Source organism: Malania oleifera, chromosome 1 (genome assembly GCF_029873635.1).
Source record: "Malania oleifera isolate guangnan ecotype guangnan chromosome 1, ASM2987363v1, whole genome shotgun sequence".
NCBI lineage: Eukaryota > Viridiplantae > Streptophyta > Magnoliopsida > Santalales > Ximeniaceae > Malania > Malania oleifera.
Window position 1 is genome coordinate 91,204,378 of NC_080417.1, and position 72,089 is coordinate 91,276,466.

Consider the following 72,089-nt stretch of genomic DNA (forward strand, 5'->3'; position numbering starts at 1 on the left):
TATAAATGTGTTGTATCCTGTGTGGATGTGTTATGGCATTGTATATGCAGATTCTGGGATATGTTAGTGTTGATTGTGTGTGAGTTTATGTACCTAGATTTAATTGAATAAATAAATAGGGCGAAGTAAAACTCTCTGCCCGAGTGCTTACTGAGTAAGGTGAGTATCCTGATAATTATCAATTGTAGCCTCACCTGAGTAAAAAGGGGAAAGTAACAAACAATATCAGAGTAGAGGGAAGGTACATGTATGGGCGTGTAATCTTCCCTATCCTTGGGAACTTTTGCCGGTAAATATTTATGTATGTGTGCTTGGAGATGCATGTGTATTCTCTATTGTGGTGGTTTAAGAAATGGTTATATATATATATTGAAACTCATTTGCCACACACTATTATAGTTTATTCTTCCTTACTGAGAGGTATCTCACCCTAGCGATTTATTGACTTTTCAAATCCTTCAGGTGATCAAGCTTAGAAAGCTCCGAGGGCAGGGTTTAGTTTTTGTTAATTTTGAGTGGTGGTAAGAACGGTTATATGTATAGTTTATGTTTTAAATGATGGTTATGTAATATGAAGTGTATGGATAGATGGATATACATTTTGGGTAGAATAATATAGAACTCTGGTATTTTATTTGTGGTTGTTTTATTATTTTCGCTGCAAGAATGGTATAAAAAACGGTGAATGGTCTTATCACACCCCGGGCCCCACCTTGGGTGTTCGGGGCGTGACAAAGTGGTATCAAAGCTTTAGGTTATAGATTCTATAGACTCTAGGATGGATTAATACCAGAGTATAGGTTCGAGTTAGGACGAGGATAGGAACGGGTAGATTAGGATATTGTTAGGACTTTTGAGTTTTTGTTTCGTAAGCTTGGGGGCAGAAATCTCTTGATGGTCTTTTGTGTTTGTCTGAAGCTGTAGCTGACTTCAGAAAACCACGGTAAATCCATCCATGATGACGTTTCCAAGAAGAGAGATAGGAACTTGGAAGTAGAACATGAAGGTAAGGATGGTTGATTTATGGAGATAAACCTCTGAAAGGGAATTCTGATGATTTAAGTATTGTAATTTGATGAATTGTGGTTAATTGGGTGTTGGATGTTTAATTGAGGATTTGACGATTAATCTAGTTTCTTGTTTTATAAGTGTGCCAGTTATGTTAAGATGTGGAGATTTTAAACTTGCCTCTGTCCTATCTTCAGGATGGATCCTAGAGGTAAAGGCGTGGATGCTGGAGGGGAGAACGAGTTGGGGGGTTCTAGCGGAGATGAGATTGAAACCTCCAGACTGCTGCGAGGTATAGCTCGGTAGGTCAAGGCAGAGATGAGATGGGACCCTAAGGGATCAAGCTACCCACTTGTGAACCAGGGTTGTTCGATCGATAAATTCACTTGCATGAAACCCTCTATTTTTGCGGGTGGCAATGACCCAATCATGGCTGAGACATGGGTGTAGGAGATGGAGAAAATACTAGTAGTGCTGAATTGCATAGAGGAACAGAAGGGTCTCTTCGCCACCTTCAAGCTGACATGAGAGGCTGAGTCATGGTGGCAAGCGGTGAAGCTACTGGAAGAGCATCGAGTAGTACCCACTGTGATGAATTGGGGACGTTTCAAGGAGGTCTTCTATGACCGGTATTTCCTTGCCACCACTAGGAATGCGAAGGCGGAGGAAATTTTCAACCTGACTCAAGGGCACCTCATCGTTCAGCAGTACGCTGCTAGGTTCGTGGATCTTTCTCGCTTCGCTCCTTTCATGGTCCCGGATGAATATAAAAAGGTGAGAAGGTTTGAAAGGGGTTAGAACCAGAGGATCCATGACCATGTGACAGTTTTGCAGATACATGACTTCTCATAGCTGGTGGATAAAAGCCACCCTAGAGGAGTTAAGCCTGTAGAGAGGTGCAAAAACATCAGAGCGGAGGAAGAGACCCATGCCTACCAGTTCCCATATAATATCAGATAGGGTTCATGGAGGGGAGACAGAGATACTGTGGGTCAGAGTCTAGATAGGGATAATCGAGGATGTCAGGGCGATTCGTCACGCCCCTACTATGCTCGGTGTAATCAGAGGCATTGGGGTGAATGTCGGGGCAGGGTGGTTGTGTGCTATAGGTGCGGCAGAAACGACCATATAGCCCAGGAGTTTCGAACCATCAAACAATGCACCCGATCTTGATTAGAATCGAAGGAACAATCTGATACCTCACGGCGGCTTGGCGCGTGTCTACACGTTTGCCCCGGCTGAGACAGACACTGCTAGAGGCGCAGGTAACATGTTTATGTTTAGGATAAGCAATAATTTGATTTAATTTTAATGATGCAAAAGTTCACATGTTGGAGTATATTGAATTGTGTGAATATGGTTAGTTAATGAACTTCTAGGTTGGTGAAAATTAATTGATTAACGAATTTCGAGGACGAAATTTTATAAGGAGGGGAGAATGTAATAACCCGAACTCAGAAAATAAAAGAAAAATAAATAAAAGAAAGGGGAAATAAATAAAGAAAAGGAAAAATAAGAAAAATGGTGAAGGACAGGACAAAACCATTGACGGTTTGGGGAACCCCAAACAAAACCGTTGTTGGTTTCCTCCAGAAACGGCTCTAGCTAAGGTTTTCCATCGATGGTTTTAAGGTGGCCAAAAAAATCATCGATGGTTTTCGGCGGGGATAGCTCACTTATAAATAGATCTTAGGTCATTTTTTTGTGTGGAAAAACCGTCCTCTCTCTCTCTCTGCTCCGAATCTCTCTTATCTCTCTCTCTTTCTCTACTCTAAGCCTCCTAGAACACTTCTGGGTGCTCCACATTCCATTCTCCCTCCTCTCGGCACATAGGTCATCAATCCTCAGTGAATTTGAGCGGCTAGGTTTCAGAATTTTGGAAAGTTTTAGGCAGACTTTGAGAAACAAGTAAGGGGAGTAAGTTATACCAATTTTTATTAATTTTGTACTAGTTAGTTTCGAGTATAAAAGTCGTATATTTATAGTATGATTTTTTAATGGTTTAGGCATTGTTTTAAAAAATGATGTTTTGAATATAATTTATATTTGGTAAAAACTATGTGGCATGAGAATAACCCTTCATAATTAAATGGTTGTGAATACTGTTCAGTTGGGAATACTGTCTGCTTATGAAAACTATTTGTTTGTGAATACTGCTTGTTTGTGGATACTGCTTGATTGATAACACTGTCTGGTTGGTTATGAATATTGTGATGAATGTGTTGATGTGCCTAGATGTTTGGTTATGTCATTAATGTGTATTGTGGTGCATGTAAATTATGATATAACATTGACAGTGGTATGAGGACGTCGTTATATCGTACCTGATATAAATTACCATATAATGTTGGTGGTGGCATGAGGAGGTTGTTATATGGTCATTTATATAAAGGGGGTAAAACATTGGCAGTGGAATGAGGAGTTCGTTTTACCGATTTACTATGAATAGGGTTGTGTGTGTGGAATGGTAACCTGTGTGGTTGTGAAGTTTGTGTAGTAACCTATGTGGTTGTGAATCCTGTGTGGATATGAACCCTATGTAGGTGTGAATGAAGCGTGTAGTATCTTATGTGGATGTGTGGTATCTTGTGTGGATGTGTTGTGGCATTGTATATGCAGATTCTGGGATATGTTAGTGTTGATTGTGTGTGAGCTTATGTACCTGGATTTAATTGCATAAATAAATAGGGCAAAGTAAAACTCTCTGCCCGAGGGCTTACCGAGAAAGGTAAGTGCCCTGATAAGTATCAATTGTAGCCTTACCTAAATAAAAAGGCGAAAGTTACAAACGGTATCAGAGTAGAGGGAAGGTACATGTATGGGCGTGTAATCTTCCCTATTCTCGGGAACTTTTGCTAGTAAATATTTATGTATGTGTGCTTGGAGATGCATGTGTATTCTCTATTGTGGTGGTTTAAGAAACAGTTATATATATATTGAAACTCATTTGCCACACACTGTTATAGTTTATTCTTCCTTACTAAGAGGTGTCTCACCCCGGCAATTTATTGACTTTTCAGCTCCTTCAGGTAATCGAGCTTAGAAAGCTTCGGGGGCAGGGTTTAGTTTTTGTTAATTTTGAGTGGTGGTAAGAACAATTATATGTACAGTTTGTGTTTTAAATTTTGGTTATGTAATATAAAGTGTATGGACATATGGATATACATTTTGGGTTGAATAGTATAGAACTCTAGTATTTTATTCATGGTTGTTTCATTATTTCCACTGCGAGAATGGTATTAGAGACGGTGAATGGTCTTATCACACCCCGGGCCCCACCTGGCGGGTTCGGGGTGTGATAGCCTCTGCTGAACTTGCATAAATTAGACAACATTGCTCTAGCTCACTATTTGACTCCTATGTCTAATGGCTTCCCAAGCTGATCTAAAATTGAAGTCATCATTTACACCTCCTTCCCAACTTAGTTTATTTGTAGTACTATTGAGGGGGTAAAAACTTACCTTCTAAATCAAGTTGGCGGAGAAGACCCCTGATCTCCTTGGCTAGTTCTAGGAGTACCTAGAGATAAAATCCTATAAGGTAAAGTAACTCCAAATCCTCAGGTCATTTTGAAGTTGACTACCATAACGTTCAATTAATGGGCTACAAGGGTTCCAATTATCAAATAGAATCTGAAAAGAGCAACCATCCCTCACCTTCCATTTGATTTTTTTTAGATATGTCCTTCCTATATTTCAATATTTTTTTCCAGCAGTAGGAGTCATAAGGCTTAGCCTGCAACTCCCAAAAACTTTTGTCCTTCATTTTATATGTATGGATCCACATCACCCACAAGAAAGCTTTAAACTTGCAAATAAACTAGCACAACTTCATAATAGTAGCTTTTTTTCTATTCTAAAAGAGATATAAGACCAATACCTCCTTCTGTAAAAGGTTTACAAACATTCCCCCACCTGACTTTATAGGCCTTGAAGTTCCAACTATTACCCTTTCATAAGAAACATTTAAACTTCCTTTCAACCTCCTTGAGGATAGAGTTAGGAATATTAACCATCCCAACCCAGAAAGAAAAAAATACTATGTAGTACTAACTTCAGTAACTAAAGCCTACCTGCATAAGTAAGAAGTTTGTAAGCCCAATGGTTAATCATGCCCACAATCTTGTTTATTAGAACTTGGCAATAAACCTTACTCAACCTTTTTGAGGTGGGAGGAAGGCCAACTTATCAGATTGGTAACACTCCATTTTAAAACCCAACAAGTCTAACATATGATTTGCCTCTAAATGGTTAACCCCAGAGAAGAAAACCACATATTTTGCTTCATTGCACCGAAGACCAAACATGTTATGAAAAATGCCTAATATTTTCTTAACACATCTAACAGATTTAAGGTCCCCTTTGATAAGGGATCAAGAGATCGTCTGGGAAACATAGATTGGCCAGTTGAATCTTCTCATATTTAGCATGGAATGAGAGGTTATTAGTAGCAACGGTCCTTAACATTCTACTGAAAACCTCCATAACCATCACAAATAGGTAGGGAGATAACGGGTCGCCTTGTTTTAAACCTTTTTCCCCTTTTCAAAAAACCCTTTGTTGTCCCATTGATGAGCATAAAGTACCATGGGTTGCAAATACATTCCCCAGTACATTGAATAACCTCCATAGGAGTATTAGGACATTCTAGAAGCTGCAAGACAAACCTCCAGCTAACAGAATCATACACCCTCATGAGATCGATCTTAAAGGCCATTTTAGGTGTTCACAAGTTCGAATGATATTTAATTAACAACTCTTGAGCTAGCAAAAAACTATCATTAATGCTCCTTCCCTTGATAAAAGCATATTGGTTCAAACCCACAAAATCACCAACACAAGTCTACAATTTATTTGCCATCAGCTTGGTAATACATTTATATATTAGGTTACAGCAGGAAATGGGCCTAGAATCCTTCATATTGGTAGGATTCTTAACCTTAGGTACCAAAGCAATGAAAGTAGTGTTAATGTGTTTCAAAAGCTTCCTTTCCTTGAAAAAGGACAACATTGATTCAACAACATCCTCCCCTACAATATGGCAACACATATTAAAGAAATTTGCTTTGAAACCATCTGACCCTAGGGCTTTTTGATCCTCAAAAGAAAACATAACTCCTTTGTCTCTTTACATGTTATCTCCTTTCTCAACTTCTCCTTATGAGCCTCCTATGTTGTGATTTCGAAAAAATAATTAATTAATTCTTAATTAAATTGAATAAATTAAATGAGTAGCATGATATATATATATATATATATAATACTAATATAATATTATTATTATTAAGTTAAATATGTATATAGGAAACTTTCTTAAGAAGCTTTTCCTCCTAAGAATTGAATCAGATTCAATTTAACGCCCACCTCACGCATTCTCCTTCTCTCTCTCAACTTTCTCTCTCCTCCGCCATCTCTCTCTTTCCTCGATTTTCTCAGTCAAACATGCGTCGATTGAAGAACGGAAAATACCACTAGGTTCCTATCTCAACCACCAATATTTTAACTGGAGTGGATTTGTGATCAGAGCGTCGTAGGCACCACTCTTGGGATAAGGTAAACTTACTCTCTCACTTCAATTTCTCCCCAATATTTAGCCAAATTAACGATTTGACACCACCATTGGGTCTCGGCTTCAATTCTGAGCAAGTTAATCAGAGCGGATTTTTGATTTGGGGATCCTAGACACCACTACAAGGGTAAGGTAAGGAGTACAAATTATGTTAGTTATTTTAGAAATTCAACCGGTTAAATTATAATAGGTGATTATTAAATTGGAGTATTTTATTATATCATATTTTTGGGAATATTTTGGGATTAAGTTAAATTGTAGGGAATTGATTAAATGGAATTTTTGGAGAATATTTTGGAATTAGATTAAACTGTGGGGATTTGATCATACTGATATTTTTAAATATGATAGAAATTAAATTTAAATATGGGAGTGTGTAAGCCTAGGAATATTAAGATAATTGCAATTTTGGGGTTGAGCTTATTAAACTAGAAAAATATGATTTCAGGATTTTGAGCTCCGAATACCGTGAGCACAGGTTTAGAGATTTTAGCAGGCACCCTCTCAATAAGTAGGTAAGGAGAATAAATTATAACAGGTATTTTTAGGAAAATTAATTGTTGAGTAAAAATACGAAAATGAGAATATGGTATTTAGTTTTGAAAAATGGTAATATACATATTTTACCTATGATTATTATATATTGGTTATCAGTTAAACTTTGTATGGCATGAAGAATGTGAGATAATGATTTTATACTGAGAATGTAATCGAAACTGAGATATGTGATTTGCACTGAGAAAAATGAGACTATGATATATATATATATATAAGTGTGATGATATGAGGCTTATATACAGAAACGATGAAATGTGAACATAGATATGTTTTTACTGGGGAAATAATGAAATGTGATATACATATATGTTTTTTTAGAGAAATGGTAAAAAGTGAGGTTTAGATATGTTTTTATTGAAATGATGATATACGTGATATGCACAGAGATGTTTTATACAGAAATGTTGAATTGAGATACATACAGATATGAGATGAAATGAATACAGATATGATGGAAATGATACAGCAATGATGAGAATAATACTAAAATGATGAAATACACTGATGTAATGAAATGTAAATATAGAAATGTGGAAATGAGAACCTTGATGGACCATATTTGTTCAGAGAGCACGGTACCATTGCTAACATGGTGATTAGTGCAACCACACGTCTTGTTGAGAATATGGCATGACAGTCGATTGGGCTTGTGAAGGGTTGTATTACCCCCTGGGGTTCGGACCAGGATTGGGTAGGCTAATCGTACTACAGAAGCGTTCCTTATTTTGATCTAACCAGGTAGGCCAACCGCGGTTAGGTCCAGCTTTCGGGCCGCACAACCTGGTCATGTGGGGTGAATACATGACAATGTGAATATCCTCAAGGCAGCCATGAGCTATAGACGCGACGTGTATTATATACTGGTGGATGCTTATGAGTTAGAAAATGTTATGAAAAGTGAAAAGTAAAATGAACAGTCATGGTTTATAGACGCGACATGCTATATGCTAGTAGACACCCATGGGCTAGAAAAAGTGAATATGAATATGAGAAATGAAAGAATGTAAAATTGATATGAGAAATAAACAACCGTGGGTTACAGACGCGACGTGCTATATGCTGGTGGACACCCATGAGCTAGGAAATGTGAATATGAATATGGGACATGAAAGTATATGTATATGGTTATGAGAAATGATAGCTTATGAATATGAATATGAGAATTGATATCAAAGCTTATGAAACTATGTTTTATATCTATAAGATTATGAGTACATATCTATATATTTTTCTCATATGATATAATTATTTAAATGAGTGTAGTATGACATAACTAAACTCATGTGCCACACTCTATCAATAATTTATTCCGTCTTACTGAGAGGTGTCTCACCCAGAATTTAAATATTTCAGGAAATCAGGACAGACGAGTAGCGAGAGCTCCGAGGTAGAGGAGATCTCATTACCTTAGTATTGAGGGTAAGTTTTGGTGAGATCTGTCATGTGTGTAGTGATATTTTGGGACTCCTTGCATTGTATTAAAGTCTAGGTCTGGAGAGAGATATTGATGCATTTGATGATGTTAGTACTCTGGCATTGTAGTTGGGGTTATATACATATTTTGTTTCCGCTGCTTGGTATTATTATTGAGTAATGGTTGGATCACCTAGTACCCCACTTCGGGTCAGGTCATATTGATATATGGTATCAGAGATATTTGATATATTGATTATTATTGTTTATTGTATGGAAAAAAATAATGGTTGAGAAATCAGGTCGTCACAGTTTGGTATCAGAGCCTAAGTTGTTAGGTTTTGTAGACTTCACCGGCATACAATACTAGAGCATAGGAATGGATCTTGGTGAGAGTAGAGATGAGTATACTGGGATATGAGTTAGTCATTGTTGGAGGATAAGAATGGAATTTAGGGTTCTATCTTGCAGCTTGGAGACAGGGAATTTCGAGGTGGTTTTTGTGAATTTGCTAGGATGACGACTTTAGGAAAGCCATAGTAAACCATCGCCGGTACTTGTTTCTTAGTGGTAAGACCGATTTTTAAATTGGGAATGAGGATGTTAAAATGAATGGTTATAGAAAATTATTTATGGGTCCTAGTTTGCTAAGTGTATTAGTTAGTTATAATGATAGAGTTCTAAGACCATTTTGTACCATTTTTAGGATGGACCCTAGGAGCAGTAATATGAATGTTGGAGGTAATGAGGCAGGGTCTTCCAGTATGGGCGGCGGAGACCCAGATGCAGTATTACATAGCGTCACCGAGCAGGTGATAACAGTGATGGCTAGGAGTTCAGGGGATCAAAGTTGCACAATTGAGCAGTTCACATGCATGAAACCCCCATTGTTCTCCAGGGGGGTCGACCCATTTGTGGCTGAGAATTGGGTCCAAGATATAGAGGAAATGTTGGTAGTGCTTCCTTGTACTGAGGAGCAAAAAGTATCCTTTGCTACATTTAAGTTGATAGGAGAGGCAAAGCGCTGGTAGAGATCAGCGAGATTAGCAGAGATCTGAGCCTGTAGCGATGACTTGGAGCCACTTCAGGGAGTTATTTTTTGAGCGATATTTTCCCACCACTATCTAAAATGCTAAGGCAGCAAATTTCTTAAACTTGGCTCAGGGACACATGACGTTATAATAGTATGCCGCCAAATTTATCGAACTGTCCCGATTTGCCCCATATATAGTGCCGGATGAGGAAAAGAAGGCGAGGAAATTCGAGGAGGGCCTGAGGCAGGGTTTATATGAGTAGGTAGTGGGATTTCAGGTCTAGACCTTCTCAGAGCTAGTAGATAAAGCTACAGTTATTGAGTCCGGCCTTCAGAGAAGTGCCCCAACATAAAGTTTGAGAAAGAGGCCCACGCCTTCCGATTTTTAGGTAGGTTCCAACCAGGGGCCTTAGAGGAGGCAGCGTAGCAGAGGAGGTCAGAGATAGGGGATGGGAGATTGAGTAGTACAGGGCAAACCAATGCCCCCTCTATGTACCAGATGCCACAGGAGACACATAGGGGAGTGCCGGGTTAGAGAGGTGATATGTTACTGATGCTATCAACTTGGCCACTTAGTGAGAGACTACTGAGTATCACTAGCTTTTGTGCCTACTCCTAGAACATACCAAAAAGGTCATCAAGCACCCCGAGGTGGTTAGCAGAGGAATATCACCCTAGCACGGGTCTATGCTCTAACACCAGGAGATTCTAAGGTGGCAGGAGATGTAGTGACATGTATTGTTTCAATTCCGTCATATAAAGCAATTGTTTTATTTGATTCGGGGGTGACTCAGTCCTTTATAGCCTGGGAATTTACCAAGTTTTGTGGGATAGAAACTCTGCCATTAAATGTTAGTTTGTCAGTAGATACGCCAACTGAGACTGTAGTGTTATGTAGAAAGGTACTCAGAAACTATCCAGTATGTATTCAGGGGAGGTCTTTGCTAACTAACTTAGTAGTTCTAGACATGTATGATTTCGAGGTAATTTTGGGAATGGTTTGGCTAGCTACCCACTATGCCAGTATTGACTACTATTAAAAAGAGGTAGTATTCAGACTTCTAGGAGAGCAGGAGTACAGATTGTGGGGACATGTGTGCATACCCCACCACAGGTATTATCAGCTATTCAGGCTAGGAGGTTGTTATTGGAGGGATGCCAGGGATACTTGGCCATGTAAAGGAAGCATCAGAAGGGGAGTTGGTATTAGAGGATATCCTGATAGTGAGGGATTATCCTGATGTGTTTCTAGAGGATTTGCTAGAACTGCATCCTGATCATGAGGTAGAGTTTGCTATTGACCTATCTCCAGGAACAACGCCAATTTCTAAAGCTCTGTACAAAATGGTGTTGGCAGAATTAAAAGAGTTGAAAGAACAGCTACATGAATTGTTAGATAAGCGGTTTATTAGGCCCAGCGTGTCACCCTGGGGAGCATCGGTATTGTTTATGAAAAAGAGAGATTGGTCGATGAGAATGTGCATTGACTACAGAGAAATAAATAAAGTGATAATTAAAAATAAATACCCACTTCCCTGCATCGATGATTTGTTTGACCAGTTACAGGGGGCATAGACTTTCTCAAAAATAGATCTACAGTATGGGTACTATTAGGTAAAGGTCAGGAGGGAGGATGTTTCGAAGACAGCGTTCAGGACTTGGTCTGGCCATTACGAGTTTCTGGTTATGCCATTTGGACTAACAAATATTCCTGCAGTATTTATGGATATAATAAATAAAGTTTTCCATCAGTACTTGGATCAATTCGTTGTAGTTTTTATCGATAATATTATGGTGTATTCAAAGAGCCCAGATGAGCACGAGGAACATTTGAGGGTAGTGCTTCAGGTGTTGAGAGAAAGAAAGTCGTATGCAAAATTCAAGAAGTGTGAGTTTTGACTGAAGCAAGTTACCTTCCTTGGACGCGTGGAATCTAGGGATGGTATTTCGATGGATCCTAGTATGATTGAAGCAGTAGTGGATTGGAGAAGACCAAAGAATGTGCAGGAAATCAGATTTTTCTTGGGATTGACTAGGTACTACAATAGATTTGTTGAGGGTTTCTTTAAACTTTTAGACCCATTGACTAGATTAACTAGAAAATGTGTGAAGTTTGAGTGGTATGATGAATGCGAACGAAGTTTTCAGGAGTTGAAGCAGCGACTCATCACTACACCGGTTCTGACGATTCCTTCAGGAGAAGAAGGTTTTGTAATTTACTGTGATGCATCACATAAAGGGTTCGGGTGTGTTTTGATGCAGTGGGGGAAAGTTGTAGCATATGCTTCACGATAACTCAAAGAGTATGAAAAGAATTACCCTACCCGTGATCTGGAGTTAGCAGCAATACTCTACACGTTGAAAATATGGAGACATTATTTATATGGGGGTAGGTGTGAAATTTCCATAGATCATAAGAGCCTGAAGTATTTCTTTACACAGAAGGAATTAAATATGAGGCAGAGGAGGTGACTAGAGCTGATTAAGGATTATGATTGCACCATCAGTTACCACCTAGGAAAAGCTAATGTGGTAACTGATGCTTTGAACCGGAAATCGGTGTGATCAACAATATCAGTAGTAGTGACTTAGCATCCAATCCAGATGGATTTAGAAATTCTTGGTGTGGAATTGGTAGAAGGAAATCACCAAGCACTCATTGCTAATCTAGTACTTCAGCCCACCTTACAGGAAAGAATTAAAGCTGCTCAGATAAAAGATGTGGAATTAATGAAAATTATGGATAAAGTGCAGAATGGTCAGGGAGCAGAGTTTAATATCTTAGATGATGGAGCTTTGAGGTTCTGTACCAAACTTTGTGTGCCTACTGATGCTGAAATTAAAAGAATTATCCTAGAGGAAGCGCATCGATCCCTTTATACAGTGCACCCCGGAAGCACTAAAATGTACAGGGATCTAAGAAAATCTTTTTGGTGGGGTAATATGAAGAAAGAAATTGCTATATAAGTAGCGCAGTGTTTGATATGCCAACAGGTGAAAGTTGAGCATTAGAGACCGGCGGTAACGTTGCAACCACGTCACATCCCCGAAGGGAAGTGGGAGCATATTGAATACGAGTCTAAATTGTGTAACTAGGTGTTTAAAATCATGCATTAAAGATTATATTTTTAATTAAATGCTTAATTATGTTCAATAATTTAACATTGAGCTCGAATTACAATATTTGGATCATAATTCGATAATTTATGAATTTTTGGTAACTTATTATTGTAGGATAATTTTTGGATATTAAAGCTGAGATTAAAAATGTATGTGTATGTATGTGAGCTAGAGTTCAAATCAAGATCATGTGCATGAAGCCAAATATCAAAGACCAGACCGTGAGCCACATGCCTGCAAATGACATGCCATGCACGCAGTTATTTGAAGTCGTGTGTGTGTGTAAAAATTAAAGAATCCGTGCTATGCAATGTGATAATTTTTTAAATTAAAGGAGACATAAAAGAGAATAGGGTGCCATGTGAGAAGACTATGTGGGCTTCATGCAAATGAATCCGTGTTATGCAATGAAAAGTGGGCAACAACCCAAGTCCGAAATTCGATAGGAGACAACCTAAACGTATTTTGGTATTTTAATCATAACTCTTTCATATGAAATCTGATTGATGTGATTCAAGTGGAATTGGAAAGCTTACTAAGATATATACAATTCATTGTGAAATAGTTTTTTGTTAATTCGAATGTTTACTAGGACAAAGTTGGGCTTGAAAGTGAAGTTGTTGCACTGGGCTGTGTGCAGTGCTTAAGGAAAAAAAGAGTCTTGGGCCACCAAAAAAGTGGGCCATGCGCCTATCTCAAGAGAAGACACGGTTAAGGTGAAATATTAGAGGTGGAATAGGATATTTTATGGAGGAAGAGGGTTTATGGAGGAAGAGGGAGCAGGGGAAGGCGGTGGTGCGCAAGTCAACAGAAGACTCTCGGCCTCTCTCAGATTTTCGGCTCTCTCTCTCTCTCTCTCTCTCTCTCTTTCTTATATCTCTCTTCTTCTCTCTTTTCTTAGTTTAATGTTAGATTTATTTTCATTGTTAAGATTTTATTTTTCTTCAATTTAAAGTTGGGATTATTAATACTTTTAGTTTTGTTTAAAGTTTCTATTAGAATTTTTATTATTCTCTTTTTCATTGTTGAAACTTAAATTCTGTTTGGGTTATTTTTGAAGTCAGTTCTCAATATCATTGTTGGAATTAATTTTGGTTTCTTGATTGTGTTAAGTTTAAATTTAAGTTAGCAGTTAATTAATAAATTTATGGTTGAATGTTTCACTTGCATAATAAAGTTTTCGTTTTTAGGCTTTTTTTCGAAATTTCAAACGTAGGTTTTATTCCCTGTCTAAATGGTTAGATGTAGGATTATTTTTCCGCAGTTAATTTTGTTATCACCTATTTTGTGCTTGTTTCCTGTTTTTTTAGTGCGCGTTAGGTTCATAAATTAAATTTCACGTTGTTTTAATTTTGTCACAAAATCTCAAAAATCCTAGGAAACTGAATCTGAACTATGTTCAGTAATTTTTTATTTTCTTAATTTCTTTTGGAATTACATGAGTTTGGAATTAAAAAGTATTCCCTGAGGAGACGATCTGGCCCTTGGGCTAATTATTACACGGCTGAACTCCTATACTTGGGATAACTTCCAAACTGCTCATTTTCAGAGTGAGTCAAGTTTTTGGCGCCGTTGCCGGAGAATGTCAGTTTTAATTTCAAATTAGTGTTTTTCCTGTTATTTTAATTGTTCTCATGAAAAATAAATAAAAAAAATTGAGTTTTGAAGAAAATATGGCTGCACCTGCACCACGCACGCTTATGAATTTTTTGCAACCCACACGAACCACCCAACCATCTTACATCATATTGCTTGAGAATGCATAGAACTTTAACATTAAGCCTGGAATGATATCTGTGATATCTCAATTTTGTGGGATGGAGTGTGAAAATTCCTATCAACATTTAACTGATTTTGAGCTTGCATGTGTTACATTCATAGATGAGACTACTACTAATCAGGCAATTAGTTTGTGTCTATTTCCTTTTTCATTGAAAGATAAGGCTAAGACGTGATTTAATTCTCTTATGCCTAATTTTATCTCTAGTTGGGCTGATATGCAAAACAAATTTTTGTATAAATTTTTTCCCTTACAGAGAACTCAATTTTTGCAGGAACAGATCAGTCGATTCATGCAAGGAGTTGATGAGACATTTCATGAAAGCTGTGAGAGATTTAGAGGTCTGGTTAACATGTGTCCTCACCATAGATTTGAATTATGGCGCTTGGTCAACTATTTCTACACTACGTTGACTCCTGAATCAAAACAGTTCGTTCATACTATATATTCAGGATATTTCTTTGACAAGGAGCCTGATGAGGCATTGGATTTTCTGGATTATTTAGTTGACTATGCTCAGTAGTGGAACACTAGGATTGACAGAAGACCAATTGCAACTCAACCATTGAGAGCAATACATGGTGGAGAGTGGAATGAACTGAAAGATGATTTTTATGTTGAAGCACGTATGGCTGAACTCACTAGAAGAATGGAGGCTATGGAGATGGAAAAAGAGAATAGTATATAGCAACTTTGGAATCAACCTTCATAGTCCTATACACCCCCTTATCAATCGTCATATTATCAGGCTACCTTTCAGCATCAGTATCAGCCACAACAGATCCCTCAATGCTGTGCACCATTAGGATTTCAATCTAATGTAGCACCTGCTCCACCGGAGAAGTCTTTTGAGGATGCTTTACAACAGTTCATGCAGATTCAAATCACAACTAACAATCAGTACACTCATGCCATAAATGAATTTTGGGACACCATTAATGCAATGAACACGCACTTGGATATCTTAGAAAAAGGGGAATTTCCAGTAGAACATCAGCCTAATCCTCAAGAATACCAACATCAACATCAACAAATACATAATGCTTCTCTTAAGACAGTGGAGGCCAATATTACTTCAAGAAGTGGAAAAGAAGTTTCCCAACCTGAGATAACCACTGACAGACCAACAATTGTCCCGACACCTGAAATTACAACTGAGATAGATGAGGTTAGAGAAAAATCAGAGGAAGCAAACCCATAATTTGAAGAATTCAGTTAACGTGGAGAGCAAGACCAGTAAGGAGTACCAACCTATGGTACTTTATCCTCAGAGATTGACAGTCATGGGACCATCATTCCCTATTAGACTAAATGTCAAGGAGTGTAATGCTGAAGCAAATCCCTACAGTGGTAAGGTGATGGATACACCCGATAAAGAGGGTGAGCAGACTAGTGAGAGTTTAATTTTCAAAGAATCAGGTAAAAATTTTAATGTTGATGCTTCTAAAGAACCAAAGGTAACTACTTCGACAACTTTGCCTCAAAGACCAGTTCTTAAAGAAGTGAATTTCTTGGAAAATAAACTAAATAAAGATCATTTCTTGTTAAAACAAGGAAGGCAGTCTACACATGTTTTGTCTAGTACCTTAGAATGTATTGATTTATTTGAGGCTAACTTTTGTGCAGGTAACAAGAAAGATTCATTGTGGCGACTCAAATTTGGAGACTCGCCGGTTCAATTTATAGACCTGCACCTACCAGATGAAATCCCTCCAGAGCCTCCACCAAACAGACTGTGATTTTTTTCTTCCCTTTCTTTTCATTTTGTTTTACCTTGCTTTATTTTTAGTTTATTTTCAGGTACATTTTTTTGTAGTTTCAATTTTTCTTTTCCATTACTTCTCCACCCAAGTACGCTCTACTTCCCCTATGCTTTCACATTGAGGACAATGTTCCACTTTAATTGGGGGGGATGAGCAAATACATTGAAAATTTTTTTTTAATATGGATGATTAGGCCATGATTAACATTGACGTATACCCTTCACATACTTGCATATAACCTAAAAATTACACACTTGAGTCATTTATGTGTAATTTCTCTTTATATGATTTTTTAACTCTATGAAGAATTGATTGGTAGTTCATTTGTGTTAATATGGCTATATGAACTCTTGTTACAGGATTACCACCGGCATTGCATGGGCAAAATGCCATATGGGTGGTCGTGGACCGTTTGACGAAGACTGCCCATTTTCTTCCAATCAGAGTTAACTACTCCATAAGTAGATTGACAGAAATATATATCCATAAGATAGTTAGATTTCATGGAGTACTAGTGTCCATCGTTTCAGACCGGGACCCACGATTCACATCTCAGTTCTGGAAAAGCTTATAGAGAGCTTTGGGGCCCCAATTGATTTTTAGCACAACTTTTCACCTCCAAACCGATGGACAAATAGAGAGGACTATCTAAATATTAGAAGATATGCTTCGAGCTTGTGTGTTAGATTTTGGGAACAACTGAATTCAATACTTGCCACTGGTAGAGTTTGCCTATAATAATGGCTACCAGACCAGTATTGAAATGGCATTAGATGAAGCATTATACATTGGAGGTACCTACAGTTATTTAACAAGGGCCAATGCTAGTCAAGTAACTATGGTAGTTTAGTTGATTGCTTGATTAGTCTATATATAGACTTGCTTAGTGTTGGTTAGCAAATTTCGAGGACTCAATTTCTATAAGGAGGGGAGAATGTACTGATTCTGAAAAAAAATATATTAATTAATTAATTAATTCTTAATTAAATTGAATTAATTAAATGAGTAGCTTTAATCCTCCTATATATATATATATATATATATATATATAATACTAATGGAATATTATTATTATTAAGTTACATATGTATATAGGAAATTTTCTCAGGATGCTTTTCTTCCTGAGAATTGAATCAGATTCAATTTAACCCCCCTGGCGTATTCTCCCTCTCTCTCCCAACTTTCTATCTCCTCCACCATCTCTCGCTCTTCTCGATTTTCTCGGCCAAACGTGCGCTGATAGAAGAACGGAAAATACCACTGGGTTCCTATCTCGGCCGCCAACGTTTTAATTGAAGTGGATTTGTGATCAGGGCGTCCTAGGTACCACTTTTGGGATAAGGTAAACCCACACTCTCTCTTCAATTTCTTCCTAATATTCAGCCAAATTAACGATCAGACACCACCACAGGGTCCCAGCTTCGATTCTGAGCCAATTAATCAGAACAGATTTTTGATTTAGGGATCCTACGCACCACTCCAAGGCTAAGGTAAGGAGTACAAATTATGTCAATTATTTTATAAATTCAACCGGTTAAATTATAATAGGTGATTATTAAATTGGAGTATTTGATTATATCAGATTTTTGGAAATGTTTTTGGATTAAGTTAAATTGTAGGGAATTGATTAAATGGAATTTTTGGGGAATATTTTGGAATTAGATTAAATTGTGGGATTTGATCATACCAATATTTTAAATATGATAGAAATTAAATTTAAATATGGAGCGTGTGAGCCTAGGAAGATTAAGATAATTGTAATTCTGGGGTTGAGCTGATTGAACTGGAAAAATGTGATTTTAGGATTTTTAACTTTGAATGTTGCGGGTGTAGGTTTAGAGATTTTAACAGGCACCCTCTCAGTAAGCAGGTAAGGGGAATAAATTATAATAGGTATTTTTGGGAAAATTAATTGTTGAGTAAGAATACGAAAATGAGAATATGGTATTTAGTTTTGAAAAATGGTAATATAGATATTTTCCTTGTGATTATTATATATTGATTATCAGTTAAACTTTGTGTGGCACGAGGAATATGAGATAATGATTTTATATTGGGAATGTAATCGAAACTAAGATATGTGATTTGCACTGAGAAAAATGAGACTATGATATATATATTGAAATGTTTGATACAGAAATGAAAATATGGTAAACCCAGCTATGTTATATATATAAGTGTGATGATATGAGGCTTATATACAGAAAAGATGAAATGTGAAACATAGATATGTTTTTACTGGGGAAATAAGGAAATGTGATATACATATATGTTATTTAGAGAAATGGTTAAATGTGAGGTTCAGATATGTTTTTACTAAATGGCTGATATACGTGATATGCACAAAGATGTTTTATACGGAAATGTTGAATTGAGATACATACATATATGAGATGAAAGGAATACAAATGTTGTAAGAACCCGAACCATAATATATGGATTTGATATTTGAAAGAAGGGTAAAATGGTAATTGTGCAGACTTCGTCGACGAGGCCATCATTCGTCGACGAAGGTTGAAGGCTCCTCTTCGACGAAATTCAAAGGCTTGTCGATGAAGGAATGTCGAGAGGTTCGGAAAAATTGGAAATATTCGGCTTGTCGACGAGGCCACCGTCTCATCGTCGAGGGTAATGGCAGACTCGTCGACGAGGACGCCAATTCGTCGACAAATCCACCCGAGTCAAGGGCTATAAATATCAATTGTCATTGCTTCTAAGCTAAGTAATCTTAAATATCCTCTTCCTCTCTCTCTAGAACTTGAAGCTCTCTCTCTCTCTCTCTCTTGATTTCTTCGTCGTTCATCGCTTGATTCGTAAATCGGACGTTACTGTGAGGATCAGGGAAGAATTCTCTACCTTTCTAGCGGATCGGAATTTCGTTTCGAGTGATTTTGGGTTTTGGGCTAAAATCGAGGTAAGGCTCGGCTTTCGTTTCTAATTCAGAATATGTGTAGTAGTACGAATTGTAAGAATGTATTATACTGTGGTTTGTAGGTTTTGGAGTCTCGGTTCGTAGTTTTGGGGATTACAGAGTTCGTAGTTGGAATTCGGGTTAAAATAAGGGGATTCAGTTTATATCAGTTACTTTTCGAAATCAGGATCGGTAAGCTTGTAGGCTACGATCATATGTATGTTTTGGTAACTTATTTGGGGAAATCTATCGGGTAAAAATATTGGATTTTTGGGTTACAGTTTTTGGGAAAGTTTGGGGATTTCGGGTATCATCTCTACGTTATTTGGAAAACCGTTCATTTTGTTTTAATTGTATTATTGAGATGACTGTTATCCATATTTGCATAAACTGTATACTTGAATTGGAAAACGATATGATTTGCCATAAACCAAATAAGTGTGATATGTATGGTTGTATGTAAATGTTTCAGGTATTTGTAAAACAGTTATGTGGCGACTAATTACCGTACGCTAAAATGTATAGGAATGTGAGTTCCAAAATGATTCTAGGTTTTGTGAAATCGGCTATGGACGGCTAATTACCATACACCGAAATAGCTATGTGGTGGCTAAGTACCGTACGCTACGCCATGTACTGGTGTGAAAACCGTGGGCGAGAGTGTCCGGCTATATATCCGAGGCTGTGAAATATCACTATGTATCCCAGCTGGTCACCGAAGGGTGTGAGCTACACTGTATGGCAATGTAATCACTGTGAAGTTTCGAGTTTCATGGAGTAGTTGTGTGTTGGCAATGTAATCCCTGTGGAACTTCGGGCTCATGTAGTAGTTGCATACTGTTGTGAGCTACATCGTATTGGTAATGTAATTGCTTGAAGCTTCGGGCTTCATAGCGTAGTTACGTATTAGTGTGATGACACTGACTGTATGTTTTGGGTATCGTATGTACTGGATTGCATTTGTGAAAATACTGGAACTGTATGAAAATATTTTCGAACTGTATCGTATTGTGTAGTGTTATGTTTTTACGTAAAATAACACTGGTATGCCACACATTAATATAACCTGCTTTCTTCCTTACTGAGAGGTATCTCACCCCGAATGTACGTATAATGTTTTCAGGTCCTTCAGGTAGCCGTAATTAGCATCCTAGCATCTGGGAGAGGGGGTGTCGTTAGCTACTGCTGGTGCCTGTTAGGTACAAGTTTTGTACCCGGGTTGTTGGGATGGTTTTGTAGACACCTGGAGTATGTCTTGTATTATGGGAATGTATATCCTAACTTTGTATAGACTCTGGTATGATACTGTATATGTATAGAAAGACCATATTTTGCTGTGTAACTAATGAGTATGGATGTATATGTATATGTGTATAGAGCATCCATGTACCCCACGGGGTTGGACCCTCTTGTTGTATTGTATCATGTATGTTTTAATTGATACAGAGACAGGTTAAGTTTCTATAATCACACTTAGGACCCATCTGTGGGTTTGGGGCATGACAGCTTGGAATCAGAGCTAACCAGGTTATTAGGTCTTGAAGACTTGGTTAGGAGTATTGATGTGTACATACGAGAGTATAGGATGTAGGAAATGGGTAGTGTTGGTCGAGGGTTGTTCTATTGCTAGATCGGGATTTGTCAGTGGTATTCCGTGTTTGTCCTAGGATGACAATTCTAGTAAAGACAGGGCAAACCATTGATGGATTCGTGTCGGTGTGACGGGGCAGGTTTAGACCTGTGAGAGTAATAGTTGACATGATTAGGTCTATGATTATGTTAACTGTGTACGATATAGGAATTCTAACCGATTCCTATTCTATTTTCAGAATGGAGCCCAAGGATAATAACTTGGAAAGTGGCTCTGAGGAGACGGCAAGCGATGAGTCTCCTTCTGTGTCTCGTGGTTTAGTGAGACAGGTGATCCAAGAGATTGGGCGGAGTGTTAGGAAACGCGAGAGCTCTCCTACAAATGCGGGGTGTACCATCGAGAGGTTCACACACATGCACCCTCCAACATTTACGGGAAGACCTGATCCGATAGTGGTGTAGGACTGGGTCGAGAAGACCGAGAGGATTTTGGAAGTCCTCCACTGCACTGAGAAGCAGAAGGTCTTGTACGCTACCTTCCAACTGACTGGGGAGGCAGGACGTTGGTGGACAACGGTGAGTTTGCTTGAGAGGCAGAGAGTTGTTCCATCTAGTATGACGTGGGGCGCTTTAAAGAGGTATTTTTCGAGAGATACTTTCCGATCTCCACTCGGGATGCGAAAGCCGATGAGTTCTCGGGCCTAACGTAGGGAACTTTGACAGTGCAGAGGTATGCAGCCAAATTTATCGAGTTATCTCGATTTGCACCGTACTTGGTTCTGAATGAGCATAAGAAGGCTTGGAGGTTTGAGAGGGATCTGAGGAAAGACATCCGCCATCTTGTGGGGATGCTGCAGATCTGTGAGTTCTCTATCTTGGTGGATAAAGCCACCACAGTTGAGACCGACCTTCCGGGAGACGAGGTTGTACAAGAATAGGGGAAGAGGCCAGTATCTTCTGGTCCTCGGAGTGGTCCTCGGTAGGGATAGTGGAAGAAGAAGAAGAGCTACAGTTCTGGTTATCAGCAGAATACTGAGCGGCAGAGTATCAGGGGGATCCATCTCCCACATTGTGCACCAAGTTTCGTAAAAGGCACGATGGTGAATGTCAGCTGTTCTAGGGAAGCTGCTACAATTGTGGCACATCGGGCCACATGTCACGGAGCTGTCAGGCAACGAGGAGAGATATGCCTGCACAGAGCTAGAACCGTGGGAGTAATCAGATGCCTCGGGGGAACTACCAGACAACAATGGCTCTAGTGAGGGTATATTCATTGACCCCAATAGATGCGGAACATGCTGGGAACGTGGTGACAGGTATCATGTTATTGCTTTCAAATAGAGCTATTGTTTTATTTGATTCAGGGGCAACCCATTCGTTCATATCTGCTAGTTTTGTGAAGTTGTGTTGGGTTGATGAATGAGATGTTGTCTGTGACTACGCCGACTGGGAGTATAATGATCTGTAGTAAGAGGTTAGGGAACTACCCAATGGAAATCCAGGGGAGACTACTACTAGAGAACCTTGTAGTATACGACATGTATGGTTTTGATGTCATACTAGGGATGGATTGGCTAGTCTCCAGTTTTGCACTGATTGATTGTCATAGGAAGATAGTAGTGTTTAGACCTCTTGGAAAGCAGGAGTATGAGTTTGTAGGATCGTGTGTGCGTTCGACGCCACAGGTTCTATCTGCGTTACAGGCAAGGAGGCTACTTTTGGACGGGTGTTAAGGGTACCTAGCTTGTGTGGAGGAACCGTTGCGGGATGAGTTGAGACTCGAGGATATTCGGGTGGTCAATGAGTTTCCAAATGTGTTTCCTGATGATTTACTCGTTTTACCTCTAGATCGTGAGGTGGACGGGTCGATGAGCATGTGCATTGATTACCGTGAGATCAAAGAAGTAACGATGAAGAACCATTATCCTTTGCCTCGTATAGATGATCTCTTTGACTAGTTGCGGGGAAGGCAGGTCTTTTCGAAGATCGAACTGTGATTAGGGTATCATCAGGTGAGGGTTAGAACTGAGGATGTAGCGAAGACTGCTCCAGTTATGACCATTATGAGTTCTTGGTTATGCCATTTGGGTTAACCAATGCGTCGACAGTGTTCATGGATCTGATGAACAGGGTGTTTCATAAGTACCTGGATCAGTTTGTAGTGGTATTCATCGATGACATTCTGGTATACTCAAGGAGTCCGGAAGAGCATGAAAACCATTTGAGGTTGGTGTTATAGATTCTGCGAAAGAAGAAGTTGTATGCTAAACTGAAGAAGTGTGAGTTCTGGATGAATTAAGTCGCGTTATTAGGTCATGTGGTGTCGAAGGGCAGTATTTCCATTTATCATAGCAAGATTGAAGCTTTGGTCGACTGGGCTAGACCGAAGAGTGTGCAGGAGGTTCGGAGTTTTCTAGGAATGGCGGGTTACTATCATCGGTTTGTGGAGGGTTTCTCTAAATTGTTTGGACCTCTGACATGATTGACTAAGAAGGGGGGTGAAATTTGACTGGACTAGTGATTGCAAGTAGTGTTTTTTCGAGTTGAAACATCAGCTAGTTACTGTTTCAGTATTGACCATTCCTTTGGGGGATGATGGTTTTGTGATTTATAGCGATCCGTCCCTGAAGGGCTTAGGATGTGTGCTTATGCAACAGGGTAAAATGGTAGCTTATGCTTCTCGGAAACTTAAGAAGTATGAGAAGAATTACCCTACGCATGATCTGGAATTGGCTGCTGTAGTTTATGCCCTAAAGATCTGGCGACACTATCTGTACGGTGTTCAGAGTGAGATTTGCACTGACCACAAAAGTCTTATGTACTTTTTCATGCAGAAGGAGCTGAATATGAGGCAGAGGCGGTGGCTAGAGTTGATCAAGGACTACGATTACACGATCAGTTATCACCTATGGAAGGCTAATGTGTTAGCAGATGTGATGATTTGGAAGTCAGAACATGCAGCAGTATCTGTAGTTGTAGCTCAGCATCATGTCAGACGGGATCTGGAAAGCCTTAGCGTGGAGTTGGTGTCCGATGATCATCAGGCTTTCATTACTAGCTTGGTGATTTAGCCAACTTTGAGCGTATTAAAGCCATGCAGGCTAATGATGTGGAATTAAACTGAGATTGTGGGAATAGTGTAGCAGGGTTTGGCTGTGGATTTTAACATCTCTGACAGAGGTGTGTTGAGGTTTGGGACTAGGCTGTGTGTTGCAAACGACGATGAGATCAGAAGGACGATTTTGGAGGAAGCACATCATTCTTTGTATACGATACATCTGGGTAGTATGAAGATGTATCGTGATTTGCTCGAGTCCTTTTAGTGGAGTGGTATGAAGAGGGATGTTTTTCGGTTCGTGGAGCAGTGTTTGATGTGTCAGCAGGTGAAAGCAGATCATCAGAGGCTGGCAGGGCCATTGCAGCCTTTGCCTATTCCGGTGTGGAAATGGGAGCACATTTCCATGGAATTTGTTACTGGATTGCTGCTAGCGCTTCACGGGCAGAATGCTATTTGGGTAATCGTGGACAAGTTGACGAAATCTGCTCACTTTGTACCGATGAAAGTTAGCTACCCTTTGAGTAGGCTAAAAGACCTGTATGTGCATAAGATAATGAGAATGCACGGAGTACCGGTGTCCATTGTTTCAGATCGGGATCCGAGATTTACTTCTCGATTTTAGAAGAGCTTGCAGGAAGTATTGAGGATGAAGCTTACTTTCAGTATAACATTCCACCCCCAGACTGATGGACAGTCGGAGAGGATGATACAGATCTTGGAAGATATGTTACGGGCTTGTGTATTGGATTTCGGTAGTAGTTGGATTTAGTTTCTGCCACTAGTGGAGTTTGCCTATAACAATAGCTTTCAAGCTAGTATTGGGATGGCACCGTTCGAGGCTTTGTATGGTCGGAGGTGTCAATCTCCCTTGTATTGGGATGAGGCCGGTGAACGTTAGGTTTTAGGACCTAAACTCGTACAACAGGCGTTTGAGAAGGTAGGTTTGATCTGAGAGAGTATTAAATCGGCTCAGAGTCAGCAGAAGAGTTACACAGATGTTCGCCGCCGTGAGTTGGAGTTCAAGGTGGGGGGTAAGGTGTTCATTAGAATCGCTCCGATGAAGGGAGTGATGAGATTCGAAAGGAAGGGCAAGTTGAGCCCGAGCTACATCAGACCATTCGAGGTTATTGAGTGCGTGGGTCCAGTAGCCTACAGAGTTGCTTTACACCCAGCACTCTCGAGGGTCCACGATGTGTTTCACGTATCCATGTTGAGAAGGTACGTGTTGGATCCATCATATGTTATCGATTATAATAAGTTGGAAATTAAGGATAATTTAGCATATGAGGACATGCATGTTCAAGTTCTGGACCGTAAAGTTCAAAAGCTTTGTACCAAAGATATACCGTTAGTGAAGGTATTATGGTGAAACCACGAGGTTGAGGAAGCTTATTGGGAATTGGAAACGAAAATACACCGGAAGTATCCGCAGTTGTTCTGAGTAGTAGTTGGATAGCAGGGTAGTATGAGTATGTATGTATGTATGTAGTACTCTGTTATCATATTAGTATGCGGGGTTAGTATCTAGGAGAGTTTTGTAGTATTGTGAGCTCCCGAGACCATGTATGTATGTATCCACGGTATTCCTCTGCCATGAGTGAGGGAACGTACATATGTATGTATGGTATCGGGGCTACATATAAATGGCCGTTGTATTCTCTAGAGTATGTATGTATGTATCATGACGGGGCTGCGTATAAATAGCTGTCGTATTCTTTAGAGTATGTGTGTATGTATCGTCACGGGGCTGCGTATAAATGGCTGCCATTTTCTGTAGAGTATGTATGTATCGTAACGGGGCTGTGTATAAATGGCCGCCGTATTTTATAGAGTATGTATGTATCATAACGGGGCTGCATATAAATGGCCGCCGTTTTTTGTAGAGTATGTATGTATCGTAGAGGGGTTGTGTATAAATGGCCACCTTTTCATCTCAGAGTGTGTATGTATGTAGTAGTATGAATGTGTTCGTAATGAGAGATTGCAAATTTCGAGGACGAAATTTTTGTAAGGAGGGAAGGCTGTAAGAACCCGAACCGTAGTATGTGGATTTGATATTTGAAAGAAGGGTAAAAAGGTAATTGTGCAGACTTTGTCGACGAGGCCATCATTCATCGACGAAGGTTGAAGGCTCCTCATCGACGAAATTCAGAGGCTCGTCGACGAGGGAATGCTGAGAGGTTCGGAAAAATTGGAAATATCCAGTTCGTCGACGAGGCCATCATCTCGTCGACGAAGGTAATGGCGGACTCGTCGACGAGAACGCCAATTCGTCGACGAATCCACCTGAGTCAAGGGCTATAAATATCAGTTGTCATTGCTTCTAAGCTAAGTAATCTTAAATATCCTCTCCCTCTCGCTCTAGAACTCGAAGCTCTCTCTCTCTCTCTTGATTTCTTCGCCGTTCGTCACCTGATTCGTAAATCGGACGTTACTGCGAGGATCAGGGAAGGATTCTCTACCTTTCTAGTAGATCGGAATTTCGTTTCGAGTGATTTCGGGTTTCGGGCTAAAATCGAGGTATGGCTCGATTTTCGTTTCTGATTCAGAATATGTGTAGAAGTACGAATTGTAAGCATGTATTGTACTGTGGTTTGTAGGTTTAGAAGTCTCGGTTCAAAGTTTTGGGGACTAAAGAGTTCGTAGTTGGAATTGGGGTTAAGGTAAGGGGATTTAGTTTATATTAGTTACTTTTCGAAATCAGGATCGTTAAGCTTGTAGGCTACGATCGTATGTATGTTTTGGTAACTTATTTGGGGAAATCTATCAGGTAAAAATATGGAATTTTTGAGTTACAGTTTTTGGGAAAGTTTGGGGATTTCGAGTATCATCTCTACGTTGTTTGGAAAACCGTCCGTTTTGTTTAAACTGTATTATTGAGATGACTGTTATCCATATTTGCATAAACTATATACTTGAATTAGAAAATGATATGATTTGTCGTAAACCAAATAAGTGTGGTATGTATGGTTATATGTAAATGTTTCAGGTATTTGTAAAACAGCTATGTGGCGGCTAATTACCGTACGCTGAAATGTATAGGAGTGTGAGCTCCAAAATGATTCTAGGTTTTGTGAAATCGGCTATGGGTGGCTAATTACCGTACACCGAAACAATTATGTGGTGGCTAATTACTGTACGCTGTGCCATGTACTGGTGTGAAAACCGTGGGCGAGAGTGTCCGGCTCTATATCCGAGGGTGTGAAATATCATTACGTATCCTGACTGGTCACCGAGGGGTGTGAGCTACATTGTATGGCAATGTAATCACTGTGAAGTTTCGGGTTTCATGGAGTAGTTGTGTGTTGGCAATGTAATCGCTGTGGAACTTCGGGCTCATGGAGTAGTTGCGTACTGTTGTGAGTTACATCGTATTGGCAATGTAATCGCTTGAAGTTTCGGGTTTCATAGCGTAGTTGCATATTAGTGTGACGACACTGACCGTATGTTTTGGGTATCGTATGTACTAGATTGCATTTGTGAAAATATTGGAACTGTATGGAATTGTATGAAACCATATGGAAATATTTTCGAACTGTATCGTATTGCGTAGTGTTATATTTTTATGTAAAATAACACTGGTATGCCACACACTGATATAACCTGCTTTCTTCCTTATTGAGAGGTGTCTCACACTGAATGTACGTACAATGTTTTCAGGTCCTTCGGGTAGCCGTAATTAGCATCCTAGCTTCTGAAAGAGGGGGTATCGTTAGCTACTGCTGGTGCCTGTTAGGTACGAGTTTTGTACCCGAGTTGTCGGGATGGTTTTGTAGACACCTGGAGTATGCCTTGTATTGTGGGAATGTATATCCTAGCTTTGTATAGACTTTGGTATTATATTGTATATGTATAGAAATACCGTATTCCGCTGCTTAACTGATGAGTATAGATGTATATGTGTATGTGTATAGGGCATCCGTGTACCCCACGGGGTCGGACCCTCTTGTTGTATTATATCATATATGTTTTAATTGATACAGAGACATGTTAGGTTACTATAATCACACTTGGGACCCATCTACGGGTTCGGGGCGTGACAGATATGATGGAAATGATACAACAATGATGAGAATAATACTAACATGATGAAATACATAGATGTAATAAAATGTGAATATAGAAATGTGGAAATAAGAACTCTAATGGACCATAGTTGGTTGAAAAATTTGAGCTCAACTCGACCCACCTGATACACGAAACAACATCAGCCAAAAATTAAATTAAAAATTCCAAGCATTATAAAGGACTATTAATACTCGGTTTAGAACTTGCAAAATATTAGAGAAACAAAAGAAAAATATGAATAATTCTACTTTTTTATGTTTGTTTAACAATTAAAAGACAAAAGAAAAAAAAAAAACCAAATCGATAACCAAAATTTTGATCTTACACATTATTAAAAATTTATTTTTTCTTAATATTCAATCATATTAAAATAAATTTTTATTTTTAATAGTATTTGATATAGAAAGAAAAAAATAATATAAAATAAATTTTCTTCTTATTTTTTCTTCTCTTTCTTTTTCGTGAATAAAATTCTTGACCCAAATGGACCTCTAAGGACATAATACAATTTTTTCTTTCAAATGAAAAAGGTAAAAGAAATAGAAAATGAAGGATTTTCCTTCAAAAAAAAAAAAAAAGGTTATGCACATGACATCCTTTCATCCTTATTAATACTTAGATTATAAGAATTTTCCCCTCTGTATAAGGTGTAAAGCAACGTCATCTACATATGTATTTATATGACACGTATGAGTAATTGAACATTAAGAAGTAAATAGTATCATTATAACTATATGACCGTGTTATGGTAAATTTATTAAGTATTGATTATTTAATAACATAACGCATGTGAATATATATGGAGAGGATGTTTCCTCATCTACATATTCCCACAAGGAGAATATTAAAGCTTTAATGGTAATACGGTCAATAAGATCATAAATTTTCTTAAACTCAAAGGAGTTTAAAAAAAAAAAGGAAATAGAAAAATACACAAAAAATACACTTTGTTATGTTTGATTATTAGAAAAAATATATAAAATCAATGAATAAAACTTTAAATTCATATATAATATACACAATCAATGAAAAAAATTTAACTCTATAGATTTATAATTTTTCTTAATTTTATATTCATATTAAAAATAGATTTATGTTTTTAATAATTATAAGAATATATAATTTTTTTTTCTTATTTTTCTTCCCAAAATAAAATCCTTACCCAAACGGTGCTGAAGTAGAGCTTCTCATAGAAAACCCTACCCGCGCCGTCGGCAAAACCGGTGACCAATTCTAACATACGCCGGGGATGGAAATTTTTAAACCCCTGCAAACAAAGGCGTTTAAAAGGGCAAAAAAAGAGAGCGGAAATCTTTTTTTTTTTTTTGAAGTTCCTATTTAAAAAATAAAACAAAATCTCCATAGGGTTTTTTTTTTTGCCAAACATGGATGTATATAATGGTCGTCTTTGGCGTCTTCATGTACTTCATAGTTGCAGGAGCTCTGAAACTGCGGAAGGAACTTGCAATAATAAGAAGCTTTTTGTTCATAAGATCTCCACTCTCCGCAGGAGTCCATAAACGCCAAGAAACCCATCGCCCTCCGTTGTATGAAAAAAGCGAAGCAATGTCGACTGATCTTAACGATTATACCATCATCAAAGAGGGAGAAGCTGAGATTCTCATGCACGCCAAGAACGAAGTGTTTTACAACAAGACCCAGGTCTTATTTTTGTCCTTTTTAGTTTCTTCTCTTCTCAAAATCTCCCCTTTTGGCATAAATTCCTGATGGATTGGTGTTTGATGCAGTAGAATAGCAGCTTCTTAAAATCTGAAGACAACGAGGTTTCCCTGTCATATTTCTAACAATTAATGGCTTAATTTCATTATAAAATTAGGTATAGAGGAAAATGAAATAAGATTTCCGTAAAACATGTTTTTTTTTTTTTTTTTAAAAGTAAAAATATGGAGTCGACAAATTCGAAATAACAAAGAATACAGAAGTTGGTACCAGCAATCTCTGACGCTACAAACTTTACAATTGACAGCATGTTTTAACAGGAGTCTCACCGAGCATAAAAAGGGGAGTATGTATTGATGTGTCTCTTTCATTTTTGTGATAAACAGTTTTTATGTTAACAAATTGAACTCCAGGTTAGATTCTCTGTAAGCCATAGAGTGAAGTGAGAGTGACAAAAGGGTGTTATGTAGAAACTGAGTTTTCCTTCATAAGAGTTGGGTTGTTTATTTTGGTGAAGCTCTGTTTTGTGATCGGCATAAAACTATAAAAGTTTTCTAGGTTGAATTTGAAGGCAGGTACCTAGCTGATGACACATTTGTTCTTCTAAAACATGAGGGGAAATAGGTTTTTCCTCTCTATTTTTTTAGGTTGCTGTTGTTTGAGAAATAGTAAGGTTACGACTTCTGCTTATTTATGTAAATTCTTGAAATATGTATCTCGATAATTGTATAATATCAAGGACAAGTGGCATCAAATGTTGGCATAAATGTGGACCCAATCTTATATTTGTTTTTCATCAAATAAGTGGAGCTGGAGCAAATTTTTTTGTCATGAATTCATTAGTCCAGATGGGATGTTAATTCAAAACATCAACATCTTTTCTGGTTAAAGTTAGAACTTGATGTAACTGAGTGGGAGAAATTCTTTGATAGTCTCTTGTTGTATGTGGTTCCTTTGCCAGGTTACATGTTATGAAGAACAAGGTGAGCAGCATTTGAATCAAATGGTGTTTTGACCTCTTTTGGAAAGACAAGCAGATGATTGTTCAATAAAAAATGGAAGTTGCATCACTTAATTCCATACTGTTTACTTCCATAAAAAGAAAGAGGACTTTTTGAGATATTTCATCCACACAAACTAAAAATTTAATGGTCATTATTCCCTACATATTCTGGACATTCATAATTAGCCTATTGCATCTACTAATTTTTTATTCGCTTTGACCTTTAGTTCTGTCTCCAATAAAAACACATTCTGCCATGATATGAAATGTCATCGAAAATGTCTTAGGTTTTACTTTTGAATTAATGCTAGTTGAGTCCTTCACAGCATTAAGCTGCATTTTCACATGCCTATTTATTACCAAGTTTAATTTACATAGATCCCGGATTTCTTTTTCCTATAATACTTTCAGGTGTGACTTCACTCACCAAAGTTTATCATCTAATCAGATATTGCTAAGAGTAATTTTGTCTGATTATTTTGTAATGTGCTTTGTGTCATTATCTCACATTGATCATATACTAGGAAGATCTTGGCCATATAAGAATGAATTAGGTTTCAAACTTGTGAGGAACCTTTATATGGGGCAAAATTGTGAGGCCTGGTGGGTCAAAGTGAACAATACCTCATTAGAGTTGGGCTGATACCATATTAGGACCACATGGTATTGTCATTTGGATGGATCCCAAAAACAGGGGTGGGCTGCTTTGATGAGGGCGTGAGGGATCAGGTAAGGGGGTTTATTGTGGTTCTGCATTAGGCATGTACTAGGGAGGGCGTGGCCATATGAGAATGGATTAGGTTTCAACATTGTGAGGCTCTTTTGCATTGCAAAGCTTTGAGGCTTAATGGGCCAAAGCAGATAATACCTCACCGGTGTGCTGAGATCATTACACTTTGCAATGCAAAGATCAATTGACTTGCTCTGAACTATTTTCTTGGTGTATTAGTTACCTGCAATATAATCCTTTCCTCCTGCTGTTAGCTTTGTGGTTTTCTTGTTAAATGAGAGGATCTTGACTTCATCACTCTGCTATAATCAGGTTAACAACAGAGACATATCAATTGCTGTTCTGAGGACATTTATATCCAAATGCAAGGAGGAGCATGAAGCAGTCTTGTCCAAAAGAATGAAAATAGGGCAAAAGGCATCGGAGGAGGATGGAAGTGTTGTAGAGGGAGCACCTACTCAGTCTGCAACATGTAATGAAAAATCCAATGGAAAATGTGAAGAGCTGGAAGGTACTTCTCAAGATGAACCATGTAGCATCTCAGAAGATGCACCCAAGGCCTCAGAGGCCAAAGGTCGACGGGAACTGAAACCACCCAGAGTTCTTGAGGTTTTCCTTGAACTTTAGATATTTTTATCTTTATTTATCTAGCTGTATGTTCCAGTTTTGAATGCTTTGTTGAAATTACCTGCCTATTTTGTTCTTTTTTTGATAGCTAAATTTTAATTGAGTTTTTTATTTTTTTTATTTTTATTTTATTTTATGAGCATGCAGGCCTTGTCAGCTTCTGGGTTAAGGGCTCTAAGATATGCACTTGAAGTGGAAGGGATTGGTCAAGTTGTCGCCCTGGACAATGATAAAGGTGGTTTTCAGCTTTGTAATATATTAAATTCTGCAATTCTTTTGTTTGTTTTTTTAACTTTTTGGATGGGTCTACTTTTTTTTCCCTTGGATTTTGAAAGGACAACCTACACAATGGACCTTTAGAACTATACAAGTATGTGTGTTGTTTTTTTACCTTGGATTTTGAAAGGACAACCTACACAATGGACCTTTAGAACTATAAGTATGTGTGCTGTGCATTTACATTGGATTACAGTCAAATGTTAAGAGCATATTTTTTTGCAGTCTGTAAGCAGGCATTTTACTGGTCTAGAAAAAAAAGCAGACATTTCAGTAATATATTTGTTTTTGCACTAAAAATTTGGTTGCTTTGTTTTTATAGTAAAGAAATAATCAGTATATGTTTTATATGCCTACTTAAATCCAAATCTATACATTATAAGAGTCATCTTACTATTTGTTCTTTTGCAGTCTCTGTTGAAGCTTGTAAGAGAAACGTAAAATTTAATGGTTCAGTGGCGTGTTCAAAGGTGGAATCGCATCTTGCCGATGCTCGTGTATATATGCTCACCCACCCAAAAGAATTTGACGTGGTATGTATCTAATACAATTGATTTTGCATGCAATTTCATTTTTTCAAAAAATATGCTTGTGGAGATGGATGGTTTCTCAGAAGGGCATTTCTATGCTCTCAAGTCTCAATTGCATCCTAAACTAGAAATTGTTTAAACAATGGAGGCTTTGACCAAATGGAATTGGTTCTGTAAATGCTGTTATCTAGGATATGTGCACCATTTTCATGTAATTGTGTCCTCAAATAGCTTTCTTTGTGCATGTTTTCTGTTAATGGCATTTCAGGTTGATCTTGATCCTTATGGCTCACCTTCTGTGTTCTTGGATTCTGCGGTACAATCTGTTGCTGATGGAGGCATTTTGATGTGTACAGCAACTGACATGGCGGTGCTGTGTGGGGGTAATGGGGAGGTTTGCTATTCCAAGTAAGGTTTTAGACTCTCCTCACCTGTGATAGAGCACTGGTTTTTTATTAGTGGGCTTATCATTTTGCAACTGATTTTGTTATTTAGATATGGTTCCTATCCATTGAGAGGAAAGTATTGCCATGAGATGGCTTTGAGGATTCTCCTTGCCTCCATTGAGGTACGATATCCATGTTTGAATAAGAAGAATGTAAAGTTATACTTGTCAATTGTTATTTTATGTTAGTATGTCTTAACTATAATTTTTTGTTGGATATATTAACACATGCTGAAATTTTGTCAACTTCAAACAGCTAATCGTAATGGTTGTTCACATGGTGTAAACTGTTGTAAGATGTAAACTGTTGGTTCTCTATTTTTTCTTCGCTCTGTGCACTTATTATAGATCGTGTACAAAACAAGTTGCATCAGATAACCTTAGAGCATATTGTTGATATTATCCACATAGATATTATTCTGTCTGCTTCTGTTATGAATTGAACTTTTTTTTTCCCTCTTTCTTTGAAGCCCATTAACTTATTTATTTTCCATGCCAAAGCGCTCATTGACAATTTGCAACTCTAGTGTCCAATTAATATGTCAATAATATTAACATGCTTTATTTTGACTGGAAGGTGATGAACCCTAATTGCTCTGTCATGTTTAAAAGAAGGTAAGAATTGGTGAATCCTTTTTTGTTCAATAACGTGTATGGTATATGTGCTTTTGAGAGAGAGAGAGAGAGAGAGAGAGAGAGAGAGAGTGCATAATATGGTTGACACTGCAGGGGCAGATTAGGGCACTTGTCTGATATGGCATGTACAGAGTTGTGTGTGCATCCTTATCAGGCTGGTGTGCCCTAAGCCCTTAATTTTTCTAGCTCCTCCTGTTAACAGGGAAGGGTAGTTGTGGCTATTGTTTGTACGTATGAATCCATGGATTTCCCAGGTAAGGAAAATTTATATGTAGTCATTTCTTAAGGACCTGTGGGTCTTGGATGACAACTGAGCAGGCAAGTGAGCCTAATCCCAAAATGGAATCATTAATTATTTCTTGGAGTTGGGTGAAACCTTTGAAGGAACTCTGATTGGGGTCTTTCTGATGCTTAGTTGCTTTGAAAATATTTTAAACACCAGTACTTTAGCAAAATGCCCCAAAGGCGTGTGTAGGGTTTATCCCTGTTATATTTGCTTCTTACTAGCATGAAGATGGATGGAAGAGGCTTTTTCATTCTCTTATGCGTTTGCTTGAAGTTTAATTTAGTGAATTTTCAAATCTTTCAAAATTTCCTAATTTTATGTTGCAAAGTGTAGACAATTGTTGTCCTTGTCAATGCAAATGGTCTTTTAATCTGTGCAAAACTGTGCTCATCTATATTGTATATGTAGCAAATGTTGCTTCAGAGATTTAATTCCTTCTTGGATGCAGAGCCATGCAAATCGCTACAAGCGGTACATTGTTCCTGTGCTATCGGTTCAGATGGACTTTTATGTGCGGGTGTTTGTTCGTATATACACGTGGGTGGCCCCTTTTTATGTTCAAATTTTTGACAATAGCATCTGCATTATGATTAGCTAGTAGTTTGATGTGCTATAAATAATAGGATAAGATGGTTGTTTTTTATTATTATGATCTTATTCACTTAGTCCTTTGGTCAATTTGTGTGTTGATAAAGGGTTGAAATGATTACATGCAGCTCTGCAAGCGCAATGAAGAATACCCCACTAAAGCTCTCCTATGTTTATCAGTGCACTGGTTGTGATTCTTTTCATCTTCAGCCTATTGGGAGGACTGTCTCCAAGGTAAGCATCCAGATCCAAGTCCTTGTGCCATGAATATATTCACTTGTCATTGAAACATTTGTAGTGTATACATGTGCACAAGCAAGGCATGATTGCAACAGATATGGGCATGTTGAGACTCCAGTTTTCTGTCACATTTTATGCACACACAAGCAATTAATTTCAAACTTTTTTAGTTTTATAATATTGGAGACCTAAAAATATAAAAGGACCATCAATAAAAATCCTCGAGGGTGCAAAGTTACGAGTAGCAGATTGGTTGAGTTGGATATAGCATAACACGTTCTCAACGGCCACGAACATATTTACACAAAATGGGAAGTGGATGGGTTGGCAGATTTTGAGTTTGATGGGTTTGATTTTAAGTTGTAGTTAATTTACGGGTATTGATTTTTTCCATGTCAATGCAGTTGACCTGGTTGCAGTACCTCTAGATTGACATCTTTCAACAATCCCATAATCCTGGTGTCAAGCCTATCGAAAGTTTGCAAATTGCTAGGCTTTTGGTTTATAAAGGTGGGCGAGTGGCTTGTTTGTGCTTTAAAGCTTAAAAGATAGAATGCGTTCTTGTTTTGTGGGGTTGACTTATTGATGCAGGACAGATGTTAGAACATATATATATATATAGAATTGTGAGAATTAGAAGAACAAGAGGGAGAAGAAGAAGAAGAAGATAAGATGGAGAGAAGGAGAAGAGAGGAGGAGGAGGAGCAGGAGGAGGAGGAAGAGCAGAACCTGCGGGAGAGAGAGAGAGAGAGAGAGAGGGAAATTGCAATCTGATTTAAAACAATAATTGTACAATAACTTACATGTCCAGCACTTATACCCTCTACTAACTAGAACACATATTTACATAAAGGCTCCAATAAAATGAGAAATTACAAAATAACCCTAACATACTTAAATACACAAAATAAACCTAAATTGGCTAAACTTATAAAATAGCAAGACTTTCCCAAACTAAAATATAAAAAATTTGATGCAATATGAACATCTAAAGTCCTCCATTTGTGGTTCTCCATCAAACTCCCCTTAGAAAAAACTCGACCTCGAGTTTTGTAATTACATAATAGCTTTAGCTCCATGTGTGGGAACAAAGTCAAACATGCAGGCAAATGAAAAGGAGGCGCGACCTGCATTGCATTGTCAATCACCATTCGAGAATGTGTAGTAGATTGTCCAACCGCAAGTAGCATAAAAGGCTGCAATGTCCTCTGATAAAATAACAAGTCCTCCAAACAAGAAATCAAATTAATATCTAAGTCTATCGGCTGCTCAAGCAAATATGCATTCGGACCATACTCTAAGATGATGGACAATGTTTTACTAGATTTGGTTAAGGAAAATTTATCGGGAGAAGATGAAAGGAATGGAAGTGGAGGTGCAAGTTCACTGGATTGGGGAGAAATAATCTATCTCAACAGGATTTGCAATGATAGGTTCCATGATTGAAGAATTTTCAACAAACTCTACAGCAGCCAATTGTTCCTCGCCCTTTGGGTTAGAAATGGAAAATTGAGGTTGAAGAGCAAGGTCATTGACAGGCATATCTGTCCTAGTAGTTGGCAACTCATCTTGCTGTTCATTGCGAGTTTCAACAACTAAGGTGATGACAAATCAAGGTCCATCTCTGGCCTAAAGGCTGCAACAGTGCTTAGGGTCACTAAAGACAAGTCTAAAACCTCATTTTGAGAAGATTCATGACTCACATCAACAGAAGAATAAAAAAATTGTGCACTAGTTATATGCATATCATTAATGTAGTAATGATATTCTATTATGCAACAATTTGGATGGGCACTTTTGATACTCAACAAGTTTTCTGTTGAACATCTTCGATGGGCCTAGGACTCCCTTCTGACCATTGCGAAGATTCATTAGTTACGTCTTCTGAAGAATCAAAAAATTGCGCACTAGTAATATGCAAATTATTTATGTTGTAATGATACTCAATTACACAAGAATTTGCATTGGCACTTTCAATATTTGGTTGTTTATCCTCAACAATTTGAGTTTTCTTTTGAACATCTTGTGAGGATCTAGGAATACTACATGACCATGGAGAAATTGATCTAGAATGATGAAATTCTTCACGATAGGAAGTGGTGTTATAGGTTGGTGGCTGGAGAAATCTCTCACCTTCCAAAGCCATGTGGTAAGCCTCAAAAGAGAGTAGTAGGATATTTTTGAATTCGCATAATGATAAACCTTTTGATTTCATCCCTCGACCCTTTCTTAAACAAAGTTACCATTCTAGGTTCCTTACTAAGAGTACACTGATAAATGAGGTCTCTAAATTTAAGGTAATAGTTGGTGACACTAGAAGAAAGTTGTCTAAGACTACATAGTTGGGTCCAGTAATTGTTGAGAATTGCCAACTATGTAGGAACCACATATATGGAATTTACTCATTTTTTTTGGTTTTTTTTTTCAACCAGAGAGTAAATACGGACTGTTGCAAACTCAAACAAGTACCAAATAGATAAGAAACATTAATTTATATGGAGTAAGTCCATATACTGTTACCTAAATCTCCTTGCTCTGACTTTGTAGTTTTGAGATTTCAAATATTTCGCTTCAACTTCTCACAGATGCTTCAAGAACTATGATATCACACTGATTTTACCCTCCAAAAATATGTACTAAGCAATCGAAGATTAATTTCTTCAAATCAACATCAAAATCTCATGGAGGAAAACCAATTTGTCACAGTAAAGTCTCCAAACACAGCAACTAGGCCTCAATTTGGATGTCGGCAGACCTTCAAAATTTTGAAATTTGCTCAGCAGCCCCAAGAGTAGGCTGTGTTCCACCTTAAGAATGCAAACGAAGCTTGATGCTTCAATATTCACTCAGAAAGCTTCAAAATATCAGGTAAAAACCAAGTTCTTAAAGCTGGAAGCAATTTCTTGTGAATCTGAGCAAAACAGGTGAACTCCAGCAAGTCCCCCATACGTGTGGAGTGCGTGAGCCACCAGTGACCTCCGTTGATGGGGTTCTGGCTGGTGGTAGATCAGGAGGTAAGGATTCCAGTGATGGTCTCTGTGCAGGAAAAAAAAAATGCAGGAAATGGGGGAATTAGAAGGGCTGCCGGCTGGGGTAGTTTCAGGTGGCGCATGGGGGCCACTCCCTTATAGGTTGGGGATGAAATTGTAAGGGAAGGGGTTTCGGGGGTGTCTGATTGTTGGGGTAAGGGAGGTGTCATGGTTTGGTTGGTGGAAAAGGGTGCTCAAGTTTTAGGGACATGACTGGTGTTTTCTGGGAAGTTTCTGCAGTGTACAGTGTTTGAATTTCTGGGAATTCAGACTTCGAATGATTGCATGGTGATCGTGGTGTGCTCTGATACCAATTTGATGCAGGACAGATGTTTATATATATATATGTATGTATGTATGTATATATCGTGGTGTGGAGAGAGGGACAGATGTTTATATATATATATATATATATATATATATATGTATGTATGTATATATCGTGGTGTGGAGAGAGGGAAACTGCAAACTGATTCAAAACAATAACTTTACAATAACTTACATGTCCAGCACTTATACCCACTACTAACTAGAACCCATGTTTACATAAAGGCTCCAATAAAACAAGAAATTACTAAATTACCCTAAAGTACTTAAATACACAAAAGAAACCTAAATTGACTAAACTTCTAAAATAACTAGACTTTCCCAAACTAAAATATAAAAAACTTGATACAATATGAACATCTAAAATCCTCCATTGGTGGTTTTCCATCAAACTGTCAGAGGAGAAATTACAAAATAACTCTGAAGTACTTAAGTACACAAAATAAACCTAAATTGGCTAAACTTCTAAAATAACAAGACTTTCCCAAACTAAGATATAAAAAACTTGATACAATATGAACATCTAAAATCCTCCATTGGTGGTTTTCCATCACTTATTTTTTAGCTTCTATAAAAAATGGGGTTGACATGAGAGCGTTAATTAGGCATCCCGCGAGATGGATTGGTTGTATCAGACTATCAGTCCTGTTTTTGGGGTTCCCTGCCACACAACGCACAAATTGAAATATGTGGAGAGAGGAAAGAGGGAGAAACGAAAAATCAACCAAAACTAAAGAGGGGAGGCAGGGTGAATGTGAGCACTTATCATAGGTTGGTGGTGCTGTTGAATGGTTGCTTGTGCAAGTTGGATATAATATATGTAAACAATATACTCTTTCTTGTTATTGGACTGTGACGTGGAGATTTATCAAACTTGTTAAATTCCGAAATTTCCTTTCTTTCTTTTACTTTGCAGCTAAATGGAGCTTTAGACTGTATTTGGTCGTAAGTATGGAAAAGGAAGAGAAAGTAGAAAGTACAAGGAAAGAAAAGGGGAGAGAGCTTTCCTTTCACTCCTATTGCTTCATTGAACAAAAGAAAATGGATGGGAAGAAAATGACTATCATTCAATTTGACTGGTTCGTCTCTTTTCATCCATGTTCTTTCAGAGGGATTGATTTTGGGACAGAGAGGAGAAGCCCTTTCCCTTACACGTGTTCTTTTCTCAGTTCTCAACTGTACCAAATAAAGGAAGTAGGACTTTTCACTCTTTTTTTTTTTCTTCCTTTCTCTTTCCTTCCTACAATACATGGTATTAGTGTAGGAATGGAGCTTGGAGAGAGGTTCCAAGAATGTTTTCGTTGACTTGTAGCAAGCTCTGGGCACTGGGGAAACAGTGTTGTTCTCAGGATTGATTGCAGGGCTTGTTTACTAGATTTAAAATAATGATGTTGTGCACTCATTTTAAGCTGCGGGGACAAGGGTGGTGTTCTTGTGATCGATTTGAGGGATTGTTTATTAGATTAAGACACATGAAGACATGATATTCTTTTGAAGAAATGTGTTTGTTTTAATCATCCTGATTTGTTTGTCTTTAATTCAGTTTAATCTTTTATTCTCTTCCCTCTCCTTACTTCCTCTTCATTTCTTTTTCCTCCCAAAGAATAACAGTGTAAGGCATCTACCTGGGTTTGGGCCTGCTGTTCCTCAAGAGTGCAACGATTGTGGGAAGAAATTTAACATGGGTGGGCCTATATGGTCTGCTCCCATCCATGATCAAGAGTGGGTTACTTCCATTCTAGCTGATGTGAAATCTTTGAAGGATCGTTATCCTGCTTTTGATCGAATCTCTGCTGTATTGACGACAATTTCAGAGGTATGCTTGGTTCCTTTGTGGTAGTTTTTCATAATATTGGTAATGTAAAAAGCAAATGCATGCTACTGCTGTGTTTGGTGTCTGGAAAGTACAGCTGGGTCCTTCTCCCCCTCCGGGTTCCCATCTCCAGCAAACTGTAGGAGGGGAAAAAGGAAGAAAAGAAACTTTCAACCAGCCCAAAGGCTATTTTCAGGATATTTTAAATGTCTTATCAAATGGTGGAATTTTTCCAGCATTGCCCATTGCCCAAAGGCAACTGTTTTCATTTTTGCCTCTGTTTTCTGATTCTTACGAGTGTATTGCCTGCAGGAATTGCCTGACATTCCTCTGTTTGTGAGCCTGCACAATCTTTGTGCAACACTAAAATGCACATCTCCATCAGCAGTTATTTTCCGTTCTGCTGTGATCAATGCAGGATATCGTATATCTGGAACTCATGTGAATCCACTGGGACTGAAATCAGATGCGCCCATGGATGTCATTTGGGACATTATGCGCTGCTGGGTAAGGACTTCCTTTTGTTCCCTTATTTATATGATACGCTATCCTCAATACTTTGCCCGTTTACCTTTTTTACATGGATATTTTTCAAAGCAACTGCCATAAAGATCCAAATTATTGCATTGGTTTAGCGCTTTCATGTATAGTGCTATTATTTGCCATTAGAATTGCAGCATATGATTATAGATTTCTTGTGTAAAGTGTGTTTTTCCCATTTTTTAAGGTTGAAATAATTGCTTTATACCATTTATGCTTTTAGTAAGACAATTTTGATATTTCAAATATTGATTCAGTGATCCTCCTGTAGGTAAAAAATCATCCAGTGAAAGCACAACCACCAGATCAATCAGGAAGTGTGATACTTGCCAAGGAACCAGTTCTTCAAGTAAATATCACTAGAGCCCTGCAATTCTTGATTCTGCCATGCATCTTTTTCCCCCATGAAACCAACACCCCCATCACAAGGGTGTAATCAGTTTTATTTGGTTCGGGTTTGGGTAAAAGCAATAACGGGACTGATCTAAATGGTTTTTAAATTATCAAACCGAAGCTGAACCACACACTGACAGTTCAATTAAACTCTAGACAGAGAATCTGGTTCAGTACGGTTTTATCCAGTTACTAATACATAATTCAAAAAACAGTAAGCCCAAGTGATGGAAGGCCAACTTAAAAATTTTGAAGCCCAACTAATATTGGCTTTGTAGCCCTGCTGTTAACAGCCTAGGGCAATGGGCTGTACAGCTTATTATGGACCATCAAATACAAAACGAGCTTGGCCCATTTTTGATGCATAAGTGCCTGCATATGGGATAAATATTTTTTTTGTTTTTTTTCTTTTTGTGAAGCCAAACCGAAAACTGATATTTTATAAAATTTGAAGTCGAAAACTGACAGAATCGAACCCAAATGTGAAAATGGTTCAGTTTTGGTCCGGTTTTCAGTTTTTTGAGAAATTTTGTAAACCCCTGACCCCCCTCCTATGTGCACCTCCCCTCCCCACCCCCCTACCTAAAAAAAGAAAAAGAAAAATTAAATAAATGAATAAATAAAATATAACATTGAGAAAAAAAGAAGAAGGAACACCTAATTGGTTTGTTGCTTTGAGTTTTCTTGTTGGTTATGGCTGTTACAAGCCTTTCTTTCCAGATGTACATTTTCACACCCACCCACATGAACAGAGGCAGTGTGTGATTGTGACCATTGAGTGTTGGTTTATGTAGGCCAATTTTGCTCGAGCAGTTGCATCCCTTAGCAAAGCACAGGCCAAGAAAGTGGCACGCTTCCTTCCAAATCCTGAGAGGCATTGGGGCCCTAAGCTCAGGGCTGGTCGTCAGATCACCAGCAAGCATATTTCTCTGTTAGGTCCCCAGGCCTTAAATGGATCTCATGACCGTGAAGAAGATGGCGAAGAGCACAATGCCAAGCGTCCAAAGACCACCGACAATCCCCTTCCTGTTTCACAGGACTGAGTTCTCTTGCGAAATTTTCTTTTTACCCATTTGTTGAGTGTAACTTACGTTCTATTCTTATATCTATAAGTCAACACAATTAGTTTAATTTAGTTTACGTCAAAAAATTTTGCTCATGTGGATTCTTTGTTTGCTTGTTTTTAATTTTCCTTTTCTTCTCAGTTTTGGGAATAAAGTTTGTTGAGAAATCTTACGGTTTTAAATCCGGCTGTTTTTATTTTTCGTTTCAAACTTCTCTTACCGTGAGCCTCTCCCTCCCTCGGGAAAAAAAAAGAAAAAGAAAGAATGGTCGTCACATGAATTTTACTTTTATTGGCGGCACCTCCTTTCTTTATTAGAAAACTCTTTGTCGGTATGCTGAGGGTTTCAGGAAGATAAGCTACAAATAGATGAAAATCAAATGTAACAAAACTAAACATAAATAAAACGACGCAATATACTCTTAAATTAGGAAAATCAATTTTGTTTGTAAGTTGCATTTTGCCTTTAATTGGACGTTATGGAAAGGCGTAGGATTAAGAATTCAAATTATGATTAAGTGATAAATTTATTTTTATATCATTCAATTTTATTCTATCTTTATGTATTAAACATGTGGTTTGGGTTTTGTAGTTTGGAAATGGTGACGACGGAAGGTAACAGCAAAGGTATAGCTGGAGTGGACCATCCAAACAAGAGAAAAGTTAGAATATAAAGAAATAGATAAGGGTTACGTGGCCACTATAAAATCCAGCTGGGCAGTCTTTCACCCAACAACTAGTAAAACTTCGTCACGTCACTTCATGTTTTTCAGCTATCTTCGAGTATTAGTGCATGTTGCATTAACAAATGAAACGCGCACTTAAGGTGGAAGGTTCCTTTCCCAGTTTTACTCGTATATAATATAACTTTAATGCTTTACCACATGCAACATCGAGTCGTTGTAGTATAGTGGTGAGTATTCCCGCCTGTCACGCGGGTGACACGGGTTCGATCCCCGGCAACGGCGAATTTATATTTTGCTTATTTTCTCCGCATTTGTTAGTCAACGTATCTTTACTTCTGCAGTTGTGAAGCTTAATGGCAAGACCTATCATTGGAATGCGTTACTTTGCAAATCTCATTCTGCCTTTCCTACTCTGCTTTTGTTTCTCTTTCATTGAATTTAATTTAAGCAAAAATCTCCATTTCAAATGAAATTGAGCTAAATCCAAACCCAAAAACCTTCTTTTTAAATCAAATTAGACTTAATCAAAGCTCTAGTATTCCTCACATTGAATCAAATCAAATGTCATTCAAACTTGAGACCATGGCTTCAGAGTATATTGAACATGGTCAAAATCTAAAAGATACCATTTAATTGAAATCCTAAACTCCCAAATTAAGTACCGTCAAAACACTAAAATGTCACATTTAAACCAATTATCATCTTAAAAATTTGAGAAAAGTTTAGAAAAGGGCATATGCATGGCTTTTGCATTGGGTATTTGACTGCGCCTAAAAAGGTCGATTGACCATCTGCAGAGAATGAGGCGATCGACCATGCCACAAGACCAATTGACCATTTGCATGCACATTTCAAAATTCTTCTAAATTTCGTGCAATTTTTATTTATCCTACAGATGGATATTGCTTATTCATATGTTAGATAACATGTTAATTTAGAAAACCAAGATGAATATGTGAGAGAAAGAAGAGAAACATGTTGAAAATCATTTTTTTTCAAAAATATATTTTTTTTTAATTAATAATAAGATGTCAAACCGAATGTGGTTTTGCAATATGCATGTGTACTATTTGAGACATAAAAAGTGAGAGGAATGCATGAAAACATAAAAAATATAATGCCCACAATGCAAACTCAAAAATTAAAAGAAAGGGTTTATATTTCTATTGGGAGGTGCACTCAAAAATGCACACACCCCAAAGGTTAAACGAATTGATTGAGCGAAAATGATGTCTCTCAAAATGCACAATGTTAAGAACTCTCGTCTAATCACCCCAAGAATATAACTCATTATATATATAACGATCCAAAATATATATACATACATATAAGTATACAAAAAATAATAAATAAAATAAAATAAAATATTACTTAATTAATTAATTAGATGATTAATTAAATAAAATAATAAAATAAATAGTATAATACATATATGTAGATTAGGTGATAGGTGGTTTGATTTTTTTTGTTCAGGAAACCTCAGGAAGGGTATATATATATCAAACCACCCCCTCACACTCTCTCTCTCTCTATTAAATTTCTCACTCTCTCTCTCTCTCTCTCTCTCTCTCTCTCTCTCTCTCTCTCTCTCTCTCTCTCCTCAAGCTTTCTCTCTTCAATTTCTCTTCGTTTCTCGACTGGATTGAAAAACAAACACCATATCCGGGTCTTAACTCCTCTCTTAAACACTTTAATCGGAGTGAATTTAGCGTTGAGACGTCGTAGGCACCACTTCAGGGTTAAGGTAAGGGAAATATATTATGTCAGGTCTATTTTAAAAATATTCCCGATTAAATTTAAGTACGTGAATTTAATTAGAGTTATGTTAATTAATATATGTCCGATTTAAATTGAGCATGTGAAATTAATTATGTTTATGTTCAGATTTTATTTTAAAAAGATGTCCGAGTTAAATTAAACTACATGAATTTGATTATATATGATTTTTGGGAATATTTTGGAAATAAATTAATTTGTAGGGATTTGGGTATATCGAGTTTTCTTGGAATATAATGGAATTAAATTAAATAAGTGAAATTAATTATATCCTAATTTTTAGTAAAATATATATTTTTCCTAGACAGTTTATTATAGTATGATTTATCAGTCAAATCATGTGGTATGAGAATAATTATTATTGTATGATTAAATATGATGATTTTTATATAATTATGAAATGACAGTTCAGCCGGCTTTATGCCGAGTTCAGTATGAAATGACAGTTCAACCGGCTTTATGCCGAGTTCAGTATGAAATGACAGTTCAGTCGGCTTTATGCCAAGTTATAAAATGACAGTTTTTTACAAAGATATGATATGACAGATTTTATACAAAATTGTGAACATGTCAGATTTTATACAGACTTATGAAAATGAGATCATGTTACAATTTTATTATAAATTGCATTATATAGTTTAAGAACCTTGATGGACTAGAGATAAGCTCGATACTATAGCTATAGAGATATGTCAGTGCAATCACATTGCTTAGAAAGAGTGTTGGTTATGGAAGTCGATTTGGCTTGCGAAGTGTTATGGATCGCCTCTGGAGTCTGGATCAGGCTGCGGTAGGCAAATTGTACTGCAAACAAGGAATTTTGACTTAACTTGGTGGTAGGCCAGTCAAGGCTAAGTCCCGCCTTCGGGCCGCACAACCTGATTATGTGGGGGTGATTACATGATGTTATACGATTATCCATTCAGGGAGGTTCTTTTATGCATATATGTGAGTTTATGTATACAGAGAAATTTATTAAGTCAGAGCATGTTTTGAGAAGAAAGTAAGTATTTTTAAATATATAGATATGAGTACAGTTTTACATGATTTATCAATTAAAGTTAAGTTAATTATTTGATGTGTTTTTACTACACTAAAACTCATGTTGCCACATATTGATAATAATTTATTCCGTTTTACCGAGAAGTGTCTCACTCTATAATTATTCAATATTTTTTAGATGTCATGTGGAGTATAACAGTGATCAGAGTAGTGCAGTGAAACGTGGGTGGGATAGAAAGTCGTGTTTAAAATTATATTATTTTATTTATGTTGTAATGAGTTCAGATCTTTATTGTGATAATGAGATTGATATTGTTATATTGGGATAATTTAGTACTTTGGTAATTTGCATTTAAGGTCTTCCGCTATCTATTCAGTGACTATTATAATATGAAATATTTATGTTATTACAAGTGGGTATAAGAGAAATTGAATGAAATTTTCCGAGTCGCTACAATATAAATGTAATATTAAATTTGAATAGCGTTAATAGCATAACAAAGCAAGCTAATATAAATACAAATTTAATTCATTTTTTGTATAAGTTATTGAAAATAGGGGGGTGAATTGGGTTATTAAAAAATTTTAGTTTCTTTTACGAATTCTTGAATTACTTGTTTTATCAAACACACAACTTTATTAATTCAATCAATTCACAAACTAATACTAAACACACCACAAGTTAATAAAACTTAACCAATCAATCAACGAATCAATAACTCAAAATAACCAATCAAAAATACTCAATCAACCACAATTTGCAGCACTTGTGGAATTTCAGCTTTTGAAAATGTTTGCTTTAGCTGCCCTGTGAGTAATTGCAAGCCTTGTATTTGAATGAAATTATTTGTTCTCTCTTAATTAAGATTTCCGCAAACAATTAATCAACGTACTCTCTTTTGGGTTTCTGCAAAGTGTTAATCAAAACGTACTTTCTTTTTATTAAGAGTTTTCTTTTAATTTCAGTTTTGTTTTCTGCAGCCTGCACTTAGTATACGACACGATACAATATATAAAGGTGCTGAAAATAAAGACTTGGGAAAGAAGAACATTGAGATTTTTATGGGATTCAGCTTATCCCCAATCTACGTCCTCGCCTTTGGCCAATACTACCAAAGGATTCCACTAGACACTCCTTTCCGGGCGGAGCAAACCTTTTACAATTCCCTCTTTTACAGGTAGAGATCCCTCTCCAAGCGATACCCCACGTTTGGTTACAACAATTCAATAACCTGGAGCCGTCAAGAAACAAGAGAATTTGTGTACAAGATACACTCTCAGATAGAGTAGGTTAGTACAACAATCAGTACAATATACTTTAATGTAAATTCAATATAAAGAAATTGAAGCTCAATGAAATTCTATCACCAGATTAATCTTCCTTTGATTGAAAGATTCAGTCTTTAAAGCACAATTTCATGTGAGATAATCAGTAAAAACTCAATTGAGAATTAAGAGCACTTGGGAGTATTAGATTGCTGAAAATATTTCTTGGTAATTAAAATCCTTGTCTTGGGGGTTATTTATAGAGTTAAAAAACTTAATTCCTTGCTCCCCAAGTTTACTTGGAGTGTTGGTCAAGTTTACAAAAAGATTAGAGCTCAAGAAACCAATTTTAAAAATTTTCCCATTGGAAAATTTTAAAATTCCCTCAAGTGGCAGTCGCCTGGCACGACTAATCAGGCACCTGTCTCAGTTATTTTTGAAAATCAAAATACTGGTAATCACTTGTCAAAACACAAGCAGGCGCCTATCAGGCTACCATAAGATGCCTTACACCTTTCTGTTTTTCAGTTCTTAAAAAACTGTAATCATCATTCATTTCATAAAAGCTGTAACATAAAATACTCTGTACATACTTCTGTGAAAACATCTGTTAGATACTAACTCGGTAAAAACTGGTGTATCATATTTGTCATAATTGGCTTGGTAAAAATTGACATTACATAAACTCGGCATTTAGCCGTCACATCTCATCTCATCTCTTGGCATATAGCCATCATATCTCTCATCCCAGCTTATAGCCATTACAGTTCAGTATTACACAAAACCTGCTCATTTAATGCCAATTAAAAATATACTCATGTCACTCAAGTTTTCATCTAGTAACTCATACATAACTCATCTTCTTAAGAACATTAATACTGCTGCTAAAACTGGGGTATGAATATCTCTAGGTTGTTATTTTACTAAATATAAATATATAGCTAAATATGGAAAAAATGGAGATAATCAACCCTACCGTCTTTGGTTGGTTTTAAAACAAGTCTATGGTTTGAAATAACAACTTTCCAATTGGTGAAAACATTCAAAAAGACCAATACTATACTTTAAAAATATCATATTTAAATTTAAACAGTTAGTTTCAAAAATAAATTTGGATAACCGAACCCTAGGCCCGAAAACCCTAGAAAAGTCATAACTGTTTATCTAAAAAAAAATGTAACATTTCAATTAGTTAGAACTTGTTAGCCCTGACAGCTACACTATCTTGGTTTATATATTTTGATGATATTAACCTATTTGTTGTTCCTAGTATTTTCCATCCTTGCAGATCTTATCTAGTACAGGTACAAAGTGTCGGATACACGGAGGTACCAAATCAGAAGCAAAGATTGGACCAAGTAGACATCAAATAGAAAAGATCAGAAGGATGCTAACTCGGAAGTCCCAAAACACATCCTGAAGTTTTTATTGTGTATAAATTAATTGTAATAAGGGTTGTGTGAGTGAGTGCATATTGTAACTCTTGCGGTGTGTGTCTTGTATGGTTTCAGAGTAAGAGTTGAGCCATTGCATAAGCATACTATGACACATGATCATATAAGATCTGCACAAAAGTAATAAACTCACAATTCATAGTTTTCTAAGTTAAAATAAGAGTTTGTCAAATGAGTCCTAAAACTCAAATATGTTTTAAAAGGGACAAGTTTTTAACATCCTAGTTTTAAGAACATTTTTATACTTAGTTCTGATTGTGTTAAAACAAGTTTTATGTCCTAAAGGTTCAAAGAAAGTCAAGTATATTTATAAAATGACATACTAAGCATATAAGATATCAAAATGAGTTTTCAGACGTGTTTTATTAATTAAGGTATCTTATGTTCAAAAGAAAACTCATTTGGACAAGTTTTATCTTCATTTGACTTAATATATTTCATATACTTCTGTCTAAGAATGTTTTGAGTCATTAAAGCGCTTTTTGATAAGGAAAAACAAAGCAATCGTCGCTACCGTAGTGTAGCCTTGAGTCCTGAACAATTTTTGGTGTTTTGGGCATAACTTTTTCTAGAAAAGTCCAACTGGGATGATCTTGGTGTTCTTGAAAAGCTAAGACAAAATGACACAACTTTCATGTTGATGACGTTTTCTAATTCAAGGACCTCATTGACAAACACAGAAGATTCGTCGACGAGTTGCAGTATGTGATTAGTCGACGAGTGTAGGGGCCTAGTCGACGAGTCCGATGAGCAGAATGACGCTAATGGGCAGAAAACGACTAGTTTACCAAATAAAATATCTTTTCTTCACTAGTTAACGGATCCTAAGGCTCTTGAGCTATAAATACAAGCTATTAGACTTGTATTAACATGGTTTTGAAGACTTTTGATCATTCTTAGTGAAAAATTTATTTTTACACCAAAACTTAAGCACCTAACACTTTGCATTGTTGTTCTTCATTCACAAGTGTCAATTCTCTCTTGCTCTTTAATTCTGTTTGATTCATTACTTGAGAGATAGTGTGAGGTTTGTTTTGTATTTAATATTTGCTCATTTAAGGAGTATCATATTACATTTCCATCATCTTCTTGTAAGGTTCTTTGTGGACCATTTGGTGAAAGTTCTTTGTGAACCGAAGAGGCTCTTGGTGAGTGGGTAGGGATTTTTTCTTGAGTTGTAAGGCTTCTTTGCCGGTGAAGGAGATCTTATAGTAGAATCCTTGAGTTGGTCTCAAGGCGTGGATGTAAGCTTGGTGCCGAACCACGTAAAAATACCGGTGTTGATTTTCTCTCCCTATATTCTTTATTATTTGTCTTGTGTATGATTTAAATTTCATACATTGTGATATAATTGCTTGCATCTTGCCAAGTGTTTTATTTTGTAGAGAAAATTTGTAATTCTGCAAAAGAGTCCATTCACCCCCCCTCTGGACTATATACTCCCAGGCTGGGACAACTAACAGAACTCATAAACATAGTTGACATAATATAATCCCCTTACCTATTTCCTAAAAAACACATGTGATGCTCGAAAACCGAACCCTAACTTTTTTTCGAAATCAAGAATCCACTCTACTATATTTGTGGATATTCGCTCCCTGATCCTTGTGGTAACCTCCAATCGTTGAAACGGGCAACGAACGACGAAGGATCGAAGAGAGAGAGAGTGTGGGCGCAGGTTCTAGAGAGAGAGAGAGAGAGATATTTTGATTTCTTAACAATGAAGCAATTGAAAATCTATTTATAGACCCCTTGACCCGGTCAAATTCGTCGACAAAATGACGACTTTGTTGACGAACCACATAAGGTCATTCGTCAACAAAAAAAGGGTCTCATCGACAAACCCTAAGCCTGATATTTTCGATTGTTCTAGACTTCTTCGTTGAAAATGCTCTGAATTTCGGTAACAAACCACATAAGGGCCTTCGTTGACGAGAACATGGACTTCGTCGACGAAGCTTGGTGAAATCTCATTTTTCTTTTTTCTTATTTAATTTCCTTATTTTCTTGGTTCGGGTCTTTTCAATTTGACTCAAAAACAATATTTGAGGAAGGTAGTTCAAAGTTTTGGCATGTTTGAGCAGTCAAAACCAATTAGCACTCCCCTTGCTCCTCACTTCAAACTTAGTGCAGCTTTATCTCTTAAATCAGATGAGGAACGTAAGTATATGTCGCAGGTTCCTTATGCAAGTGTTGTTGGTAGTATGATGTATGCAATGATTTGTACAAGACTTGATATTTCACAAGCTATTAGTATGGTGAGTAGGTATATGCATCATCTGGGTAAAGGACATTAGCAAGTTATGAAATATATTTTACGATACATTATAAGTACTATTGATGTTGGTATAGTATTTGAAAAAAATAATATTATTGATCAACGTATTGTTGGATATGTGGATTTTGATTTTGTAGGTGATCTGGATAAACGTCGATCAACTACTGGATATGTTTTTACATTTGCTAATGGTTCGGTGAGTTGGAGGTCTACCTTACAATCTACCATTACCTTGTCTACAATAGAAGTAGAGTACATGACAACTTTAGAGGCTGTTAAGGAAGCTATTTAGTTGCAGGATTTACTTGAAAATTTGGAAGTTGTTCAGAAACACATTGTTGTGTTCTGTGATAGCCAGAGTGCTATTCATTTGGCAGAACCAAGTCTACCATGCATGAACGAAGCACATTGACGTTCGGTTTCACTTTATATGGGATATAATTAATGAAGGCAAAATACTCTTTCAGAAGATTGCTACAGCTGAAAATCTCGCAAATATGTTGACCAAGATTGTGACAACAATCAAGTTCAAACATTGTTTAGACTTGATCAATATCCCGCAAGTTTGAATATTTTTGGAAGGCGCCGATGATGTGGAACTCCAGAAAATGTTATTGGTAACTGAAAAATTTGTTGAATTTATTGTTAAGGTGGAAATTTGTTGGTTTTTGTTTGTCCCACATTGGTGGGAAAGTTGTTTTAAAGTTTTTTGTTTGTCCCACATTGGTGGGAAATGTTTTTTGGACTTGAGGTTGAAGCTATATAAAGAGCTCACCTCTCCATTTGTAAATCACACCTCAAATTTGTACTTATTCTAGAAGTAGTGGATTGATCGTCGGCACCCGAGGATGTAGGTAATTTTGTACTAAACTTCGTTAAATTCTTGTGTTGTTCTTTTTTGCTGTCTTTTATTACTAGTTTTTGCATTGCTTTAGTTTTTATATTCAATAACATTAGTTGTAGTATTGGTGTTTGACACAAGTGGGGTGCTCAGCACAACATTTAGTTGGTCTTTGGGTTAGGAGTCAATGGACTCGGTTGAATAGGATCCGGGTCAAGTTGACTCGGATTTAGGTTATTGGATCCAGATATGGGTATGGGTATTTGGATATGGGTATTTGAAATATGGGTTAAATACTTGAATTTTATTTGGAATATTCTATGGTGTTTTCCCAAATTGATTTGGTTTAAAAACTTACCTTTGTTCAAAAATTTGTATAAATTTAATTGTTAAACATGCCTAAAATTAAATTGAATAACACAAAATTTTAAGGAACTAGCCTCTTATTTCAGAATGCTATCCTACTTCCTCCTTTGCCCTGAGCTCTTTAGTTACAAGCTTCTGCTGCAATTCAAGTTCTTCAGTCCTCAATTTTTTCAATTTTAGCCACTCAGTGTTTCCCTCACATTTCTTTTCTCAAAATTCTTAGTGTGATTAATTCCCCTTTTTCCTTATCTCTATAACTTAGTCTCTAACTCTATGTGTGTCCTCCTCCCATTCTGAAGCCCATTATTTATAGGCTTGGGGGATCAAACTCAATCAATTTTGATTTGATCAATCAAAATTCAGCTATTCAATCAAAATTAAATTGAATTGATCAATTTATGTTTGCATTAAATCATAGTTTCACTCGCATGTTACTTATAAAAATTTCCACATCTAATTTTCATTTTTTTTTCCTTTTGTGCTTGCAAGTTTAAGATGCCAACCCACTGGATTTTCTGCTACATTTTCCTTTATTCAATTAATAAATTTTGTCCAATTTGTGTTATATAAGATAGGGTGTCTCCAACATGAATATTCTATGCCCCCTTTTTCATCCGTAAATTTCATAATGAGAATCCAACCTTTTGAACTTATGTGTATTCTTTACAAATATATTAAGGTATACTAATCATTTTTGTAAAACTACCTACCATGATTCTCATGTTTTAACTATGTTTCGCTTGGGAATCTTGCTTAAGTTTTAAAAATCTTACCATGCAAACTACAAAAAATATTCTCATGAGATAGATATTTTTTTTTAAAATATCATTATATAAAAATAGTTTTTATCCAGCAAATCAAACACCGCCAAAGGTTTCCTTAAACCAAGATCCCAATTAACCATGTTTCCATGTGATAGGTGCAGCACAACTGCGTGTTGACTCACGGGGTGTTTCAAAGTTCAAACTTCAAACGAATCGGATCGGCAGTGAGGATGTGCCAACTTAGCTGGCTGCCTCCCCCAACTTTCCGAGCGTCAACACTTCTACTCTTCGCTTTTAGAAGGGTCCGTCGCTGATATAGTTTGCCCTTTCATTTCTAATTTCTGAACCTACCATACCCACTCTACCCAAGGCCCCACATCTTTGGGGACTAGCTCAGGTGGTAAGGATGAGTTTGTGACTTTAGAAATATGTAGGTTACAGATTTACTCCTCGAGGCACTATGCCGATAAATTAACAAGGATGCGTAAATGGATGGACGACTTTCACCCTTTCGAATTTGGTATCATACCATAGTGTCAATGTGACGCAATGGTGACTAGAGTTCTCGAATTATCAAATAATAATTATAATAAGAGAAAAATATGTTAATTTTCTTTTTTCGATAGTTTTAATTTGCTTTTGCAAAGTATTTTCTTAAAATGAGAATCTCATTTTTTTAAGGAAAGTTAGATTATTCTCATATCCAAAATATTCATTGCATTATTTGGCTAATATTTTATTGCGATTATAACATCAAAGTAATATTACTTGTATATTTTTTAAAATTTTTTTTTTATTAAACTAATTTATCATTATAAATATATTAAGGTAAAATATATTACCAAGCATCTTCGTAATCTATATATAGTAGGAATAATTTTAGTTCCAAAAGTAGAATTTCTCTCAAATTTGCGCACAAAAAAACATGGTAATGCGATTCTCATATTTTGTTGAATATGTAATGGGGTCACGCGAAGAGTATGTCCCTGTCCCAGTCTCTCTCTCTCTCTCTCTCTCTAAAATACAACAATAGACAGCCTAACTTCAATAATTTCTCAATCATCATCAAATAATTCAATGCCAAGTGCTATTCTCTTTTTATTGTTTTTTTAGGGGCTCATAACATATAGAAATAAATCATAATAATAAATAATAATGACAATAGAACATCAGCTAAGTTCGAATCCAAGAGCGCAAAAATAGATCAGACAGATCTCAAAGGAAATAAAGAAACAATTGTAAGAACTATAAATTGGATAACTAAATGGAAAACTGGGGCAACTACGGAATGGCCGAACAAAACTTCTATTTGGCAGTGCCATTGGGCAGTTTTGCTGCAGAACCTCCAGCTGGGTTGAGCTCATCCCATGCGTCGATCCATGTGACCATGGCATCTGAAAGCTTAACAAAGTAAGGGTCGACCTTCCCGAGCTTGTCCTTGACCTGCTTGGCGAGTTCAACATAGCATTTCTGAACGGTGGTGCAGTCCTTGGGAAGGATCGCTGATTGGAAGAATGGGATGATCTCTTCTTGCCAGAAGATGCCGTTGTACTCTTTCTTCAGGTTCACGAACGGGTTGCTCGCTTTGCTGTGCCAGATGTAGGGAAGCCCCGTCTTAATTCCCAGTCCCAAATGGTCACATATCACCTGTGCACAATCACCAATCAGTCAGTCCTTACTTGGCCAGTTTACCTTCCAGGATGAAAGGCTTACTGCTGCTAGGATTTTCAAGACTTCACCACAAACAGATAAAGGAAGGCAAAGATCAAAAAAATGGAAATTGGATGTAAAAGAAATTCACCTTTGTGCACCAGCCAGCCCACATATCATCGTAGCGTCCGATTGGCTGACCATCGCCCATGAGTCCGAAATACATGGCAGGGCCAATCAGGTCACGGTCAAATGCCAGATTCATTCCACACATGGGGAAAAGGGTACCCTTTGGAATGGTCAAAACTGCATCTACATACCTGAGGGAGAAAACAAGTTCAAATCATGTTGAAATCAACAAAAAAGCATTTCCAAGAATTCTGGCAATTGAAGAAACAACATACCTTGTGTTCCTCTCAAGAGGCTTCACAAGCTGTGTAGGTGCGTCATAGTCTGGTATGTTGAGCCAGAGGCCATGAGACACAGCAGTTGGGACACCCTCACGGAGGCTGAAAGGGTATCCACGGACGAAGTCTGCACCATCTCGGAATGGGTCATAAAGGGTGTTGAAGAAGAAGGGAGTTGCTGGGGCAAGAAGATTCTGGATGTGCTGCGCAAGCGCATTGATCTCTTTGCCAGATGGATCTTTAGCAACCTATTAATCAATTCCGGATTTAATGAAAAAATAAGGCCCAAACATGTCAAGCTTGCAACAAACAAAAAAACAAAGAAGCAAAGGTTCTACCCATGATTTAAATAGTAATAAAAATGAAAATAGCACAAACAGAACACGCTACAGTAGTAAAATAACCAAAGCAGTAAAATAACCAAAGCCAGAATGGCCAACTGAATATGCTAAAGAGAATGGAAACTGAAAATGCTTAGAATGACAATTATATATCATTTGTGTTTGACAGTTCATATGAACCGTAACAGCAACTCAACCACTAAAGAAAAATTATATATTATCAATAACATTTTTAATCATCTGACGAAGATCCACCGAGTCAAAACTATGCCACAATCATTGGAGCACTTTTCAGTACACCCACAAGGCAAGATCATCAGCAGCAAAACAATAGTAGAATATCATAATCATCGGTAACATCTGGTTCATGACTAAACTAGTAGAATCATCCAATTGTAAAGTAATTGTCGGTTTTTAACATTCCAAAGGAGGCCCACCAATAGCTCAGGCCACTCTTCCAAATGAATGCAGGAAGTGAATCAAATTGATTTACCATTTGTTTTTTTTCGACAGTGATTTCAGGCGTGCGAGGAGACAGCAAAGTTTGGTAGATCTGGACTTTCAAATTGGACCCATCCAGGAAAGGAATATGGAAGAACCAAATACGATAGATCTGGACTTCCAAATAGGAATCATCTACCAAAAAGAACATGGAAGAGCCATTCTTGTATGAAAATGCCAATCATCACTAGGCTGCGGTCATACGATAAACCATCACGCGTGATGGCACTGAGCGACAGATCTTTTTCACATATCACAGTAATGTCAACCAGATAATTATACAGATGCAGATCACACTCAAGACATTCACAAATCAAAAGCAGTCAAACTACAAAACCGAAACCCGACCCGAGTAACGATCCGAACTTCAACCCCAAAACAAAAGCATGCAAAAACATAAGAATCCAGTTAACAAACAATGGAATAACAAAATAATCATCCAATTCTCTGCAAATCAAGCCCAATCCGCAGAAAGATAAAAAATTTAGAAAGCAAACGAAGAAAATCCAGGAAGAAAACAGGGGAAATTTGAGGAACTTACGAAGCAGTCATCGTCAATGGTGAAGATGTACTTCTTCTTAGAGACCATGTAGCCAAAGCAACGGCAGGCGGAGTCCTTGAAGGAGATACAGGAGGCCTTGGGACCCAGAATCCTGTTGATGTCGTTGCGATTGTAGAGCTCGTAGTCGAAGCCGTCAGGAACCTTGATGCTCTTCGACGGGTCACCGTCCTGGACGATGATCAGATGGTACGGCTCGAAGAAGGGCCTCCACATCTCCAAGAAATCCAGGTTTCGAATCGTGGGGATCACGATGTCGAGCTCATCCTTCAAGAGAGGCGTCGGAGTAGCCATTAGAGAGAGAGAGAGAGGTGCTTGTGTTTGCGTTGGAATGGGTGGGAATGAGAATGGAGAGGAGCAAGAGAGCGTGTGTTTATAAGAGGAGAAGGACGCGGTGGCACGTGGGAAGGCGGAGGAGTCGGCACGGGTAGAGCGTCCGAAGAAGTGAGCGACTGGTTCAAAATGAAAAATGCCGCCGGTGTTTCTGGGGCACGCTGTGTCCATTCGTCTTTTGCTTTAAACTTATTCCATGTACGGAATGTCCATCATGGTCCATGTACCGCCTCGCCTCTGTTCATCCTCACCGTCCACGTTGCCCTACTGTTTTCAGCTCATCTATTTATTTACTTCAACATTATTGCTTTGGGATTAACAGACGGTGGAAAACGGTACAATAAACTAAAAAATAAAAAATAAAAAAAATTGTCCTTTGCCAGAAGACAGCTGGTGATGAGGAATAAGGAAATTGAGGGGATTGGAAGACACTTGCCAAATATTTGGAATATAGTTGACCGATTGGGCTTTTGAGGTGGTTTGAAAAAGAGAAAAAATATGTTAAGACACTAAACAGGATTCAGATCTGGTCAACTTCGAAAAGGAAGCGGAGGATAGTTTTGGAAATTAAATGTATTAATCAAAAAGTTAATGACAGTTAATGTTTTTGAGCATCTTTACAGCCCAATTGATTCACAAGACAGTTTTGGCACCTTTGCAATCCCTAATTTCTTTTTAGGAAAAATTATATAAAACCTGCCTGTCATTTAATTAAAAGTCACACTTTAAATTTAGATTTATATTAAATTTGAATTATATGTAATATAAAATCATATTAAAATTTGTTCAAATTCACTCAAATCTAAATTTACCATCATTACTCACCTTGTAATTTACTATTACTTTTTTTTCATGAAAAATTATTGTGTGTGTGTGTGTGTGTATATATATATTGATGATTCGGAATTCCTACTTGGATGAGTTCATCTGGATTTCGCGATACCAAACAAGCAGCCTGTTTATTGACGCATTTCTGGTAATTCACTAAACAAATCGCAACTGGAAAACGAACCTAGGACTTTAAAGTCACCATAGTCTAACCTCACTCTTACCAGTTGAGCAAACTTATATGGGAAATTAACATATTAGATGAAAAAAACTATTTTTATGGAGAAGAATGCCCTTTCAAATCCACACAAAATCAAATTCAAAATCCTAAAGGTCCAGGGGTATAATCACTCCCAACTTCTAGTTTTTCATTAATGTTAATATATTTAAATTAATTTTTATTACTAATATAATATTACTCTCTTACTTGATATTTGGTAGCATGAATTTAGAACCTTGAATTTGATTTTGTTTGCATTTAGATAAAACATAATACATAAAATATATTTACAAGCATTCATGTCTATAAAAAGAGTTTCTTATCTAAGGGATCGTTTGGTATTATTGTCAAAAATTAAAGAAACAAAAACTAGAAATGAAAACAAAAAACTAAAAATAAAAACTAAAAACTAGAAACCAGTAACATGTTTGCTTAACATCTATAAAAACTAATACAAATTAAAAACTTAATTAAAAAATGCTCATTTTAATCTTTAAATCAAAATATTATAAAAATATGATTAAAATAATAAAATTAAAAATAATACACATTAAAAAATTACTATAATATAAATTAAATTTATTATAATTATTTTACTTAATTGTTTTACTTTCAATTACTTTACAATAAAAATTTTATAAGATATAACAAATAAAAAATAGTAAAAGAATTTTGTAATTAACTTTATTTTTATTTTTTAAAATTTATGTGTATTTTTATTTTAATTAAATTTAAATTTATATGATCATTTAATTTTGATTTTAATTTAAAAGTGTATAAAATGAATAATTTAATCCAAAAAAACTATTTCTTGATATTAAAATTTCTAACAATAGGTTGCCAAAACAACTTAAAACCATAAAATTTGGTTTTTAATTTTTTAGCAAACAAATGAAAACTAACAATTGAAACTAAAAACTAACAATAGAAATAAATGCATTTTATAATCTATTTTTTTCACTATTGAGAAACAAAAATAGGAAACAATAATTATGTCAAATAGACCCTAACATACTAATTTTTATTAAAAAGTAAAAATAAAAAAACTAAAAATGTTATAACTTTTCCTAATTTTGGAACACACAAGTTGCCTTAGTAATTATAATAAATCGCAGGGTGGCTAAGTAATTTTTAGTTAAACTACTAGGAGGTTTATGAAATTTTTCTTTCCTTCTTTCTAAAGTTTATGGAAATTGTTGAAGAGTAAACTTGACGGTGACAGCAAAAATTGATGACAGCTGCCGACCAGCTGCTTCTATTGATCGGCGGCCACCAACCCCACCAACCAACCACAATCGTTGATTATCTTGATTCAGAATTAGCTATAAATAGATGTGTGTGTGTGCAATGTGACATGTGGTGTAGAGAGAGTGAATAACCAGTGAATGAGAGAGAGAATTGTTCTTTGAAGTCCTCTATATTTATTTTTCAGATTGAATTACATCATTGTTTTTGCAATTGATTCTCACTAAGTTTCAATCACAACCAGTGACTGAGTGTCCCCTCCACCCATAAGTAGTATCAGAGTGTCCAGGTACGTCAGAATCCGCCAAACAGAGTTGAACAGAGGAGAAATTCAATTTTAAATTTTTTTCCAAGATTTGAAGTTGCTCAAAATTCAAAGTTGAGCTTACCATTGTGAAATTTGCATCGAGACGATTCCAATGATGAAAACCATGTCTCAAACGGACTCTGGGAGACTCCACACGCGCCTCTAGCAAAGTCAGCATCCTTCCCACACGCCACACGCGCCGACAAGGATTCTGATTGCCGGCTTCACTCGCCCCGCACGCGTCTTCTTCGCCCGCCTGGTGAGATCCAACCTAGCCACCCAATCCAAGACCCGACTTAGCAACCCGACTCCAGCCCCGCAAGCACGACTCAACCCGCCTTCCGACCTGCGTCCAGTCGCTGACACGCGGCATGCTGAGAAGCTGCCACGTGGCTCAAACGGTAACAACTAACGCCGTCTTTTGGTCTTTAAGTCAAATCGTTCTTTTTTTTTAAAAAAAAAATCAGTCTAGAATTTTTTGGCCTGTTTAGTGATATTTGAACCGGTTCTTTACAACCCAAAAAAACAGTTTCTAAGGTTTTTCGACCTTCTGAACACATTGGTGGCATCAGATTTGCCAAAATCAATCCCCATCTCTTTACTTTTATATATTAAATTTAATGGCGAACGGTGCTACCCAAGCGGTCATTCCAAAGTTGACCCAAGAGAATTATGACAACTGGTCTATTCAAATGAGAGCCCTTCTAGGTGCTCAGGATGTCATGGACATCATTGAAGATCGGTACAGAGAAAGCCCATCAAAAGAAGCTGAAGCAGTTATGTCCGATGCTCAAAGAACGTCTTTGCCGAGCCAATCAAAAGAAGGATTGCAAGGCAAAGTCCATAATCTACCAAGGCCTTGATGAGGCCACGTTTGAAATCATCGCCTTTGCCAAGACATTCAAAGAAGTTTGAGACTCTCTCCAGCGAACACACAAAGGTGCAGACAAAGTAAAGAAGATTCTTCTTCAAACATTGCGAGGTGATTTCGAATCTCTAAAAATGAAATCTACTGAATCTATTGCTGACTACTATACACGAGTTATGGTAGTATCAAATCAATTGAGAAGAAATGGAGAGACTCTCAATGACGAGAGAATTTGTGAGAAAATTTTGCGATCTCTGGATCCAAAATATGATTATATAGCTGTGACCATGGAAGAAACAAAAGATTTGGAAACTATGTCCGTAGAAGAACTTGTGGGCTCACTTCAAGCCCATGAGCAAAAAGTCAACAAAAGTAGTGATGATAAAGTACTGGAGCAAGCCCTCAAAACAAAGTTGTCCCTTACTATAGATAAATAGGACAAAGGGGGGATGTCACAACGAGGAAGAGGACGAGGCTGAGGATCTCGTGAAAGAAACTATGGAAATTTTGACTCCAGTGGAGGTGGCAGAGGCAGAAGAGGTCCCACTAAAGAAGGTCGCGATCAACAGAACTATGTCCCACGAGGCAGAGGACAAGGAAGAAGAGGGGGATACAACAACCGTCCGAATATAGACAAGAGAAATGTTCAGTGCTACAACTTCCATAAGTACGGACACTACAACAATGAGTGCAGAGGTAATCCCGAAAATCACAAAAAAAATGAAAATGCTAACTTTGCAAAAAAGGAGAAAGCCAAGGGAGAACCATTGATGCTAATGGCATATAGATCAACCCACCTAGACCAAAATGTTTGGTACCTTGACTCTGGAGCTAGAAATCATATGACTGGAAGAAAGAATCTGTTTAATGAACTTGATGAAAAAGTTTAGGGAGAGATATCATTTGGTGATCTCTCTAAAGTCCTAGTTCATGGAAGGGGAAATGTCCTTATCAAGAGGAAAGATGGAGACCACAATTTTATCTCTAACATATACTATATGCCAGCCATGAGCACTAATATACTTAGTCTCGGACAGCTCGTGGAGAAAGGCCGAATTAACTTTAAAGATAAGCAGATGGTGATAACAAAGCTCGAGGTAAACTCGTTACTTGAGTACAAATGGCAAAGAATCGAATCTTCCCTCTCTCCATCTAACATGATATGCCAAGGTGTTTAAGCGCTATCATCAAAGACAAAGATTGACTATGACATCTAAGGTATGGACATATGAATTTTGAAAGTTTGAAATAGTTGGGAAATAAGAAGATGGTGAAAGGTTTACCCAACATCCACCACCCAAATGTGATATGTGAAAGCTGTGTTCTAAGCAAACAACACAAAAACAACTTTGGAAAGCAAGCCGACCGAAGATCTACCATACCGCTCTAGCTAGTACACACAGACGTGTGTGGTCCATTAAGACCATTTTCAAATGCACAAAATTGATACTTCCTTACCTTCATTGACGACTATAGCAGGAAGACTTGGGTCTACTTCTTGAAAAGGAAGTCAGAGGTGTTCGACAAGTTCAAAGAGTTCAAAGCTCTTGTGGAGAAACAAAGTGACTATCACATCAAGTCACTCTGGTCAGACCAAGGAGGAGAGTACAAGGACGAAGCTTTCCTAGAATTTCTTAGGCAACAAGGGATTCAAACACGGTTCACACCAGCCTACACTCCCTAGTTGAATGGTGTAGCTAAAAGGAAGAACCACACAATCCTTAACATGGCTAGGAGCATTGTAACACCCTCACCCCGAAGGGTCTGGAATATTAACTTTTTACCATTGATTTACAGTGGAAGTAAATAAACTCAATTATTATTAAACCAGAGCGCTAATTATCCATATTATAATCACTTATTTCAAAAGAAGAAAATTACACAAAACATAAATATCTGAAATCATACTAATATTTCTAATCAATCTTTATTTTTCTAATCCCCACCCGCATGTTTGCTAAGCCTGATTTTCGACATGCCCTTTAGAGTTATCTGAAATAAAAATATAATTGGAGTGAGATGACGCTCAGTAAGTAAATAAGATTATTATTAGTGTGTGGCAAAAATGAGTTTTTTGAAAATTTCGTAAAACAATATTTAATAATATAACTTCAAAATTTCTTTTAGAATAAATATAAATTTAAAAATTTTTGCATAAAACTTTTGTCATCAATTACAACAGTAAAATTTTATAATCATATACTAAAACTGTTAAATTAAACTTTTAACTTTAAAACTGTAAAAATATTTAATGATAAACATACATATACTTTTCCTTATACGTTTTCCTTAAATCGTCATTTAAGCACCAGAATGATCATTTTCACGTAAACTTACACTTTTCCTTCAAATCATCAGTAACTTTGTACATGTAATTAAATATGTCTAAACATATATTATAAAAACCACCCTTAGGCCTGTTTGCCGTAAGTCATGTTTACCCCCATGACTGGGTTGTGCGGTCCGAAGACTGGACTTAGCTGGCTGGTTGGCCAAACTAAATCAAAGTACGTAAACTTTAAGTGAGATTTTCCTTATTAAGTCCTGGTCCGGAACTAGGTGTGCACTCAGGAGAAATTTACTAACATAAATAACCACTCTGTAAACAGTGTTGATGCACTCTGATCCGTATAAACTTTAAGCTGCGGTACTGAGTGTCTGTAACTTTGAACTTTCTTTGTCATAAGGGGTTTTAAAATCATCTTATTATAATTTATGCAATTTAAAATAATATCGTGAAAATCTCATTTTTACTCATATTTTCATAAAAAAATGTAACGTAGAAATAAACTCATGCCACACAATTTTTGTGTTAAAAATATATATAATTTTATTTTTGAATAGAAAGAAATGCTGAAAATTTACCCGAGGGGATTAGAACATTTCTTAACCCAAAAATAGATATAAGTATATTAAAGATAGAACCGGTATAATTAAATATGCGTAAAAATAAACTCATGAAAATTTTGTGGAACTAATTAACATAATTGAAATTTACTTATAAAATAAACTCGGGGATGAATTTTAAATAAAAAAAAACTAACATAATCAAAATTTACTTACCTTCTTCTTTTACCGTGTGCTACGAACACAATAACTATCTTTAAGAAATGAGATCGGAAAGAGTGGGTGAGTGAGAACTTACTCAAAATTCTCTCTCCACCACAAATTCTTTCACTCACTAATCCTTCTCTTCCTTTGAAAATTTTTGTGAAAAATGAAGGTTTGAGAGCTTCCTATTTATAGGAAAATTTTGGTGAAGAAATGGAATTTATAAAAGTATGGAGAGGTTGGTGAAATTATAATTTTTTTTTAAAATTAAAGAATGGGCAAGGGATAGCTAAGGTATGGGTTGAGTATGGGATGGGGATGGAGGCCATGTGGGAGTGCTTGCCACCATTCCCATTAAATAAATTTTAAATTAACTACTTACCTAATTAATTAATTAATTAGTTAATTAATTATTTTATTATTTTATTATTTTTCTTAATCATTATTATCATTATTATTATTATCATTGTTATTACTTTTAAACTATTTTTAGTATTTATTTATTTTATTATTTAATTTTGAACAAGAATTAAATTTAAATTTTGAAAACTCATGTGGGCCCCACATGGTCTTATGGGCCCCACACAACTTCGAGACTCAAATGGATCCTACGTAACTCGAATAACTCTCATACAATTTTATGCGTCCTACATAGCTTTGAGACTTGTGTAAACCTCCATACGGCTTTGGGACTTATGTGGGCCCCACACAGTCTTGTGGGCTTCGCAGAGGATACCTATATTATTATTATTTTATCATATATTTCTACAAATTATATCAGTCAAAATATTATTTTATGTACTTATTTACGTATATAAACAGTTTCTTGTGGCTCCGGAACTCATGTAGACCCCACATAGTCTTGTGGGCCCCACATATGATACCTATATTATTATCATCTTATTATGTATTTCTACAAATTATGTCTGTCAAAACACTATTTTATGTATATATACTTATTTACGTGTACAAATAGTGTCTATCATGTTTATCTTATGAAATTCCATTTTGACCTGGTCGACCTCTAGGGAGCGACTGAGCTGCAATGATCTCTGAGCACTCGCTCAGACAACGTCTTTCTTAGGCATCAAACATGGAATCAAGGATCTTACAGAAAAAACACTTCTGTATTGATATTAACTTAATGACCATTTTTATTATTTTATTATTATTGTGCTTTAATTGTGTGTATATATATATATATATATATATATATATATATATATTTTGGGTCATCACAAGCATGTTAAAGGATAAAAATGTGCACAAGAATTTTTTAGCAGAAGTAGTATTATGTGCAATCTATCTACTCAATCGGTGTCTTACGAAGAGTCTTGATACAAAGACACTACATGAAGCTTGAAGTACTCACAAGCTCAGTGTGAGTCATCTTAGGGTGTTTAGCTCTATAGTTATGCCAAGATTACAAAAGCAAGAAGGACAAAGCTAGATGATAAAGGAGAGAAGTGTATCCTTGTTGGATACGGTGACAGCACCATGGGATATCAACACTACAATCCCATCAACAAGAAAGTCATTCACAGTCGAGATGTTATTTTTGAAGAAAATGAATACTGGAAATGGGACCAGGCTGAATCTTCCAAAGATGCGGAATTGACACTTGAAGGAGAAGAACCTACATAGACAAGAGAAGTGGCTATTGAGTCACAGTTTCCTGAGCTGCAAACACCTCCACATGGTTCACCATAGAGGAATGAAGCTCCATCACCAATTGAACATGAAATCTCAGATATGAGGCCTAGAGGAGTTCGAAATCTTGTCGATTTGTATAAAACTACAAAGCTAATAGAAGAGTATGTTACTTTATATTGTCTGTTATTGACCAACGACCCGGTTAGCTTTGAAGAAGCTAACAAAGAAGAAAAATGGAGAAAATCCATGGATGAGGAGATTCAATTCATTGAGAAGAACAAGACTTGGGAGTTGACAAATCTTTCGAAGGGCCGCAAAACTATTGGTGTGAAATGGGTCTACAAGACTAAGAAGAACGCTGAAGGAGAAGTTCTGAGATACAAAGCAAGACTTGTCACCAAAGGCTACAAGCAGAAATAAAGGATTGATTATGGAGAAATCTTTGCCCTGGTTGTCAAGCTTGAAACCATCAGATTACTAATTTTACTATCAACACAAAATGGATGGAAGATTTACCAACTGGACGTGAAATCAACATTTATGAACGGTTTTCTAGAAGAAGAGATCTATATCGATCAACCACCTAGATATGTGAAGAAGGGAAAAGAAGATAAAGTATACAAGTTGAAGAAAACACTCTATGGCTTGAAGCATGCACCTTGTGCGTGGAACGTGAGGATTGATGACTACTTCCAGAAGAATGGATTTGAGAAGTGTCCCTACAAGCATGCACTATATATAAAGATGGAGATAGATGGAAGCATGCTAATTGCCTGCCTATATGTTGATGTTCTGATCTTTATCGACAACAATCTAGAGATGTTTGCCACTTTCAAGAGGAGCATGGTCAAAGAATTTGAAATGACGGACATTGGTTAGATGGATCATTTCCTTGGCATAGAAGTCGTGCAAAGCAAGAATGGAATCTTCATATCCCAAAGCCACTATGCAAAAGAAGTACTGAAGAAGTTTGAGATGGACGAATGTAACCCTGTGACCACTCCAGTGGAAATGAGATTGGAATTGAGAAAGAATGAGGAAGGAGATGTTGACCCCATATATTTCAAGAGTCTGGTTGGAAGCTTGAGATATTTGACGTGCACTAGACCAAATATACTCTATGGAGTTGGACTTGTCAGTAGGTACATGGAGACTCCCGACCAGTCCCACCTGAATGCAATGAAAATGATACTCCGATATGTCAAGGGTACCATCACCGATGGTATATTCTATTCATCAAGAGGTGATTGCAAACTTATCAGCTATTCAGATAGCGATTGGGAAAGAGATCTTGATGAAAGAAAAAGCACAACGGGATTCACATTTTTCATAGGAGATACAACTTTTACATGGTCTTCAAAGAAGAAACCCATCATAATGTTGTCATCATGTGAAGCTAAGTATGTTGCTACCAGCTCAGCTATTTGTCATGGTATATGGATTAGGAGTGTATTGAAGCATCTGGGATTTCTTCAAGATGACCCCACAGAAGTCTACATCGACAACCGACCAGTGATTGCACTTGTGAAAAATCCAATTTACCATGAAAAAAGCAAACATATTGATACTCGGTATCATTTTATCAGGGAGCATGATCAGAATAAAGAAGTGGAGTTGATATCTTGTAGAACGTATGATCAAATTGCTGACATTTTCACAAAGCCACTCAAGCATGACATTTTTGCGAGACTGAAGACAATGCTCGGAATGATAAACCCAGGAGAGTCAAGTTTAAGGGGGGATGTTGAATATTAAACTTGATGGTGGCAGCAAAAATTGACGACGACTGTCGACCAGCCGTTTCTATTGATCGGCGGCCACCAACCTCACCAACCAGCCACAATCATTGATTATCTTGATTTAGAATCGGCTATAAATAGATATGTGTGTGTGTGCAATGTAGCATGTGGTGTAGAGAGAGTGAATAACTAGTGACCGAGAGAGAGAATTGTTCTTTGAAGTCCTCTGTATTTATTTTTCAGATTGAATTACATCATTGTTTTTGCAATTGATTCTCATTGAGTTTTAGTTACAACCAGTTACTGAGTGTCCCCTCCACCCATCAGAAATGACATTGCAGGATGGCATGCATTTTATTATTATATAGGAATGAAATGAAATTTATTACTAAATTTTGTTATATTTCTTATTTAAATTTTCATTTTATGCTTTGCCTACCCCATTATATATTACAAATTATTATTAATTTTATAAATAAAATGTATAAATATTTTAATTATTTTATTTAAAAAATAAAAAAAATTATTCAGTATTACTTGCATATTTCTTTACTCCCACATTAAAAAAAAATCCCAGTCTGCTATTGTCAAGCTTAGAAGATTTCTTATATGTATTTTTAAAAGGTTAAAAAAGCATGTTAACATAAAAAAAAAACCTTCTCTTTTAAACTATTTACTTCGATCAACAATTATTTAGTTTAACGTTAGGAGCTTTATAATTATATTTATTGCGATGTGTCATCTACTATCATGGCATGCCTCCAAAAATCCTTAACCCAAATTGTGAGCTGAATCCATGAAAATGTCTATGGGGTTAAGAAATAGGTGGAATATATGAATCAATCAAGTCACTACTAACCTACCTTATACTATCGGCAATTCGATCACCTAATTAATTAATTGGTCTTCTAGTTACACTAAAGTCCATGGAAGTAGTCATGATTTGCACAACTAAATTAGGGTTGGAAGTATGGTTATGTGAAGAGAAGGTATCAGCAATACGTTTAAGTAATATTTGTTTAGCTTGATTACCTATAAAATCAACAAATCAAGGTTTAGAATCTTTCGTTTTATTTAAATACCATTTTTTCATAGTATTGAGTGACTCTATACAAGACAAAGCACACCCCTCACCTTAAAATTCCCAAAGGCATGCATAAACATTAGCTCTAAAGTTTGTCATGAAATTGACTAGTTATGTATATTTCAATTTTATTATCTCATTACCTTCTAATATTAAGAGGCTTTGCAATAGGATAGAGATGTCTTTTACCTCTAAATCATCAACATATACGTAAACATTAGTTCGCCCTAAAGTTGATCATCGACTTGATTATAGATATAAGTAAGTAATAATGTGAAAAATAAATAAGTAAATAGCATCATATGTGTAGGACAAACAAAAGAAATAGAGTAATATGGAAACTTAAAGATGGTACTGATGTCAACACCATGGGTGGAAATCCAATTGGTGCTGACAAACGCCACATCAAGATGGTGCCATGTGTTAACCATCCCATGACTATGGAATGGAAGAACCATATTTTGCCACGTGGTACAATCCTAGTTGTACAAAATGATTTGATTGCATGACTTGATCTTAACCACATAAACTTTGCAGTCTAGATATGGCATTGATTGAATAATGTAGATTATTACCTTTATTCTATTTATTTATTTTTTATTATGTATTGTTATTTTATTTCTTATTATCATTATTTGTAAAAATTGGGGACACTTGGCATCAGAAGTTTGGGTGACATGTTGATTGTTTAGTGACTAGTTAAACAATCACCTTTTGTTAAGCCCAAAATCAGCATCAGAAAAGGTGGTTTAGTTTGGCCTTCGAAGCCCTTTCTCCCTCTCTTCTCCCTTTCAAAATCCTAGAATCACCAAAACTCCTATTTCCATCTCCTTAAGCTCCTTCATCCATGCACAACTTTGCAATGGAGGATATTGCTTATAGAAGGAAGAGAAAGAGGAAGAGAGAGAATGGAGAAGACTTTGGTCGAACTTTGGAGGGGGGTTTTGTGAGAATTCGAGAGCTCCTTTTCAATGCAAAAAGATGCTTTTATAAGTAATGCAAAGAGAGCAAATTAGTTTTTTGTGTTGAAAGCACTCATTTGCAGACCTTCCTTGATTCCATGGATAAGGAATAAGTGTGCAATACCATTATATAGTGTTTGTGCCAAACGAAAAGGTGACACATAAAGGCATTGGTGCTGCAAGTTGGCTAGGCCAAATGACCCTATTAGAATGGGCCACACTAGGGTATAATCCAAAATAATGTGAGTTTGCAACATACAGGGGGGTTAAGTGTCAATTATAGGTTAATGAGAGTGTGATGTACCAAATGGGGTTTGATAGGGGCTTAACCATAGAGGATTAGGGTTAATTGAGCTTGAATTGATAGTTTAAGGTTTTAGTCCCAATTTTGAGTTACAATAAAATATAACTCAATTTTAGAGGCTTAAGATGCAATTGGGTTTCAATTAAGGAATCAAGGTGCAACAAGGCCTTGATTTGATAATTGAGGTTCAATTGCGCTTTAATTTAGGGATTTTGAACTTAAAATGGGGGTTGGGTCAGAGTTTCTAATTGAATTGGATTTTGGGTTCAAGTTTTGTGCATAGTGCATAATTAAGGGTCAAATTGGTTCAATGGATGAAATTCAGTCAAAATAGGAATGAAGTGAAGATGTGATGCTGTAATTGAGGATTAATTGCGCTTAATTTGAAAGTTGGGGATGAAAATAAGGTTCACTTGAGCAATTGGAACTTTAATTGACAACAATTTGGGGAATTTAAAGTTTAAGGGTACAATTAGGGTTTCAATTGGGATTTTTGGGGTTTGATGTGGTAATTAAGATGTCGATTACGCTCAATTCAGTCCAAGGTGACATTTTAGGGTTGTAATTTAGTTTGGGGTGACAATTTAGAGTTTCAAATGAGAATTAGGGGTTTCAAGTGATTCAATTTGAGGTATTGTGACATCTTAATGTTTAGTAATTAGGGTTTTGACAGTGTTCAATTTGTTCCATGGTGAAGATGAAGATATAGAATTTCAATTGGTTTCCTTTAGATTTTATAGTGATGATTTATGGTTTTTTAATATATATTTTTGTTTGGTTTCATGTGAGAAAATGATGCTTTATGGTTTTTAATCAGCTTTGTTTGGCTTGTTGCAAGGTTGGATTTGACATAAAGAGATCGAGTCAAGTAATTTGATAAAGGACAAACCTACAGTGGAAAAGAACTCTCTTATTTTGCTTTTAGCGAACTAGAAGGAAAGCGAGACTATATGTAACGCCTTTGGGAGAGAGGATTCAACTCTAAGCACAACAATTCATAGATTTCTATTTTTGCAAGTTTTATGAACTTCGATATGAAAATTACCTACCAAAAACTAGGCTTTTTAATTTTTAGTTTTAAGATGGTTTTAAAAACATCTGCAAAGTGAAAAGAATAAGGATCCTTATATCTTTGATAAATTGTCCCGTAGACAAAATAGGGTGGAAATAGCTGTCTATATGCATATTTGTCACTCAAAACACTAAAAAAAAATTCATCATATATTTTATGGTAGGAAATATAAAAACCACATCGACGAATATTTTTATGAGGAGAAAATTTAGCATTTATTATTACTAGTACTAAGAATAATAATAATAATAATAATAATAATAATAATAATAATAATAATAATAATAATAATAATAATAATAATATTAATATACTATATTTAAAAGCTTAATCAATTGTATAGTATGTGGTGTCCTCCTTGTCACGCCCCGAACCTGGAAATGTGACCCAGGGGTGAAAATGTAAACCAACCAGTCCCTGTACCATACAAAACATCCAAAGATACAGGACAATGGACGAGGGTCCGACTCCGGGGGGTTCCCAGGCACCCTATACACATCCAAACATAACAGAATATACGCAGCGAAATAAGGTCTTACTATATACATACAGTACAATACCAGAGTCTACACAAGTACAGAATCAAGGTTCCATCAAATAACATATAAACGGGTGCCCAACATATATCAAAATGGCAACCCACAAAATACAAGTCATAGCACTTACCCAAGCGCTACCCATAGTACATCAGCCACTACGCTCCCAATACAAGGACGCTAGTTCCGGTTACTCGAAGGACTTGTAAAAATGTGTACGTACAGTAAAGGTGAGACACCTCTCAGTAAGGAAGAATACATGTTATATCGGTGTGTGACATTTGAGTGTTATCATGATGCAACGTACACGCAGTTAAATGCAGTTTCAGTACTAATTTTCACAGCAGTGCATACATGCACACACACACACACACATGATCAGCAATCCTGGTGTCGTCACACCCATCAGCTTGAAGCCGGCCCGCGACATATGGCATTGGCCCGTAGCTAACTCTCGAACATGGCGCCACCGATACATGGCTAGTCCCCGATTCCTATGACATTGTATCGACGCTAACTAGTCAATCCACACCCTTCGGCCTGATCTACCGGAATAGGCTTACGCCCTCGGATATAGAGCAGGACACTCTTCCAATCCATGGCCAGTGATTTCATATGCCCACGGATATAGAGCTAGACACTCTTAGTATCTTGAACAAATTCGGAACCACGTTCCTACTAGCATTTAAACTAATCTGTTAGAATTTGTGTATTCTTAAGAGGGGGGGGTGAATTGGAATTTTAAACTTTTTCTCCTAGGTTAATCTATGCAATTTCCAAATGCGTAGATAAATATAATATGAAAATTAAGTCATACGCATCATTCACCCATAACATACATGTGCGGTAAATGTAAAGTGCGGAAATGTAAGCAAACACACGATATGTTATCGGGGTTCGGCCAACTGTGCCTACGTCCCCGCCTCAAGCTCGCAAGCAGGAGGATTCCACTAATAGCTCACTTAAGGGTGGAGCGACACCGTATACAACCAGGTCAAATTAACACAGGGCTGACCTCAACCTTAACCAGGTCAATTAGCGGGGCTGACCTCAACCTACACGCCTTAACAGGACGACGCACCTAGCTTTCCTAACCGGGTCTAAGCCAATCCGGGACTATTCTAGGGCTAGTCTCCCTCTTCAGGCCAGTGCCTGGAAATACAACCAAAGTGTATTACAATAAAATGGTACAGTGATTGTGCTTTCAAGTAAAGCAGATAAGTACCCAAATTCGCGCAATAATATACACCACAAATATGATTCAGTATGTAATCTCAATGTGGTCTAAGATGTCAACTCTCAAATAGATTTACTATCGTTGTAATGAGTGCGTGAGAGTGCAAACTTAAATTATCTTTGTATCATAGGATATTCAATCTAAGTGCTCAAACAAAGATATTATCCAAACTTCATATATTTCAATCAACAAGTTTTCTCAATACATATATGTATATCTTCGCAACGTATAAATTTGGTTTGTAAAAAGGATACTCAATCTTTGTATTCAGCAAGGGATATATGAGTTAACGAATATTGCAACAAAGATTTTATCACACTAGCCAATATCTCATCAAATATTTTCAAGATAAAAACACAGTAGATATTTGAAAATGTTTTTGCAACCAAAATGCAAATACCAACTTCTTAAGATGTTGCAACGAAGGTGCAAATCTTAGAAGATCTATCAAAGTCTTCTTAGGATAAACTTATTAACAAAGTCTCCTAAGAATACTTAGGTTTAGCTCTTAATCAAAATAACTCAATCAAATATGAATGGGAGAGCAAACCTATTAAATTTAAACACTCAAAACCAACTTACAAATGATGTAGGCAATATGAGAATGTAGGATTAAGTGTGTGGAGCTTGGAAATGAGTATTATAGGGTTTTGGTTTTTCAAAGAATTTTCCCTAATCAAAGT

General features: G+C 36.8%; 2 protein-coding genes and 1 non-coding gene across 3 annotated transcripts; 2 read left to right on the forward strand and 1 right to left on the reverse strand.

Moving 5' to 3' along the window:
- Positions 1-29,011: 29,011 nt before the first annotated feature.
- LOC131160397 (tRNA (guanine(26)-N(2))-dimethyltransferase 2) lies at positions 29,012-42,259 on the forward strand. The gene is made up of 12 exons (XM_058116053.1): positions 29,012-29,532; positions 31,596-31,892; positions 32,058-32,145; positions 32,598-32,719; positions 32,985-33,124; positions 33,212-33,284; positions 34,532-34,620; positions 34,800-34,905; positions 39,871-40,083; positions 40,393-40,587; positions 40,892-40,969; positions 41,808-42,259. Exons 1-12 carry the CDS (start codon positions 29,260-29,262, stop codon positions 42,054-42,056), a joined length of 1,923 nt encoding a protein of 640 aa, XP_057972036.1. The 5' UTR covers positions 29,012-29,259; the 3' UTR covers positions 42,057-42,259.
- Positions 42,260-42,972: 713 nt separating this feature from the next.
- On the forward strand, positions 42,973-43,044 carry TRNAD-GUC (transfer RNA aspartic acid (anticodon GUC)). The gene has a single exon. It is a non-coding gene; the product is annotated as a tRNA-Asp (tRNA).
- A 10,535-nt stretch (positions 43,045-53,579) lies between these two features.
- On the reverse strand, positions 53,580-56,660 carry LOC131166418 (probable UDP-arabinopyranose mutase 2). The gene is made up of 4 exons (XM_058124954.1): positions 55,950-56,660; positions 54,564-54,814; positions 54,311-54,479; positions 53,580-54,156 (listed from the first exon to the last, which is right to left on the reverse strand). The coding sequence occupies exons 1-4, from the start codon at positions 56,469-56,471 to the stop codon at positions 53,815-53,817; spliced, it is 1,284 nt and encodes a 427-aa protein (XP_057980937.1). The 5' UTR covers positions 56,472-56,660; the 3' UTR covers positions 53,580-53,814.
- Between the last annotated feature and the right edge of the window lie 15,429 nt (positions 56,661-72,089).

Bases quoted from the DNA above. Each gene is read 5' to 3' on its own strand.
- LOC131160397 (XM_058116053.1), top strand. From the start codon at position 29,260: ATGTATATAATGGTCGTCTTTGGCGTCTTCATGTACTTCATAGTTGCA. The intron at 40,084-40,392 runs GTATGCTTGGTT...TATTGCCTGCAG, and splicing joins TATTGACGACAATTTCAGAG to GAATTGCCTGACATTCCTCT. The intron at 40,970-41,807 runs GTAAATATCACT...TGGTTTATGTAG, and splicing joins CCAAGGAACCAGTTCTTCAA to GCCAATTTTGCTCGAGCAGT.
- LOC131166418 (XM_058124954.1), bottom strand. From the start codon at position 56,471: ATGGACACAGCGTGCCCCAGAAACACCGGCGGCATTTTTCATTTTGAA. The intron at 54,480-54,563 runs GTATGTTGTTTC...TTTCTCCCTCAG, and splicing joins CCTCTTGAGAGGAACACAAG to GTATGTAGATGCAGTTTTGA. The intron at 54,157-54,310 runs GTGAATTTCTTT...GATTGTGCACAG, and splicing joins GGGCTGGCTGGTGCACAAAG to GTGATATGTGACCATTTGGG.